Source organism: Lepus europaeus, chromosome 4, assembly GCF_033115175.1.
Source record: "Lepus europaeus isolate LE1 chromosome 4, mLepTim1.pri, whole genome shotgun sequence".
NCBI classification, from domain to species: Eukaryota; Metazoa; Chordata; class Mammalia; order Lagomorpha; family Leporidae; genus Lepus; species Lepus europaeus.
In genome coordinates this window covers 138092091-138162297 of record NC_084830.1, presented here as the reverse complement: position 1 = coordinate 138162297, position 70207 = coordinate 138092091, and the positions used below count along the sequence as shown (strand labels likewise).

The window sequence follows — 70207 nt, the reverse complement described above, 5'->3', positions numbered from 1 at the left end:
GCAGGGCTGAGCCCACGTCTGGCCATTCTGCTGCTCAGTGACTACAGCTCTGAGGGTCCCCAGCCAGGACCAAATGGGGCAGGTACCCAAATTCCCAATCAGAATCCCTTAAGGCCAGCGTGAGAGTGAATCTCCCCCAAGTGCAGGGTGAGCCAGCCCTGGTCCTTCTGCCACTCTACAGATGTGGCTTGGGCCAGCACCGAGGGTGGCAACGTCCCTGCAGCCCAAGGTAGAGCTGCCCCTTTCCCACGGCCACCTGGCTGCACAGCTGGAAACACAAGGGGGTTGCGGCTGACCCAGCTCCTGGGTGCCCTTTGGCCTCTGGTCCTGGCTGGGATCCAGGAGGCTGTGAGGGCTGGGGACTTGAAGTCCCTGAGCAGCTCTGCCCAAAGTGGCCCTGGCCCTTCCCCCTCCCTGGGAAGCAGAGCCACAGGATGCCCTGCAGGCGACAGAGCCCAGCCTGTGGCGCTCCCTGGACTCTGTCCTGCCTCTGGCTGCTCAGGGCTGGACTTGAAGGTGGGCAAGGAGCAGCACGTGCTCACGACCACGGAGAAGCCCCCAGACCCTCTCTGTTAGGGGGCTTGGCTCAGGAGCCCACCAGCAGAATGTCTTCTCAGGAGGAGCCGCTGTGTCCTGCATTTACCTGGGTGGGGTCCTGTGTGTGTCTGTGAGAGGGTCTGGGTATCTCCCTGCACGTGGGCCCTTCCTCGGCCCCCACCCGACGGATGCCGGGGCTGCGCTGTGTATTTCCGGAGTCTCAGGCTTGAATCACAGGCTCTTATTTTTAGAAGATTACAAATGCGGGGGCTGGGAGGAGAGGCCTGGGGGCCCAGAGCTCCAGTGCAGGAAGAAGTTCGGAGCTCTGGATGTGGCAATTGGGACAGGAGCGGAGTCCACCACCAAGGGGACCCAGAGAGATGGTGGGAAAAAAGGGGGTGAGGAAGTCGCAGAGGGGGAGCAGGGGGCTCCCGCTCTCCCAGTGCCCTGCAGGCCCGAAGCAGGGATCAGAGTCTCTACCCGCCTAGGGAGGGCGAGTGGAGGGGCCCGGGTCAGGGGTCACCTCTCAGGCATGCAGCTGGATCCCCAGGGAGCCTGAGGAGCCTGGGAAAGAGACTGAGAAGGCCGCTCCCCTCCCCCTCCCCAGAGGCCACTGAGACTGGGAGCCCAGCTTCCTGTGTAGACAGCTCCTTGGTCCCTGGGGCTGGGGACGCCTTAACCCCTCTGCTGCTGGTTCAAGGAAGCGGAGAGCAGCACACATGTGCACACATGCACCTGCGGGCGAGACCCAAATGCTATGGCCTCGCAGGTGCAGGCCTCGCTCGTTCTCTGCCCAGAGCAGCGAGCATACAGCGGGGCCATGGGTTCCTGCCCCGGCATGGGAGGTGTGGCGTCAGCTCCCTCACTCCTGAGCGGTGGGGGGAAGGCAGACAGACCTCAGGGCCGGTTCTCAGCAAAGTCCGGTCACAGTGAATGTGGATGCTTGGGCTGACGGGAGCTCAGCATGAAATCCAGCGAGCTTCGCATGTGTGTTTCTAGTTTTTAACCACATTATTGTTTTATTTAAAAAAAAAATGATTTATTTATTTGAAGGGCAGAGTTAGAGAGAGAGAAAAGGAACGATGAGAGAGAGCTTCCATCCGCTGGTTCACTCCCTAGACAGCTGCAACGACCAGGGCTGGGCCAGGCTGAATCCAGGAGCCAGGAGCTTCTTCCAGGTCTCCTGCATGGGTGCAGGGGCCCAAGCACTTGCGCCATCCTCCTGCTGCTTTCCCAGGTGCCTCAGCAGGGAGCAGCCGGGATGCCGGCGCTGCAGGCAGCGGCTTAACTCACTGTGCCACAGCGCCAGCTCGGCACACGTGTTTCTGCCTCTGTGTGTGACTCTGGGGAGCAGTTAACCCTCTGGGCTACAGGGTAACCTCTAAAAAACACGAGGAGTTCGAAGCCGAGAGGGTCTGGTGTGGCAACGGCACAGAAAGGATATCGTTTGGCCCTTCATTCCGGGCGTCCCCTGAGCCAGGCAACCCCAAACCCCCAGACACGGTGTCAGGAAAATGGCGCGGTCCACGTGGCACCATCTAAGCCTCACTCGCCATCTTAGGCCCTGGCCTGCAGGCTTAGGTCCTAAGCCCCACGGCCCAACCACAGGTGTCAGCTCCACCCCCACCCCATGGGATTCGGCTCCACAGGTGTCAGCTCCACCCCCATCCCATGGGATTCGAAGCTCCCACCTTCCTGCTCGTCCCCCCACTCCACAAAGTTTTAAGAGGACCTGTTCCTGAACACGTCTCTCTCTCTCTCTCTCTCTCTCACTCATGCTCTCCTTCTCTCTCTTTCCCTTCTTCTCCCCTCCCCTCCGATCTGTCAAGTTTCCCTATCAATAAACCCTTTCCTAGCTCCGGTGTCAGGTGTGTCCTGTGGCGGCTTGATACACTGCACTCGAGGGGTTTCTTCTCCCGCTGCTCCATAAACCACCAAAAGCCTTTGCTCTGCCACCCCTGCACGCCCATGCCCAGCAGGGCGCCTGCACACACTGGGCTGTGATCAGCAGATGAATGGCCCCCTGACTGCAGGATGGGATGTTGTTCTCCCTCCGTTGTCTCCTGAAGAGCACTAGGCTAGAAGTCTGAGAAGTCTGGCCTGGGTTCAAGTTCACTGTTACCAACCTTGAGGCTTTTTTCTTTTTCTTTTTTTTTTTTTTTTTTTTGGACAGGCAGAGTGGACAGTGAGAGAGAGAGACAGACAGAAAGGTCTTCCTTTGCCGTTGGTTCACCCTCCAATGGCCGCCGCGGCTGGCGCACTGTGGCCGGCACACCGCGCTGATCCGAAGCCAGGAGCCAGGTGCTTCTCCTGGTCTCCCATGGGGTGCAGGGCCCAAGCACTTGGGCCATCCTCCACTGCACTCCCGGGCCACAGCAGAGAGCTGGCCTGGAAGAGGAGCAACCGGGATAGAACCCGGCACCCCAACCAGGACTAGAACCCGGTGTGACGGCACCGCAAGGCGGAGGATTAGCCTAGTGAGCCTCGGCGCCGGCCCCTTGAGGCTTTGAACAGGTCATATTGCCCCTCCAAGCCCCAGGTTCATTGATTTGTACATTGGAGGTTAGAAACAAAATGTCTAGAGGCTGACATTGTGGCCCGATGGGTTGAGCCTCTGCCTGCAGTGCCTGCCTCCCATACTGGGCACAGCTTCAAGTCTTGGCTACTCTGCTCCCAATCCAGCTTGCTGCTAATGCTCCCAAGTTCTCTGGTTCCTTGTACCCATGTGGGAGACCTGGATGGAGTTCTTGGCTCCTGTTTTGGCCTGGCCCAGCCTTGACTGTTGCAACCATTTGGGGAGTGAACCAGAGGATGGAAACTCTCTCTCTGTCACTTTGTCTTCAAATAAATAAAAATAAAATCTTATTAAAAAAAAGAAATAAATTATCTGGAGTGGGTATTTGGTCTATCAGTTAAAATACTGCTTGTGATACTCTTATCCCATATGGGAGTACGTGGGTTTGTGCTCTGACTGTTTCTGATTCCAGCTTCTTGTTAATGTGAACCCTGGAAGGGAATAGATAATGGATCTTGGGCCCCTGCACCCACGTGGGAGACCAGGATGGAGTTCCAGGCTCATGGCTTCTGGCCTGCCCATTCCTGAGCATTGTGGCCACTTGGGAAGTGAACCAGTGGATGGAATCTCTCTCTCTGTGTAACTCTGCCTTTCAAATATAAATAAATAAATCTTTCTGTAAAGTGATATGCAGAACCAGTGAGCAGTATAGCTGTCAGAGAGCACTGTACTGTCTTTCCCGGACCTAGCCCAGGGGAAGAATACAGTGCGGTGGCTTGGGGTTGGGGTGGCTTGATGGAGGTGTGGCCTTGGGAAAGTCTCTTAATCTCTTCAAGCCTCAGTTTTCTCATCTGTAAAATGAGGATTCTTTTTTTTTTTTTTTTTTTTTTGACAGGCAGAGTGGACAGTGAGAGAGAGAGACAGAGAGAAAGGTCTTCCTTTTTGCCGTTGGTTCACCCTCCAATGGCCGCTGCGGCCAGCGCATTGTGCTGATCCGAAGCCAGGAGCCAGGTGCTTCTCCTGGTCTCCTATGGGGTGCAGGGCCCAAGGACTTGGGCCATCCTCCACTGCACTCCCAGGCCATAACAGAGAGCTGGCCTGGAAGAGGGGCAACCGGGATAGAATCTGGCGCCCCAACTGGGACTAGAACCAGGTGGAGGATTAGCCCAGCAGGGGTGCACGCGAGTGTATGGGGCAGTCCTCACACTTTGCACAGTGCTTGGTGCAGGGCGCTCTGCCTAGCCAGTACTCCTCCTGCAGCTCCCTGCGCCAGGTCTCCAGGGGCTTGCAGCACCCGGACCCAGATCCTCCCAGCTTCCTATTTTGGCCTCATTTGGACGGAAAGGCACTGCCTGCCTCACAGCCCTGAAAGGGACAGCAGGAGTGAGGGTTGTCAGGGGAGGCCAGAGCCGAGGGTGCAGAGCAGTGCCTGCGCAGCAGCCAGAGTGTGTGGCTGAGGAGGGGGGGCCAGAGGGCAGCTGCCACCCCTGCCCCCAACTGCCGGGATGGAGATGGCGCAGGCTGCCAGGCCAGCCGCAGCAGTGCTGGGAGCTGCTTATCAGGTTAGAGTGGAGCCGCTGTCTCTGGCTGTCTCTACACATTACCTGACCCATCCGTCCTGCTCTCCTGCGCGCCCTGCCTGCCCCCAGCTCTGCCTGCGCTAACTAGTTAATTGGATCTTGGCTAACCTGGTTATGGGCCAAAGTCCGCCAGCTCCTCTGCCTCCAGAAGCGGGGGGGGGGGGGGGGGGGGGGGGAGCCAGGCATGTGTGTGCAGGAGCGTGTGTGTGTGCATGTGCGTGTGCATGTGTGTGTGTAGGAGCCTGTCTTTGAGTTCTGCTTTCAGGCCTCCGCAGAACCCGCAACCCATGGAGACTGCCTGGAGAGGCCAGAGCTCTCTGGCCCACAGTGGGAGCTGGATGGAGGGCGCTGAGTCATGTGAGCCTGTGTCAAAGTCCACTCCTCCATGAAGGCAGCCAGCCAGCCAGCTTGGGCTGGGGTGCTGAAGTTCAGCTGGGGATTAAGAATTGCACCACTTGGGGCAGGCTCTGTGGTACAGCAGGGTAGGTGCTGCTCAGGGCACCCACATTGCATATCAGAGTGCCTGGTTTCCAGCTTGCTGCCAGTGTATCCTGGGAGGCGCCGGAGGATGGCCCAAGTGCTTGAGCCCCTGGAACTGAGTCAGTTCTGGGCTCCAGGCTTCAGCCTGGCCCAGACCTGGCTGATGCAGGCATTTGGGGAGTGAGCCAGTGGCTGGAAGATTGTCTCTTTCTATCTGTCGCTCTGCCTTTCAAATAGTTTTTCTTTTAAATCTTAAGACAGTTAAACACACGTACCACCCCAAAGCTTGTGAGGGGCACTTCCGTGCCAGGCGCTTAGTAGGTGCTGTGACTGTGCCCACCATCGCCCTCAGGCTCCGTGAGTTCCTGCCACTTCCAGGGGATGGGAGGGCTCTCGGTGAGGGGCAGAGAGGCTTTCATTCACAGTTCCTCGCAGGTGTTTCCTCTGAGGCACAGCTCCAATCTCCACAATTGTTCCTTATGCAAATATTATGCTAATGACCACGTCAGCGCACCACTCTGCCGGGCTCCGGGAAGGTGAAGGGCGGGCTGGTTCCCCCTGTTTCTCGTTGACCAAGCCTGTCGTTTTCTTCCCTCAAGAGGAGCAAATCCTGATCCTCCTCCAACACTAGTCCTCAGCACAGAGACCCGACGGTGTAGAGAGGAACAATGAAAGGCCCAGCCTTGGTGGGAGATGGACGGCTTCGTCATTGTCACGGCCATAATCATCACCCTCAAAAAAGCCTTTGCAAACGTCAGTTTCTTCCCCACCCTGCGCGGACTCCTCTGCAATTACAGAGGCACTCCCCTCAACCCCCCATTCCCCACCCCCACCCCCACCCCCACCTCCCATACACACACACACACACACACCTTAGGGAGATGGAGCCAGGCTGGGGCCAGGGCAGGGAGGGGTGAGCAGGGACAGGAGAACTCAGGCTCCAGATGCCAAGGAGCTTCTTAGGGTTCTCCTTGAGGGCAGCGGCCCTGCTCACCCCTCCCCCAGCATCGCAGCTGCCAGCGAATGGTGGCCTCACCATGAGTCGGGAAGCTGTGATCACGGCCATTCTTGCCCCGTTGTTCTTTTCTTGCCGGCCTTGTTTGCTCAGCTGTAAGATGTACCATAGTAAGATGGGTACCATAGTTTCACCTGTCCAGGTTACTATAAAAACACAATCGTGCAGGTTCAATGAAAGGCGATTCTAACAGGGGATCAAACTGGTAGCCAGGCGAAGGCAGGCAATGCCTTCCCCAGGTCCTAGGCTCACATCAGCAGGGAGGTGAGGGAATGCCTGGCCCACCTTGCACCTGATCAATTCTGACCAATGTAAAGAATAAAATCAAAGGACGTGTGCCCTCCCAACAAAGTGGGTTTGAGATGGGGGTCTCCGCTGAGCATGTCACCTGCCCTCTGGGTTGACATTGAAGCTCTCCTCTGGAGACTATAAACACATATGGGGGCTGGGGGTCACAGACAGCAGCAGGTGATGTGGGCACGGGCGCAGCAGCAGGCCAGGGATGCGCCCACGCTGCCTGTCGGGGTCTGGGGCATCCAGGCCTGTAGGCAGCTCCCCTGGAGAACCCTCCTGCCCCTTCTTGTCCCCAAGAGAGGAGCTCCAGCGTTCTGCACCCACCCAGAGGCAGGCCAGCCCCTGGGGACATTGTAGGTGCTCAATCTACAGGATGGGCTACCAGACCAACCTAAACTGCAGGGAGCAGGCAGCCGGCAGTCAAGGGAGGCCACTCAGTTATCGTGGGGGGCGGGGTTAACAGCCACTGAAGGTGGAGATCATGAAGAGAGAGACACTTCCTGCACCCTTTCTTTCCTCCCGCTGGCCTTCTCCATAGGGCTGGGGAGCCTCCTGGTACCTGCCAGGGTCTCTGCTTCTGTCCCCAATTAGGACCTGGCCCCTCCCCTTCTTGCCTCCCTCCTGGAACCCCCACAGCCCTTTATCTGCACCTCCATTATGTTCTGATGCCTATCGGTGTGGAGCCCAAATTAGAGCTCTTTATACCCAAGCCTTATCTCCTCCATGGGATTCTCAACTCCCCAGGGCAGGGCTTCTCCTGCCCGCTGCTGGATCCCCTGGGGTTGGAGCAGAAGCCCAGAGTCCAGTTAGGGAGGCTTAGGACACACTTAAAATGGGGGATAGTAGTGGAGAGGAGGCTGCGAGTAAGAGAGGGGGTGAGAAAAAAAGAGAAAAAGGGAAGGAAAGAAGAGGGAGGCAGCTAGCTCAAAGAAGGAGAGAGAGAGGGTGATCAGGAACGCAGCATGTTCCAGCCTCGGGGGCCTTCAGTCTCTTTGGAAAGATGAGGTGGCCACGTCAAAGCCTGGTCCTCCCACCCCATGTCAGCTCCCCCCACCCGGGAGCCATCCATGGGGTGGGGGCCAGGCAGGAGCCAAGCCAAGCCAAGCCAGGGAGCACGGCCAGGAAGGAGTCGGCAAAGCAGATGCCGCCCCTCTCCTGCTGCCTTGATTAGAGAAATTGAGATGTTAATAATATTCTGAGATGCAAGGTGCTAATTAAAGTTAATTACTGTTTCCTTGTGAAGTAACCTCTCCTCGTGTTTACCAGGAACAAGGCTGCCAGCCGCTCCCCTGGCTCGTGCCAATCACGATGCCCGCTGCTTGGTGTACCCCACACCCTCACAGGTGCCCTCGGCTGCCCCAGCCCAGCCGAGCTGAGCCCAAGCAGGCACTAGGATGTGAAGTTCCCAGGCCCTGCCTATTGGCAGAGAACCAGGCCATCCCTGCCAAGGAGCACGGGCACACAGGAGCATGAATGACCGCAGGGGCCTGGGAACACCCCTGTCCTCAGCCTCCTCCCCTCCTGCAGTCTTGCCCTGTCTCTTTCCTGCTCCTTGACCTTCATGACCTCTTTTTTTTTTTTTTTTTTTTTTGACAGGCAGAGTGGACAGTGAGAGAGAGAGAGAGAGAGAGAGAGAGAGAAAGGTCTTCCTTTTTCTGTTGGCTCACCCTTCAATGGCCGCTGCGCCGATCTGAAGCCAGGAGCCAGGAGCCAGGAGCCAGGTGCTTCTCCTGGTCTCCCATGCAGGTGCAGGGCCCAAGCACTTGGGCCATCCTCCACTGCACTCCCGGGCCACAGCAGAGAGCTGGACTGGAAGAGGAGCAACCGGGACAGAATTTGGCGCCCCTACCGGGACTAGAACCTGGTGTGCCGGTGCCGCAGGCGGAGGATGAGCCTATTGAGCCACAGCGCCGGCCAACATGGCCTCTTAAAATCTCAGTTTTCTCATCTGTCAATGGGGCTGGTAATTCCTACCCTGTATTGTTGCGAGCATCAAATGAGACTGCCTGTAAAATGCTTACTGCAACCACAAAGCTGCAACTTAACAAGCTCTCAATTAAAGTTAATTGTGATTATTGTCCTCTGTTAATAATCACTGCCCTCCCCAGTCCCTCTCCCGTGCCTTCGCCCTGCAGGACCAGGGTGGGTCCACTGAGCACTTCCATGCCCTTGACACACTCGGGATGAAATCAGACACGCTACCCACACTGGTCCACACAGGCACCCTGGGGAGGGCCTCTCCCTCCCTGGCACCCTGACACATCCACTCCTGGCAGCCTCACCCAGAGAAGTAGGGAGGAAGCTGACAACACTCTCCCAGGGACAGGCTTCTGCACAGTGTGAGAGTTTGTGTGTGTGTGTGTGAGTGCACGCGCGTGCCTGCTGTGTGAGTCTCCACTCTTGTGTTCCAGGCCTCACAGGGCTTTGGGGGAGAGACCATCCCCTTGGGAGCCAAGTCAGGTTGCCATGACAACCGAGCAGGTGCACACCTCCAATTTCCCCTCCTCCCTACTCCCTGCACACACAGCCACTCTGGCCAATTCTGGGGGAGACACCACCTCTCTGATGGGACTCTCCCCATCCCTTGCCTGCCTTCTCAGGAAGCCCCTGGGCTGGGGAGATGGCCAAGGGATAAGGCAGAGCCCATATGAAGAAATTACTCCCTCAAGCTCATTTTGCCCTGGGGGCTTACTGCTAATGAGTGAATATCAGGGTTACTTTGACTGGGGAGGATGGATGCTTCTGAAAGGGCCTCCCTGGGTACAGCATGGGCAATCAAAGGGTCAGGGACCCCTGCTGCCTTCCCGCACCTTCCCCAGCTAGAGCACGATTCTTGTTTCGTTTGTTCTCTAAGGCAGCACTGGCCACCCCAGCCTGGGGCACTTCCTGTGGATGGGCACTTGGGCCAGGCATCCTGCCCAGATTTGGAAGTGATAGTGGGTTGCACGAACACTGATGACAGCAAAAGGCCCTAGGAAACACCTATGGCTCAGATGCTGCTGGTGGAGCCTGGTTCCCACGCTCTGACCCAAGACCCAGTCCTTAGCTCCCTTTTCCAAGTGGATGTCTTCCAGCCCAACCCCTGCCTCTACCCCCTCATGCCTCCTGGATCTAGCTTCATTGCTTCTGTCGCAGGTCCCTCCTTGTCCCTAGCTCTTCCCGGGTCTCTCCCCCTACCTTCCAACACCTTGGCCCCACTACAGTCCTTCCCACCCACATCCTCAAGTAACCGGGGCTCCTCTCCCTCCTCTTCCCTTTCTTTGCGCAGAAGTACCAAGCAGATTCCCCTCCGTCGCTCGTTCAGCAGACATTATTAGTGGTAGAAGGTACACAAGATTCGTGCCTCCTGCAGGCTTTGAAGAGACAGAAATTGAACAAGTAAATAAAACACATAAAACGACAGATTGAGATAAGATCAAGCAGAAAGACAGAAGGGCGCCAGGGTCACAGACGAAATGGGAAGCTTTCTACTCCCCTACTTGGATGTGGATGAGCCAGGGGTCACAGAGGCCCCACAGGGGCCTCCAGGAGGCAGTGCTCTGCGCAGGCAGCCCTGGGCCTCGGTTGGAAGCACTGGGTCAGCAGGCGCGCGGCCCCGGCTGCAGTTCTCCTGGTCCCACCTGCTCAGAGGGTCACCTTCCTCCAAAGGCAGTGGACACAGGGCATCCAGCCAGGGATACTGCGACCCCCCCCCCCTGCCTCCCACCTCCCACCTCCACCTCTGCTTCTGGGATCTCCTGATACTGCTAATGGGACCAGGGGTAAGGGCACCAATCCTTGTGGAACCTAAACGGTTTGAAAAGCCTTGAAACCACCGCAGTTTTAAGAAATAAAACCCAGGGCCTGTGTCTGGCCCGGTGGTTAAGATGCTGGGCCGGACACCCACGTTCCACGTCAGCGGCTTGGATTCCATTCCTGGCTCCGCTCCCGACAAGGACTGGCAGCAGTGATGGCCAGTGTAGGCTGTTGCGGGCATCGGAGGAGTGAACCAGAGGATGGGGACGCTCTCTATCTTGCTCTATCTGCCTCTCAAATAACAGAACCAAAAATCAGACGTGTGTGCACCGCTGGGAGGGTTCTGGAGGGATCCTCGCCAGGAAGCGGCTCATGGGGTTAGCTTTCTTGGGCGTGGTGCTTTGAGGGTTGAGGGTGCAGAGGGCACTGGGCACGTGGAACAGCTCCAAGCCACGTGGAGACAGGCGCACTCACAAACACAGCTCAGGGACTTTGCCCTTCCCAGCGCTGCAGCCCCATGAAATATTTAGGTTTCTGGACGCTGCTCACCCCGAACTGTCCCCCTCAGCAAGTATACTTCCCCTACATCATGTATGGCTGTCCCCTCTCCTCCCCCCACCGAGGCCTGCAGAGAAGGGAAAACGGACCGCAGGCTGGAGGACTCTGGGCAGGGGGCAGGATGAGCCCACCCTCCCCCCAGCACGGGACGCCTGGGGAGCAGGGCAAGGGGATGAAGGGAGGAACAGGGATGGGGAAGCAGCAGAGGAGGAGGGGTTTGGAGATGTCTTGGAGAAAGTAAAGGGGCCCAGGGTGATGATAAAAGCTGCCATTTGTTGGGCCTGTAAAATTTACTGTGCTGGGGCTGCCTCTTGGGATGCCCACATTCCATTGTGGAATGCTGATTGGGTCCTGGCATCTCCGCTTCTGATCTGGCTTGCTGCTAATCCTTCTTGGAGGCAGTGGGTGACAGCTGAGGCTTTGGGGCCTCTACCCCCGCCCCCCGGGTGTGGGAGACCCAGATGGAGTTCTGGGCTCCTTTGGCTCGGCCCAGCCCAAATCCCAAAGGCTGTTTCAGACATGTGAGGAGTAAACCAGCAAACGGGAAGTTTCTCTCTCTTCTTCTCCCCCCAGATGCCACCCTCCATTTCCCCTTCTCTTTCAAGTATATGAAAAAAATAAACATTAAAAAATGTCCTTAAAAATTGTGTGCTGAGCTATTTAGATACACTTTCATCTCCCTGGCAAAGGTGGGATTATACCCAATGCATAGCTCAAGAAACTGATGCAAAGAACCCCAAGAGGCAAAAAGGCATGGGGACTGCGATGGAGCGGTACATGGACGTGTGTCTGTCTGTCCCATCCCTCGACTCCACAAGGACGAGGCTCCTCTCGGTTCAGGCCCCTTCCCTGCCTCTCCTCCGCTCCCCAGTGGCCAGCCCCACCAGCACTCCTAGACACTTAGCTGTGCACTATGCTCTGTATTAGACACACACTGGGGGCCCGAAGTTGGGAGACCCTGAGAGGATCGAGGGTGCAGGAGAGAATGGGAATGGGAGCTACACACACACGCACACACACACACGCATGGGCTCATATGGGGGCCAGGGTAGAGAGCAGGTGTGAATGAGGGGGCAGTACTGACAGCTTGGGGCAGTGTTAGAGTGACCCACAGCCTGAACACTCACAGCCCTCCTCCTCCACTGTGTAGAATCAGTGCAAGGTGGTAGAAGGAACTCCCACGCCCACCCCCACCCAGCTCTGCACCCACCCTTCCCCCTCTACCCCTGCTTCTCTCTCCCCTCCCCCATGTCTTCTCAGGAACAATCCTAATTAGACTAAGTGACTAAGAGGTGGTTTCAGCCTGAACAGCCAATTAGGCCAGGAAGAAGAGAGAGTATCTCCCCCAAGCCTCCTAGCCAGGCCTACCCCCCTCATCAGCCTGTCACCCAGACCAAGTCTTCTTATCCCAAGGACTCCCAGCTGTCACTCAACTTCTCCCGTCCTCTCCTCCCTCACTGCCCACGGTGTCCCAGTGCCCCCAGCCCACTGCTTACTCCCCACCCTGAACCCCCATTCTCAAGGCCCCATTCCTGCCTCATCTTCGTGGCAGGGGCCTCCTTGGGAGGCCATCTTTCCAAGTCTCTTTATTGCCAAGGTCTCCCCCCCCCCCCCCCGCTTCTTCCTCTGGCACTTATTTCTAACATCCATGGACCAGGCCTACTGGTTGCCATGGAGACGCAGTGTGCAGCTGGATGGAGCGTGTGAGAGGAGCTGTGTGCTGCGCTCTGCAGCAGGGGCGGGTGGCTGTGCGTGAAATGTATCCATGTGCGGGGACGCATCCTTCCAGCGGGAGTGGGATGGGGATCCGGGCTGCCTCCCTGAAGCGAGACCCAGCCAAGGGGGAGCCCCTAAATCCTGTGGCCATCTTCCTTTGGGGGTACACCCTCCTCCTCGGCCCCTGCAGGTCAGACTGAAATTCTGTTCAATCCAGGCTCTGGATCAGCAAAATCTGGGGCAGGGGGGGCTTCAGCCTGCCCCTCCTGCCCAGGGAGGAGACTGGAAGACCCGGGGAAGGAACAGGAGTGGGCAGAGACCAGAAAGGTCCAGGAACTGGGGGGTGGGGTGGGGCCGGGGAACAGCTGGAATGCAGATCAAGCTGGGCAGATGCGCTGACAGACAAGAGGCCAACAAGTCCCAGACCAGTCCCGGGGTGGGGGCTGTGAGGCAGGCTGCCCCCCTGCCATCCCCTTCTACAGAGCAGACTGTTACAAGGGAGGCACAGCTGCCCTCAGGAAGCTTAGCCTCCCCTCCGCTCCCGGACTCAGGGAAGTCTCCGTCTCCCACCTCACGGCCTTTGCAGCTGCAACTGGTGTGGCTGGAACGCTCTCCCTGAGCTCGAGCTCGGCACCTTCAGCTTTCCCGGCCAGGCTGAGCCCAGCAGCCCCTTCCCATGCCCATCCCCCCCCCCCCAAGCCTCCTCTTTGTCCCATTGTTAATTTCCTGCACACACTTCAACACAATCTACAATTATCTCATTTGTTTGTTTATTGTCTGTCTGCTCCACTGGACTGCGAGTTCCAGGCAGGAGTAGAGACCGTGCCTCTTCCTCAGGGCTGCCTGGCACAGGGCCTGCCTCACGGTAGAAGTTAAATGTGTGTTCAACAAAAGACTGGGCAAATGATTTCACTGAAGTGCCACAACCATCCTTGTTATCATCCCCATTTTCCATATGGTAACACTGAGGCCTAGTCACCTCCCCAAGGTATGCCCACAGGAAGTGGTATGGCCCGATATTTAACACAGGTGTGCTGGAAGGGGTTGCACCCGGTTCCTCGCCCTGCCTGTCTGCCTGTGTCTCCACTCCTAACGCAGGCACCCCTGCAGAAACGTGGGGCGGAGGGCAGAGCTGGTAAGGGGTGACTTAGTGGCCCCTTCAGTGGCAATCCCTCCAGCTCCGCCCAGCTCAGCAGGTTGACCAGTAGGTCCTTCTAGTTCTGCCCTTTCCTCTCCCCTTCTTGTCCCTGAGCCACCTCCCCTTCTTCTCTGCCTGCAGACCCCCACACACATGACTCCCTCTGCCTGCACTGCTAACCCCGTCCTCGGGGAGCTGCCCCCACTGCACCTTGAGACTCAGCGCTGGCGCCACCCCTTCCGGGAAGGCTTCCGGGCTCTGGAGGACTTGGCCTTTGCAGCAGCTTCCTGCTAGAGGCAGGGCTGAACACAGATGTGCTCATTGTTTACCTGTCTGCCTTTCCCATAGAGACCGCGCGCGTCATTCCTGGGACGTCCTAGTGAGTGCCCTGTGCTGGCCGGGCATGAGGGAGCGGCTCAGGAAATGTTTGCGCCATGAGTAAAGCAACCGGGGCTGGACCCTGCTACCCAACGGGCCGCTCCCATCTCCCCCCACCCCGACTCCGCGGCTGGACACCTCTTCCTGGGCCAGGCCCTACCGGAGGCACTCCTCAATCCCACTGTCCAGTCAAGTCAGGGGTGGGGACAACAGGAGACCCTCCCACTGAGTGAGTGCCTCCCCAGTGGAGCAGGCAAGACCTCAAGGTTGGGGCGGTCACCAGCACCAGTGCCAGGGGAGGGATTTTGATTCCGCAGCGGGAGAAGGGGGTCGTGGGGGCCTGGGGTTGCAGACAGAGCCTGGGAGCTGACCTAGCCTTTGAGGGCTCACAGGCTGCAAGGGTGTGAGTGGGGAGTCCTTGCCCTTCCCCTCCCCTCCCCCATCATCCCAGCAACAACCACGTGGTGCTTTCTTCTTTGCCCTTCTCACGCCCCAGTGCAGACCCAGCCACGCGTACCCCCAAAAGAGCCGGGGACCTGAGGGGGTGGGCTCCAGGCCCCGCGATGCCCCATGTCCGGAACGGACGAAGGGGCGCCAGCGACCCCCGCCATCCCTGCAGCCGATCCGGGTTTACACGGAGGCTCATCCGGGATTAGTCCCTGCGCTTGGCTAATCCCAGCGGCTGGGCCGACCCTGGGGCCCAGCAAAGAGGCCACGCTGAGCGGGCGGAAGCGCGAGTGTCCGCGCGGGGTGTGGGGGGGCGCCCGGAGGCAGGACCGGGAACCGGCTGATCCGGTCTCTGTTCTCCGACTGGTGCGGAGCCGGTGTTTACCCCGGAGCCGGACCGAGGAAGCCAGCGTCGCGCGAGCCCGGAAAGGGGGCTGGGGCGCGGGCGCCCTCGGAGACTCCGGCTGAAACCCTGCCCAGCTCCTCTGCACCTCAACCCACTGGCTGTCCTGGTTCCTGGGTGTGGGAGAACGCGACAGACAGATGCCTCCCGCCCCATTCTCCCATCGAGTTCTGCAATTCAGAGTAGTTGCCAAAGGCGCGGGGAGCGAGAACCCGTACCTCCCCACCCTGGGAAGTCCAGCAGGGGCCAGCGCCCGCCAGCCCGCCCTCAGGCTGGAGCGCTGCGGGAAGAAAGCGGCGCAGCCCGCTCTCTGCTGCCCTGGCCTGCACCTGAGCCGAGGGGCAGGGTGTGAGAGCACGTGGAGACCGCCTGCCCGTGGGGGCCGCCGTGGGGCGGGGCGGGCCAGCACGTGGGGGCCGCCGTGGGGCAGGGCGGCCAGCACGTGGGGGCCGCCGTGGGGCGGGGCGGGCCAGCACGTGGGGACCGTCTGCCCGTGGGGGCCGCCGTGGGGCGGGGCGGGCCAGCACGTGGGGACCGCCTGCCCGTGGGGGCCGCCGTGGGGCGGGGCGGGCCAGCACGTGGGGGCCGCCTGCCCGTGGGGGCCGCCGTGGGGCGGGGCGGGCCAGCACGTGGGGGCCGCCTGCCCGTGGGGGCCGCCGTGGGGCGGGGCGGGCCAGCACGTGGGGGCTGCCGGCCGCTGCGGTGTGAGGTGGCCCCTCTCCCCTTCGCGCCCCACCAGCCATCTCCAGTCTTGGCTCCCACTCTAATCGCGACGCAGACCGGAGAGCCTGCAAGAAGCGGAATGGGGTCCGGTTTTCACACTTTTATTGTAAAGCTCGGGGGATAATTACACGGGTCTTTCATTGACAGCTCAGCAAACAAACCGGAAACGAACCGAACCGGAGGGGGAGGGGCGGTGCCTGCGCATGCTCGCGGCGGGGGGGGGGGGTGAGGGCGGTCGGAGAAAGAGAAAGACGGAAAGAGACAGAAATCATTACAAATCAACGGGATTGTGCTCGCAGCGCCGGGACGGGGTGGAGTGGGGGTGGGGCGGGGGCCCTTCCCGGGAGGAGCGAGGCGGTGGGAAGTGGCACGAACCGAGAAACACAACCCCACGAGGGCACCCGACGCGCCCCCAACCCCCCTCCCCGACCCTAAACGAGAGAGACACGGCCCCCCTCCCCACTCCGACACCCCTAGGAGACGCAGTCTCCCTTCCCCACGGGCACACACACCCGCCCCGGAAACCCACGGGCGAGACACAGTCCCCCCTCCCAGAGAAGTCCCGCACGGAGACGCCGCCTAAGAGACTTTCTCACGGCCACACCAGCGCTCCCCATACCCGGAGACCATCCCTCCCGCCCCCCAGGGCAGAAATGGCTCCAGAGGCCCAGCCCTGGGGGAGGGCCAGGCGAGGGAGAGAGAGGGGACCCCAGAGCCCCTAGGAGAAAGACAACTCAGAAATGCCCAGCCTCACCCCCAAGTGCTGCGGGGCAGGGGCAGGGGCACCCCCACAGGAGGGCCAGGGGCACCCCCACAGGAGGGCCAGGGGAGGGCCAGAACACCCCCTTCCCAGGAAGGGGCAGGGCCCCGGGGGCCAACTTGCCTTAAGTGTTCCCAAGGACCATGGGAGGAAACAGGCTCCCCAGAGAGCCTGAGTAGAGAGGGGAGAGCTCCCGTGGTCCCCAGAGGGAGTACAAGTTCCCCAGAGGCTCCTACAGTGGGAGCCCCAGAGGTGAGGGATACCCAGAGACCTCCCCACTCATGCTTTAGGGACCCTAGAAGAGAAAAGTCCCCAGATGCCCTCCCACTACCAGGAGACGTGCCCTGAAGTAGGGGGCTGGGGACCCACAGGTCCCCTCGAGGAAGACACTGACTAGGTCAGGCTGGGCTTGAGGGGGTCTCCTCTGGCCAAATGTCGCCTATCGGTACATAAAACTGCACGCGACTCAGGCAACAGGGAGGGCTTCGCAGACCCAGGAGCCAGCAGGGGACCCAGGACCCAGGGCTGTCATCCCTCCCCTGCCCACCTTTGGTTTCACCTCTTGAGTGCCCAGGTGGTGAGAGACTGAGCACCCAACCCCAACCAGGGGCCAGAGGGGCCCTGCCTCTGCCAGTGGGAAGAAGGGCTTGCTCCGGAGCCCTCCCCAAGGAGGCTGGGCCACTCCCTGCCTTCTGGCTTCTCCATTGTGCAAAATGCTCCTCTGGCCTCCCTCTCGGTGCTCATGCTCGGGGAGTGTCTGTGGCCAGGGTGCAGGACCCAGTCCACCGGGGGCTTCTGGCAGAAGTCCACGGACACCGAGGTCTAGACAACCCTCTCCACCAAGCACGTGGGCCTCCTACACCCTTCTTGCCCCAGTGAGGACCGCCAGGACGCACAACAGCCCCGGAGGCCGCTGCCCCACCCGCTGGGCACCTCAGGCTACCACTCTACCACTATTGCACCTGCCCCGTTTGTGCAGGGGGAAGGGGCTGTCTCTCAAACAAGCCCCCAGCCCACTTCCTGGGCCTCCCCCAGGGAAAGGAGCCTTTGGCCAACCCCAAGACCTGGCTGCTGCCACCCCAGCACACCGCACCTCCTGCCCTCCACGGAAGGGCTGTGTCTGCAGGGGCTGCCAGACCAACAACACTCTCCTTCCTAGCGAAACTGCTACCCCAAGCCAACTTAGGGGTAAGGGGCAAAGAACAGGGTTATTCTTCAGCCCCCTGACTTTTCTGGGGTGGGGTTGGTGTCTCTGGGGTTACAGGAGTCAAGTCCCCAGCAGCACAGCTCCCAAAGGCACTGGACGACCCAGCAGCCTGTACCCACCCCTCCCACATGTGGGCTACCCCCCCACCCCAAGCTTAGCCGAAGTCAAGCGAGGGCCATACCCTGAGTCTCCAGCCTCCCAGCCTGGGCCCCTGGGGACTGGAGAGGTATGGGCCAAGGCAGTGGGGGTCTCTGGAAGGAAGAGGGCTGAGGCTTTGAGACGGGGGCTCTGTAGGACGCCCCTCACACCCTGGCCCCCTGAGGTGTAGCGAAGGCCGCACCTCATCATGGCTGACTGGGCTTCTCTGCCCCCCAGTCTCTCCACCCCCTCCCCCACGGGATCCCTGACCCTGGTGAAGGGAAGCCCAGCTGGAAGAAGGGGGCCTGGAGTGTGGGGTGCCCTGAGGCAGCCCTTCCCACCCCCTGAGGTCAAGGCAATGGTGGTTTTACAGGCTGACGGGTCAGTCATGGCAGGGGCTGGGGGCTGGGGCAGGGAGGGGGAGGGTGCAGGCCCCCATACTGGGGGCAGCAGCCGGCCACCCCCTGAGCAAACCTTCCTGCTCCCAACTCACCCAACCAGGCCCGAGGCACAGTCATCCCACCCCTGTCCAGCTGCCCCCCACAGCCTCAGGGCCCCTCTGTGACGCTCATCGGGATGTGGGAGGCCAGCCTGAGCAGGGATCCCCCCCAGGGCACAGCGCAACAGTTCCAAAAAAATATAGATTTGTATTTCTTTAAAAAAAATTAAATAAAAGCCCAGCTCTGCTGATAGGCGAATGTTACCCCCGCCCCCGCCCCCACCCACCCGTTGTTTCCCCAGCCTGCGCCCCCCCCATCCCGCCATGGCCCCAGGGGTATTTACAACATGGAACAATCGAGGCCTGGGGTGGGGGGCACTGCAGCAGGGAGGAAGGGGCACAGGGCAGGCCCCCCCAGAGGGGTCCCCCAAGACAACACAACATCAACGAGAAAAGTTGCAAATCAGGCAGAGGTGGGGACATCATTCCAAGGTCCTTATATACAGACACTGCATGACCAGCAGGGGAAGGGGGCCCAGGGGCCCAGCCAGGGCGCCGGTGGGCAGGCGGGCCAGCCCAGGGACAGCACTGGGCACCAAGGCCCGCGCCTCACCCTCCCCAGCCCCCACCCCACCTTTGGTAACAAAAGCCCTTCAGGGAGCCCCTGGCAGTCCAGGGTGTTCCTCTGGGAGTCCCCAGGGAGAGGGGCTCCCCAGCTCAGCCCTGCCTCAGGGCTAAACCACAGGGCCTGCTGTCCCCGCCCTGGTCGGCCATGCGGGAAGTGAGTTACAAGTGTGCCGCCCGCCCTTGACTTGCCATCTGCCCAAAGTGAGGGGGTGCTCCCAGGATGAGGGGAGAGAGCCGTCACTGCAGAGGAGCCCTGCTGGGCATGAGCTGGGGGAGCCCCACAGGAGGGAAGAAGGGGCTCCGGGGAGCTGGGGGGTGGGAGTAGGGGAGAGGACCTGGACCCTGTGTAGGGGAAGGGCCAGCATGGTCACAAGGCCAGGACTGGTCCCCCACTCAGGGCCCTGGCTGTGAAGTCCACGCTGGAGGGCATGGAAGGGGCCCGGCCGGGGGCTGCCCTGTGGCCTGAGGCAGGGCAGGGTGGGGTGGGTGGGGGGCTCACAGGTAGATCTCGCGCTTGGCCGTCGGGGCGGATGCCGGCGTGGCTGCGGGCGGGAAGTCCGAGGTTTGGGTCAGGGGGATTTCCTCCAAGGCGGCCGAGTCCTTGCAGGAATCATGGCTACTGTGGGAGAAGGCACTGTAGGAGGGCAGCAGGCGCACGGGGGCCGTTTTGGTGTTCCGGTCTTCCGGGGGCTGGGGCTGCCGGCGCCCGCAGGCTCCTGCCCCCCTCGGTCCTGGTAAGGCACGAAGGTGGAGAGTTTGAGGGCGCTGCTCTTGGTCCGGCGGCTGGGAGACGACTGGCCGGGCATCCAGCACGTGTCGGAATGGCCAAACTCACTGCACTCCCGAGTACACGTGCCCGTCATGGCAACATCAGGCAAAGGACGGAGGTCTGCAGAACACAGCAGGGGGCGCGGTCATCAGGCACGGGGTGGCCTTGGCAAACTCTGCACCTCGATCTCCCACCAGCACCTACACCCTAGGGTGCGCGCCCCTTGTGGCCAGGCCCACCGTGTGAGTGCACACATATTCTCTCACACATCCACACACACACACCCCATACCTCAAACGAACACATCCCTTCCAACCTCGCCTACCCTCCAGTGCTCCTCACACACCCACCATATCTGCCCTCAGACAGGTGTGCGCACACACACACACACCTCAGCCTCACATTGCTGTCCATCTGCAGACAGGCTCCAGCCTGGGGCTCTATCCTCACGCAGGGTGGCGGGAAACCCCACCCTCATTTAAGGACACAAGCTCTCCCTCTCTCTCTTGCTCTCTCCCTTATGCCCCCCTCTAATAGGCATGGGCACAACAGTCTCCCGGACCGGGCACCTGTATCTTCAGATACAGATGGGTGGGCACACACCTTCCTTGTGAACCCCTCAAGTATCCCATGCCCCGGCCAGTCCTGGGACCCCCCACCCCATCCTGCCACAAGGGGAAGGGACAAGTCTCTATGTGGGGGTTCACCCACAAGCACATCCATGCAACCCTTCCCACCTCTGTCTGGCCCCTACACCCGCCACCACCCCTGGCCTTGCCCCAGCTCCCCGCCCAGAACACCCATGGGAACAGGAGTTGGCCGCCTGACAGCAGTAGCCGGTGTGGTTGCTGGGCAGCAAGGGTCTCCATGGGAACAGCTGGGCCATGAGCACTTCCTGTCACAGCAGCCCCTGTCCCGCCCTCACTTGGGGAGGGCACCAGGCGGTGACCCCCCTCGGGGAAATGACAGAGCAGTGCTGCCTGGGGACAGGAGCTCCCCAGGCACAGCCCGGGCTGGCTCGGTCTCCTGCCAGTGCAAGGTGGGGTACGGAGGGCTTCATCGTTAAGCTTCCGAGTGCCAAGGTTCTTCACTCAGTGCCAAGGTTCTTCACTCAGGGCAAAGCTGGGGGACCCAGAGTGGCTCAGAGCACTGGGTGGGGGGCAGACGGCTGGGTGCTGGGCCGAGTCCCACAGACCCCAGACCCCAGAGCAGCTCCCACATACCTGGCACTGCGCCTCAGGGCCTGCTCCGGCCGGCCGGCTCTGCGCGGGCACAAAAAGGACGAGACGGGCGTGAGATGGCGCATGGAGGGCGGGGTGGCTGTGGAGGGCCCGCCAAGACCTGGGGCCCGGGGGCTTGGATGGGGCCCTTGGCCTGACGCCTGGGGTTCTGTCGTGGGGAGGGGAAACTTGGAACTGGGGAATGGGGCGACGCCCCCTTAGTCTTTCCGTCTCAAGGGCCCACTTAGGTTCCCTGCCACAGGCGGCCATGGACGCCTTTTCCCACGCACACACGTGCACAGCACACGTTCCACACACATGCATTCCAACAGCACGCCTTGCCATCCTCTCCCACACTGCCCTCCGCTCCGGCCACCAGCCTCTGCCCCTCAGCAGCCAGGCCTCTGCCCTGCAGGCCTGTCTACCGCCCCTCCCCAGCCACCCACTCCAATCTCCTAGGTCCACTCTATTCTCAAGGCCCTTCTGTCCGCCTTCTCCAGGGGCCTGGCCACGAGCCCTGTGTGCTGAGGGTCCTGGTTCCCAGGGAGGCAGCGTGACACACTGCAGAGCATCAGGACGCTGGGTCAGAGAAACCCGGTGTCCTTGTCTCCCCGGCCTGTCACTTCCTACATGTGTGACTTTGGGCGAATGACCTAAGCTCTTTGAGCCTCCATGTCCCCCACTGTAAAGTGGGCACGACGCCGTTCTTGGATCAGAGGGTGGCCATGAGGAGGACGTGTGTGTAGACTGGGATTCCCCCAGCACAGAGATCACCGCGAATGCACAAACGCCCACTCCCCAAGCGGAGGGTGTTTGCAAAGCCTGGGAACCATCTCAGGTTCCTACCCCTTCCCAGGGTGCCTGGGGCTGGCAGACGCCCCTCACCGTTCTCAGGGTGCTCCATCTCCCCTATGCTGCCGTCGGGGGTGGTGCGCTCGTAGTGGTCCTCGGGCAGGGCCAAGGGGCCGAGGCGGGGCCCTGAGGATGACTTGCTGGATGGCGTCTCCGACTCCTCCAGGCCACTGTCGTAGTAACTGTGCTGGGATGGGTCCTGCAGCTCCTGGGCCTGGCTGGTGGCTGAGAAGGTGACTCGGCGGTGAGGTAACTGCAGGGAGACACAGTGTGACCGCAGGCTGGCCAGCCTACCCCGCGGCACCCCACCCCGCCCAGGCCTCAGCATCTACCAGGAAGAGGCCCAGCCTGTTAGCATGACAGAGCACCCCCCACCCCCAGCCCTGAGAAAGCTCAGGCCTCACTAGAGGGCTGCCCCTTCATTCAAGGGCAGCGCCCAACCCAGCCTGGTCCGCACACGCAAAGTCCCCACACAGCGCAGGCCCCACCCGGTGTTACGATAGCCCCTGGCAGCCCCAAGAGCCGGCATCCAGTACCAACCGCGGGTTACAGCCCTGCCAGGCCCAGCTTCCCTCGGACAGCTCCTAACACAGCGCAGAGCCCGACACCACAAGAGCACAAGGCCGGCCAACTGCCCCCATTCCAGCAGGGCCTCCAGGTTACGGAAGGGCTTTCCTAAAAGCAGTACAGACCTAACTCTCAACAGCTCAGCAGGGACACAGCAGTGCCCTGAGTTCCAGACGACATCCGGCATCCGGCATCCAGCATCCGGCCGACTGCAGCTCCTCACCTGTCCCACTGCTCTGTGACTTCCCAGAGCCTCCATCCACACAGCTGCCAGCCTCTTCCCCAGCCTCTGAGCCTCATCCCCCAGCTTGGCAGCACTGGGGGCAGCCTCAGGACTCCCCACTGAGCCCCCTCCCGGCTCAGCCCCCATGGCCCTCCAGAAGGGGTTCCAGTGGAAAAAGGTGGGCGGGAAGGAGGGGAGGGCACCTGGAGGTGGGGGCAACAGATCAATGGAAAGTCCCCAGCCCTCCAGAGCAGGACCGACATCAATTGCAGAGGGTAGGGCCCGGTGCCTGGGGGTGGGACACAGGATCAGGAACACTGCCCTCCAACCGAAGAAGGCGGCTGGGGTGGGGGCATCCGTGGCTAGGTGGAGCCAACTTGGGATCTGGGAGGCAGACAGGTGACAGGCTGATTGCTTCCAGCCAGCGACCTTTCTGTCTGCCTGCCACGGGTTAACGATCAGCCCAGAAACCTGGCAACCTCAGCTTGGCACTTGGCACACCCAGCCTGCCACCCAAACACCCACCTGGGACTGCCAATGGTTTTCTTGCCAAGCCAGAAATTAGGAGTGGAGAGCTCAGGGGTGCAGTGGCTGGGCCCAGGGACTGCTGATGGGTCTCCATGCACTTTCTGGTCCTTTAAGACCTTGGCAGGCTTTGTCTTTGGAGATGGCCAGGGGAGCGGCCCCTCCTGATGCTCCCACACAGTCCCCACTCCCCACCAGAAAGCTGGAGTGAGGGAGGCTGACAGCCAAGACAGCCTCCCTACCCCGTCTTCATGGGATCCATGCTGTGATGCCAACACTGAAGGGTCTGGGTGATGACAGACAGGGCTCCCCAAAGCGACCTGCACATTCCACCCGGTGCAGGGGCCAGTGAGCTCGGGGAGGGGTGTGAAAGGCACACGGCGCTGTGGCCTTGGTGCCTTCTTTCCAGTTTTAAGACACTGGCCAGCAGCGTCTCTCTCCCACTCTAGTCTGCCAGTTCTAGACACTTGCTAAATATTTGCAATTGGCAGTCAGATTCATATGTCTCGAACCAAATTCTCCTTCTATCATCTTCTGCTTGGGCAATGATTTCATCACTGTCCCCATCACCCACACTCAGAGGGCTGATGCCCACCTGGGAATCCAAGTAGCTCACCCCTCACTCCCCATCTCTACCCACATCCAATTATCTCTTGAGTCCTATGGGTCCTTTCTTCCCACACTCAGCCAAATCTGCCCACCCATCACCCCATGGGCACTACAGTAGTGCAAACCTTAGGGGTCAAGCCTGTACCTTCACCTCTGGCCCCTTTGAAGTCCACTATACATGGCAGTGAACTTGCTAAAACTCAACTCACCTAAAACAAAACAAAACCCAAATGCATGTATGTTCAGGGACTCCCATTTCCTCTGGTGGTGTGTAGGGGGTACTTTTAGAAAGGCATCCATGCCATCTGCGACCCGCAGCTCTTCCAGTCTCACCCCCCACTGCCCTCTGTACCCTTTAATCTGGCTCCCTTCATGCCCTCTCCCTGCCACCATCTTGGTCATGCTCATTCCCGCCTCACAGAGTGGCCCTGAACAGAGGGACCCTCTTGGCCAAACCCCGCTCATCACCGACAAGCTGACACAAGTTCCACAGGCTTCTTCCAGAAGCCGATTCCGGGGATCCATGCAGGTTTCCCTACATTGTGCCCGAGAGAAGGGGGGGCACTACGGTCAAATAAATTTGGAGATCCCTCGAGATACACAAAAGTCTACCAGGCTGCCTGTTTCTTGCTGGGCTTCACAGAGCTTTCAGTAGGTGAATGTGACAGTGAGTCTCTGACCCCGCCCCCCCTTTAATGGGGTTATGGATAACAGTTGACTCCAACAATCGGATTTCCTGAGGTTTCTGTTTGAATTCTGGCTCTATCAGTGACTAGCGGTCACTTCCGTAAAATGAGTAGTAAAATGATTAGCATCAGAGTTATGAGCATCACACTGTTTCATACAAAGGGCCAGCCTGGGGCCATGCACCTGGTGAGGACTGAGAACGGAAGTGAGTAGTGACTAGTGACGGCAGCAGCAGCAGATCATGGGAAACGTTTTCCTACGGCACGTCTCACTTGGCCCTTAAGATGGCAGTGCCTCACCCCACTGTCTCTGGCAAATACAGTCAGTCGTTCATTGGAGCCATGCTGAGCTCACAGTAGAAATGTGGCCCGTGAGTTGCAATGACAAAGGTGGTGCGGTTTGGTCACGTTGAATGTTGGGAGAAGGTATTCAGTGTGGCTCTTGGACTGGGGTGGGTGGGATTGGGGATGAGTAAGGGACAGACCCCAGAAGCACAAAGATAGAAGAAATAGCAGCTGCACGGACAGAAGCAGCAGAGTGAGCCATCAGGCGTTGTTGGAGGTCACCCTTTGGGGGCTTGAATTGTTCACATAACAAGAGATGTCCCTGGATCTCACTTTCCTGGCCCCACTCCTCCAAAGGCCCCTGGAGCTTTTACTTTGGGGGTACCCCTGGGGTGCTGGGGAGTTTGTAGCTGGAATCAGAGGCGCATGCTGACGCCGAGGAGCTCCTGGGAGCCTCTTGAGCCTCTTCGGTCACCATGGAGGTAGACAGTCTCCGGCCTTGGAGACTCCTCTGGGACCTGAGGCCCCTCAGCCACACTTGAGCCTTCCTCCCCGTCAGGTACAAGCAGATAAAGTGCACTCCCAGGAGAGCAAGAAGTGAGAGATGGAGAGAGAGAGAGTGAGAGCCAGCAGCCCAGGGTGGCTAGATCCAGAGCTGGGGGAAGGGCAGGGCGGTGGCTTCACAGGCAGGAGGCAGAGCTAGGGAGCCTCAACTGGGAGGTGGGCATGGGGGCGTGTGTGGAGCAGGTCAGCACAAAGGGCTTGAGATTTCCCAGGCCTCTCCTTGGGCCCTCCCTCCCTGCAGGGGAGCTGGTGATCACGGGCGGTGTGGAGACAAAGGGCAGGGCCAGCTACTTGCTCGGTAGTAGGCAGTGTGGATGAGGAGGCTGGAGCGGGGCGTTGGGGGAGCTCCTGCACTGGGGAGTCGGCTCTTGGCCCTCACCTGACGCCATCCCCTCCGAGTGCTCAGTTCTGAGGTCTGTTAGGGGCTACCAGAGGTGGGCAGATTGGAGCAATGGTGGAGAAAGGTAAGACACCGGTGCACCTCCACCTGCCGTGTCTCGGCGCAGGGTGCGGTTCCTAGGCAGGAGGCCTCACAATAAGGGGCCAGGGGACCTGGTGGCAGGCGCTGCCATCTGAAGGCTGGGCAAATGGTCCTTTCCCCAGACACAGATAGGGATCGGGGCGAGGAGCAGGAGCTGGGGAGCTAGGATACGCTCGGCTGGGGTTAGGGCAGACAAGGCAAAGAGATGAGATAGGGAAACTGAGGCAAGACCTGGGGACAAAGGGCTATTTCCAGTCTCTCTCCCTTCTTCTCTCAGTTCCAGGAAAACAAGAAACCAAAATTCCAAAAATAGAGAACTTTATTATCAGGGATGAACGTATATGGGCTGGGGAAGGGGAGAGGGGCCCAGCCTCGGAAGCCTGGGCATAAGGAAAAGGCTGACACACAGTACACATGAAAGGCACAAAGCGGGGTCCCCCCCAGCACATTCCCAGGGCACCCTGGTCCCTTCTAGAGAAGCACCTATGGCTGGCCTCACACAGAGACCCGGGTTTGGAATAGACTTCTTCCCCATATTTTCCCCATTCTGCGTCCACATCCTTCTGCCCACCTGCCCATCAGCCCCCAGCTGCCAGGCCCAGCAACTGGTCCCACAGCCGGGGCTCGGCAAGTCACGGGCCTCTCCTCAGTGGGGAGGGGGCAGGAAGGAGACCACAGAGCATGCCCTCCCTTAGCTTCCACTCAGCTCAACCTCCCGTGCCTGGGCGAGGCAGCAGGTTCATTACCAGGGCCCCCGTCCCCCCAGATCTGAGGTCCCACCTCCCATTCCTGGCTCAGGTCGGCCCCCACATGGGCTGGAGGGCACGGCACTCACAATACACCTGCTCCGTCACTCCCACACCTCAGTCCAGATGGCCCCATGGTAGGGGTGGGGTGGGGGCCGGGGTGTGCTGAGCCGAAAAGGCTGGCCTACCTGCTTGCTGGGGTATTTGGGGGGGTTGGTGCGGTAGCTGTAGTTGGAGTACTGCTCGGAGCCCGTGGACGTGGTGTCCCCGGTGCCCACGAACGTGTTTGCAGGCGGCAGGTCCTGCACCACCTGGTGCTTCTTGGAGGCCGAGGGTGACTGGGGCTGCAGCTGGATGGAAGGCAGTGGAGAATTGGAGCGGTAGTGACGGCCCAGGTCGGGGCTGCCTGGCGGGTAGTTTAGGGGAAGGTGGATGCGGGGGCTGTCCCCAGGGGCGTCACTCATCAGGTTGAACTTGAGGGACTTCTGCAGCCCGGCCTCGTCTTCATCCTCTACCGGCTTCACAGGCTTCGGGGACTTGCTCTTCTTGCCTTTGCTTTTGTTGCCCTTGGAGGCTTTGCCGCTGGGCTTGGGGGCATACAGGTCCTTGGTCTCCTTCTTTCCAGCCTGGTAGCCGCTCTTGGCCTCCCGCTGCCGGCAGTAGCGCACGAGCACCGCCAGGGCAATGAGCAAGGCCACGGCCACGACCCCGGCCACCACACCGAAGAGGATGTTGCCACGCTGCTTGGAGCGCTCGTACTCCGGGTCCCCAGCGATGTCGATATCCAATGGCGTGTCCAGACTGTGGCCCAGTAAGGTCTCCAGCAGCGTGCGGTTGGCCAGGGTCTCGTTGACGTAAAGGTGGACCAAGGCCGTGCCATAGCGTGGGGGCTTGCCGCGGTCACTGACCTTCACCACCAGGCGGTGCAGCCCGTGGTGGCGCCGCTCGATCTCCTTCTCCAGGGTAATGGCACCGGAATGGGACCCGATCTGGAAGAGCCCGTAAGGGTTGCCCCCCGCGATGCTGTAGGTCAGCTCGGCATTGACACCGGAGTCGATGTCCTCAGCCGTCACCTGGCTGACCGTCTCCCCAAGGCGCGTCTGCGGAGTGAGCAGCCGGTGCGAGGTGTTGGAGGGGGCGGTGATGAAGGGCGCGTTGTCGTTCTCATCCAGCACGTTGATGGTGACGCCCACGTAGGCTGAGCGGGGCGGCACGCCGCCATCCACAGCCTTCAGCTGGAAGGTGTAGGTGCTCTGCTGCTCCCGGTCGAAGCTCAGGCTGGAGAGGATGGTGCCCGTGCCGTTCTGGATCACAAAGTCCCCATTGTCCTGCTCCACGGAGAGCTGCACCCGGGCGTTCTCCCCCTTGTCCCCGTCAATGACAGTCACCATGCCCACAGGGCTCAGTGCCGGCATGTTCTCCATCACTGAGAAGTTGTAGCCGCTCAGCATAAACTTGGGGTCATTGTCGTTGCAATCTAGCACGTTCACAAGGACAGTGGCCGTGCCCTGCAGGCTGGGGCTGCCCCGGTCGGCCGCCACCACCTTCAACTCGTAGCTGTCCCGCTGTTCCCGGTCAAGCGAAGTCTTCACCCGGATCTCTCCGTTGTCAGGTGAGATGGTGAAGAGGCCCTTGGCAGCCGGCTCCGGTTCCAGAGAATAGACCAGCTCCGCGTTAGAGCCCGAGTCGGCGTCACTGGCCGTGACCTCGGCTACCACTTCGCCGGGCTTGTTGTTTTCCGGGAAGGCGACTTCGGTGACGCTCTGGGTGAAGATGGGTGCGTTGTCATTGACGTCCACCACCTGCACCTTGAGGGAGTTGGTGCTCGAGAGGGGTGGGTTGCCGGAGTCCACAGCCACTATCTCGACGGTGTAGTCTTTGACCTTCTCGTAGTCCAGCGGGGTGGTGGTCTGCAGGAAGTACTTCTTCTTGCTGTCGCTGCCCGTCTCGCTGGCCTGCCGTAGCTGGAAGGGCACGTCACCGGCGACCACACAGGTGACAGCCGCATTCTCCCCCTCGTCTCGGTCTGACACCTGCACCAGGGCCACGGCCGTCTCTTCGGCCACGTCCTCCGAGATGTTGGCCATCCCATCCTGATGGGTCACCAGCCCTATGCCCCGGATCTCGATGGTGGGAGCATTGTCGTTCATGTCCTTGACAGTCACCACCACCTGTGCTCGGGCGCTCTTGGGGTTGGCACCTCGGTCCTTGGCGAGCACCGAGAAGCGCAGGGTGCTCAGGTCCTCGCGGTCCACAGGGCCCTGGACGGTGATGAGGCCAGTGTTCCTGTCCAGTCGCAGGAGGCGCCTCACGATCTCGGGCGCCTGGTGGAACGTGTAGTCGATCTCGGCGTTGGCACCCTGGTCCGAGTCATTGGCCTTCACCTGCAGGGAGGGAGAGAGTGACGGGAGCAGGCATGGGTTAGAGCAGGGACAGCAAACTCAGGGGCACATGCGCTGACCAGCATGGCAGACTAACACGGCAACCAAAAGGCCTGATGCTCTGGTAGACGTTACTAACGTGTTTTTCCACAGAGCCCAGATGTGGCCCACAAATCCTCCAAAATGCTGAGAGAAATGGGCTGGGACATGATTTTTTTCCTTCTAAGATTTTATTTTTATTTATATAAAAGTCAATGTGTCTATGTGTGTGTGTGTGTGTGAGAGAGAGAGAGAGAGAGAGAGAGGGAGAAGAGCGAGGAAGAGATACAGAGAGAGGGAGAGATATCTTTCATCTGCTATGTTCCCTCCCCAAATAGCTGCATCAGCCAGGGCTGGACCAGGCCAAAACCAGGAGCCTGCAATTCCATCCAGGTCTCCCACATGGGTGGCAGGGGCCCAAGCACTTGGGCCATCTTCTGCTACTTTGCCAGGCACATCAGCTACTTTCCCAGGCACATTAGCAGGAAGCTGGATTGGAAGCCAAACAGCCAGGACTTGAACCAGAGCTCCAATACGGGATGCTGGTGTTGCAGGTGGCAGCTTAATCTGCTGTGCCACAGCGCCAGTCCCAAGCCAGGGCATTGTTAAATTTTACTTGTCATTCCTGTACAAGTCCAAATAAGGGGTTGAGAATACAAGCAGCCACTAGGGAAGCACCTTCATCCAGTTAAACTGGCCTTCACCGCTCTGAAGAGAGGGAAATGTGTAAGTGGCAGAGATGGTGTGCAGGCACGCACATACAGGGATGATGCACACACAGGCACACACATGTCTAAGTGTGTGGGATGCTGTGTCTACATGCAGGAGTGCAGACCACATACCCACCTGGGGGCCTCGGGTGAGGGGACTCGTTCTGAAAGCAGCCAGGTAGACATGTGGGTCAGAGGGAGCTGCCAGCCAGTGCTCAGTAAAACCGGGGAAACCTGTTTTAGAAGCTGCTTCTCCTCCAAGCCGGCGCTGGCGAGGCACCAATGTGAGGCCGGGAGGGAGGGGCTGGTGCAGGCCGCAGAGCCTGCTGGCAGTGGGCTGGGCTCCCAGCATCAAACAATGAACTGTCTGTCCCTTTGCAGTGGGCACACCCTCCCACAGCAACTCCAGCGTGCACTCAGCCCAAGCCTGTACAAACATGGGTGGTAATGGGGCACCGGGCATGAGGTAGGAACAGCCATGAGCTATGACGGTCAGGCAAACACCAGGCTGGAGGTGGGTCACAGCCACACGGTTGTCCGATGGCTGCAGCTGGGCGTAGGGAACAGGCGTAACCTGGGTGAGTTCCTGGGCAGGAGGAGAGCCCTGGGGCTGAAACCCCACTCAATCAGTTCGGAGTAACTATGGGACTTTGGGCCAATTCCTTACCCTCCCCAAGCCCCAGTCCACAAACATATAAAATGGGGATAATAACAGACTCTGTCACAGGTGGCGGTGAGGACTAAGAGGGATGACACACGCAAAACCGCCCAACACTGCCCGACACAAAGCAATTCTGAAACAGCCCTCATTGTTTCTTTTGTCCGTCCCTCCATCCGTCCATGTGTCGCCCACAAACCCAGGCTAACAAATTGCTGGGCACAGCTGCTGGTCTTTCCTCCTTCCTCCAGGGAGGGGCGATCCCAATCACACCTGCCAGGGCTTTGCATGGAGTGCAGAGCCCCGCCTGAGGCACCGGCTGCCCTGGCCTCTGGTTCAGCCTGTGAGTGCCCATCCATCACCAGCTCTGTGATATGACCCCCTGCAGTCCCCCTGTCTTTAAGTTGCTCACCTAGCTTCCCTTTTTTAAACTTTTGTTTATTAGAATGCATTGACTTATTTTTAAAAATTCTTTAAAAATTTTCTTTTAGTTTTGAAACAACATTTTAAAAAAAAATTTACATCACAGAGCTTCTTACCTGCTTCCCTGGGTCCTGGTCTATGACTATGGGCATCTGCCTGCCTCCCACTCTCGCTCAGCTCCAACTCTGCTCCTCTCCCACTGTCCCCCCCACCCTGTCTTCACTGCAGCCTGGGCCACCTCAGTCTTCTCCCCGCCCACCTGTGTGTCCTGTCTCACTGGGAGGTGGTGACGCTGTGAGCTCACGGGCTCTGCAGCCACAGTGGTGAGCAGAGCAAAGGTGAGTGCCAAACCCATCAGCCGTGTGTTATCAGCCAGGCTCCTTCCTGCCTCTCCAGGGGCTCAGTTTCCCATCTGTAAACTGGGGATAATGCTACCTTGCACTGGAAGGATTAAATGATACAATACACATGATATCTTGAGAACAGTGCCTGCCACCTAGGCTATTATTATTCCCCATCCCCGACTGTCTGTCTCCCCTGTCTTTCTCAGTCTTTCCTTTCCAGGTTCCAGCCTACAGCCTTTTATTTCCTTCTTAAAAAAAAAAAAAAAAAGGCTGCGTCTCCCACTTCAGCCCGAGGACCTAGGAGGAAGGGTTTCCCAGGACAGGTAACGGTGTCCAGGGCAGGCAGAGCTCTCTTCGGCTCCCTCACATCAAAGACAGAGGCAGCTCCAGCCCATGGGGGAGGAGAAAGGAGCTGGGGCTGGCAGGAGGCCAGGGCTGAGATGACAGCGGGAGATACGCCCACTTGTCTGCAGGGACGCTATCTGCACTCCCTCCCAGGCCCAGGCCCCGCCGGGCTGCCCAGCCCCTGGGGCAGTTCCCATGCAGAAGGGGTGCTGAGAACATCAACAGAGCCACCTGACACCCCTCTGTGCCAAGGACCCCATACCCGCGGGTGCCCTGTGCCTGGGGAAGAAGGCAATGTGTACATACACACAAACACACCAGGGAGAGGCTTTCAGAATTCTGAAGACCCACCTGGCTGAACAAAGTGATTTCATCTCACTTGTCAGGTAGGGTACGGGAGGAAAGGAGCCTGGGTTAATTCAAACCCACCTCTGGCCAGGAAGACGGTTTCATCTCCCAACAGAGGCTACCTGGACAAAAAGCGACTCCTCTGTCCCAACTCAGCTCACCTGACTTGGGAGAATTCTCAAGAGGTTTACTGGGGCTTGCCTCAAATGCTATGTCACTGTCACCTAAGCCGCCGGACAGAGGACAAGAACATCACCTGTTTGGGTGGCAGTAGCAGTTTCTCTCCTACGCCAAAGGAATGCTCACCTGGCTGGGGTGGGCGCCCATGTCCAAAGGTTGTGGGGAGGGGGTGGGGGCTCCTCACCTGGATGACCGAGTGGCCTATGGGGCTGTTCTCAGACAGCTCGGCCTCGTAGGTGGGCCGCTCAAACTTGGGGGCGTTGTCGTTGGTATCGAGCACAGTGACCCGCAGCAGGGCGCTGCTGGCGCGGGGAGGGCTGCCGCCATCCTGCACCTTGATGGTGAGGTCATAGGAGTCCCAGCGCTCACGGTCCAGGTTGCCCATCACGATGAGCTGTGGCTGCTTCTCCTCCTGGTCCTCCGCAACCTGCAGCCCAAAGAGCTCCTGGGCCTCCGGCCCGGCCTGCAGCTCGTAGGACGCCACACCATTGGGGCCGGCGTCGCGGTCTGAAGCCAGCGGGATGGGGAAGAGCGAGCCGATGTTGGTGTTCTCGGGGATGGCCAGCGTGATGACCGGTGAGGCGAAGTTGGGTGTGTTGTCGTTGATGTCCTGGACCTCGATCTGGCCCTCCAACAGCCGGGGGCTGCCGTTCTGCACCAGGTCCGTGATGGACACCTCGAACTCCAGGATGCAGGGCTCCCCGGGGAGCTGGTTCTGGCACTCCCGGAGGCCCTCGCGGTCGATGGAGGTCTCGGTGGTGAAAATGTCCCCCGTCTTGCCGTCGACTCGGAGGTAGGGGGCACCCACCTCCAGCTTGTACAGGTGACCCACGTCTGGAAAGCCGTAGTCAGCTGCGAGGCTCCCGATGAGGGTGTTGGGCGGCTGTTCCTCTGGTACCTTGTAAACCACTCGAGTGGCGTGGCCTGGGCACGGAGCCAGCAGGAGCAGCAGTGCCAGCAGCAAAGGGGGCAGCAGCAACCGACGCCCCCCAGGGCCCGGGCTGGGCCTCAGGGGCCGCATCCTCACAGGCTCTGGTATCGGGAGGGCTGCAAGGAGAAGAGGTAAAAAAATCCGACCGTGAGCTGGCAAGAGGGATCCAGCTCCAGCTCTCCCTCTCCCTCCTACACACAGTTCTCCCAGGAAGAGAGTCAGTCCCAGCACAGAACCCCTGCTGGGTGTAGCAGCTGTGTCTGCCCCAGCTGGAGGAGCGGGAGAGAGGCCGGGCAGGTCCAGGGCTCCCGCCCATGGAACGCCCTATCCCACCTGATGATCCCAGGGCCCGGCCCTCCCTTCTTCCCTTCCTCCTCTTTTCCCTCCCTGCTCTCAGCTCTGCGCTCTACCCAACACCTCCTTCTCACCAGTACTCTGCCTGACTCACGCATGGTAATTACCCTGATACTGAGATAGGGGGAGAGAGAGCAAGAGGAAAGGTGAGGCTTTGGGAACCCCCAGTTGGAGCACCCTTCGCCCCCCCCCCACATGGTTGCAAAGAGATGCAGGTACCCCACACATGCACCGGAGCCTGGGGTCCTCATGGCCCACACTGAGGTCCATGCAGGCTGGCTGGAGGGAGAGGCGACAAGACGCAGAGTTGGTATATGCCGATGAGACAAATCCCCCACTAAAACCCCTTTTTAAAATTGTATTTATTTTCATTTTATCTGAAATGCAAAGAGACAGTGACTGAGAGGAGAGAAACAGGGAAGGAGGAAAGGTATCCTGTTGTTTATGCCCCAAATTCCTACACCAGCCAGGGCAGGGACAGGTCAAACAAGGAGCCAGGAACTCCATGTGGGTGACAGGGACACAAGCACTTCAGCCATCACCTGCTGCACCCCAGGAGGTTGACAGGAAGCAGAGCAGCCCAGGCTTGCTAGAGGATGCTGGTGTCTCAAAGCGATGACGTAAGTGACTACACCATGCACCTGCCCCTCAAACCTATTTTTTCTTACAATCATCACCCATACTGCCCAACGGCCCCCAACCCCATGAAGTTTAGACTGGACACAATCAAAGCTCACACGTGTCCCAGAGTGTGTGTGCCCACGAAGGCACACGCACGCACACAGCACACACGTGAAGTTCCCAGGGCTGTGCTCCTTCGGCCTGCTGCCGCGCACAGGTGCAAAGATGACGAGGGCAGAAGTCAAGATCGGGGTGAGGACTGGTCAGGGATGACTGGCTCGGCAACTAGGAGCTGCCCCGGCCTGTCCTTAGTGACTGAGAGCCCAGCAGGTCTAACTGGGACAGGGCAGCCAGTGACACCACCAGCCTTCCCCGACCACTCCTCCCACCCCTCCTCCCACCCCCCTGGGCGCTCAGTGAACATCTGGCTCCTACTTGACCCCTACCCCCACATACATCCCCCTAGTACACGCCTGGTGCCTCTTCCTAACTGGTCCTGTCTTACCTCATGCCTGGTCTCCCTGCCCACCTCCAAACCCTTCCGATCAGATCCTTGTGTGCCTTGGCTCAGCACGAGCTGCGCCTGTGCCACCACAATAACCCTCTTCTTCCACCTCTTACCTGGCCTTGAGGCTGCACGTTTGCTGACCACAGCCAGATCTGCCAGCTACTGCCCCTGTCTTGACTGCCCCCCATTCTCCAGCAAATCCAGGCCAGCTCTCCCTCGATGAAAATCCAAAGTCTTGAGCCCAGCAACCTCTGCAGGGGGCTCCAGCTCCGGCTCCTTTCTCCACTTCCCTACTCAGTGCACCTGGAATACCTGCCTACACCTGGATGACCCACCCAAGGATCTGCCACCCACCACACCCATCCCACTGAAGGCAGACAGGGGCCCCCAAAGAAGCCTTCCCAGGCTAGTCCAACCCACAGTGACCTCTCCTTCCTCCAGCTCATAGCCACTTATTGTCTGCTCCAATCCCAAGGCAATGAATCACCGGGCTGCCCGGGACACCGCCCGCCAGTGTAGCTGAACTCCAGTATTGCGTATCTGTTCCCACTTCTGTCTCAACAAGCATCCTGAAGGGACAGGACTTGGTGCACTCATCCATCGCTCAGCCCCCACCAGTGATTCTTTGTAAAGCCAGGCAAACTGCAGGCGCTCAATCGTATATTCAGGGAGTATTTCTTGGACACAGCAGTAAACAAGACTGGCCCAGTGTGCTATGACAGTGGTTCCAACTCATGGCCACTCGTCAGTTTTGTTGGGTTGCCTTTCTGTGCCCACTGGCCGAATGTAGGGCAGCAGGGGGGAGAAGAGCAAGGGTTGTAGCATCAGAGCATGTGAGGCAAACCCTGGCTACCCACTTCCTGACCACATGACATACTACTGAGAGCCTCAGCTTCCTTTTCTGTACAATGGGGCTATGACTGCCTATGTCCTAGGGAGTCTGAGATAATGCAGGCTAAAGGACTAACATAAGCAAGGCACAAATGGACCCTTTCAAAGCACTTAGCTCATGTAGATATGTACCTGCCTGCAAAGTGCATGAAGTGTCTTTCCTACCAGACTGAGCGAGGCGTGCAAAGGCCTCTACTTGGCTTCCTCCTGCATCCTCAGGGCCAGCCTGGGACCTGGTGCATGGGAGGGCGCTCAGCACGCAGCTCTTGAACGACTGCGTTACTGTGAAAGCTCCCTGGGCTTGGCCCATCGCAGCACTGACTGTGTGGTCAGCGAGTGTTTGCCCCGCAGCCCAGAGAACTTGCTGGGGAAAAACCGAAGGCTTCTCCGTTTAGGGTGCATGGTGGCCTCTCAGTCAAGCTCACAGAAGGCTTCACCTCTCGGTAGCCTACCCAGTACAGGCCCCTCCCTAGCAGTGCGAACTAGCTCTGATTAGCAAGCTTGTTTGTTTCCAGCTGCAACCTTAATCTCTTTAAAGGAAGGAGGAATGTGGATCCACCCTCCAGCCACCTCCCCTCCACACCAGCAGGGACACGGCACAGGGCTGACCTTGCGGCCTTAAGCCTCAACCCAACACACCTCCAGAGGACTGTCTCATTCCTTTCCGGGCACCTTATCATGCCACCACCCTCCTCTACGCACGGGATCACTGTGCACCCCAATTCTCTGCATAAATCTTGGCGGGATAGGGGTTACCTTGAACCTCCACAGGAATTACCCTAAACCTGACCAAGAGAAGTAGAGCAATGACCGCTGAGAGTATACCCTCTCTCCAGGTGAAGGCTATTTAACCTGGTGGTGTCACACCCCTCTCTAATCATCTTATGGCACCATGACGCAGGTGTTTCCAAGAAAAATGACTGGTCACGAGTTTTGTCTGCACATTCAGGGGTCTATGATCTGGCAGGGTCAGGGTGCCTTTGGTTTGTGGCTGCTCTAAGAGACACAGATGAAGCTCCTCCAAACACACACATACACACACACTCCGGAGGCTTCCTTCTCCTTCTCAGGGTGATGCCTTCAGACTCTAACCATGCAGATGCCCTAGGCAGCACCTGCAGGCTTGTGAACCGACCCACCCAACACACACCCTCACACAGGAGATCCTCACAACCAGGCAGCAGGGAGTCAGGAAAACAGTGAGGTATTCAGCTTCCCAGTTGGGAAAAGAACCCACTGGGAATCCAAGACCCGGAAGGTATGGAGTAGCGGAGGAAGGGACAGAGGGAGGTCGGAGGAGAGGAAGGTGGGGTTGGAGGGAAGGTTGCCCAGGGTCGGCTGGGCCTGCGAAGCACCTGCAGCTCCTCCTCGAATGAGGATTATCTGGCCCCACCCTTAGGAATGTTGACTCCAGTGGGCGGTGGAGACTCCCCCAGGGCAATTGTGCGGAGCTCAGTCCCAGACAGTCTGGGAGCAGCTTTGAGATACACTGGGTCCACAGAGTTAAGAAAGAGCCGGAGGCTCTGCAAACTCTATTATCATCACCTCTATCACCATCATCGCAGAGACACTGAGGTACTAACAAACCCGCTAAGTGTTTCACGCAAGCGCTCTCGCTGAACCCTCTGAAAAGGGTACTGTTTATTACTGCACCTCGCCCCATTTCACAGAGGACCAGATTGAGGCCCAGAGAGAATAAACTGTCTTCAGTTACCGAAGGAGTATGCGGAAAAGCAGGGCTCTTCCCATTCCAGAGTTGGGGGGCAAAGGCTGGACGGAGGAAGAGGATGGGTCCAGGCCTCCCAGGCTCATCTAGAGGCCTGCAGAGATGTAGCCTGGAAGGGTGGTGGCGCTGGGCGGAGGAGCAGTAGCAGTCGTGGCTCTTCCTCACCCCTGCCCCCACAGTCTGAACTTTGTCCCCAGCAGTTGGTACTGGCAGTCATTAGTCCCAGGCGGCAGCCTTTGAAGCCATCAGTGCTTTATCTGCCCTGCCCCAGACCCTGGCTGCCTTCCTGGACAAGGGCGCCCCACCTCCAACCAGTGTCGTGGGTGCCCAGGACCCTGAGACGTCCAAGCCTCAGCAGAGCCCAGCACAGGGATTCATTTCTCTTAGGCCTGAGCGTGGAAGAGCCACGAGGCGTGGAGGGAAAGGCCCCCTGGCAGCCAACATCTGGGCAGGGGTGAGGTTCATGTGGGGTACAAGGGTCCACTGCTTGCAGAATGCTGTGGCCCTGGGAGGAAACACATCCGTCACTGTCCCAGTGACCAGGTCACCCAGCACTGTTCCACAGCAGTCACTACTACCGTGGGGACACACCATCAAGGGACAAAGGGACCGTGTGGCATCATCCGGGAGCTCAGGGTTAAGTAAGTGGGCTACGTGGGGTGGAGCCACCGGCTGTGCAGCCCTCAGCTCCTCCCCTCCCTCCTGCAACCCTTTGTTGGCCTCTTCGGGGCTCCCGGGCAACAGCCTTCTGGAGTGAGACTGTGGGGTTCGAACACCCACTCCACCACTTCCTCGCTGGGTGACCTGAGCCCAAGGAAGTCACTTTCGTGAGCCTCTTTCCACACTGTGAAGTGGAAATAATGAACCCTGCCTCTTGAAGCTACCTGGGAGGACTCGAATGAGATCGGATGCTTCCGAGGTCTATTCATTGCCAAGGACAGATTTTTAAGATCACTAAAGAGAGCATTTTATTTCCAGCACCAAGCACGTAGTAGGTGCTCCTGAGTTCGATGATCAAACGAACCCTTCTCCTGCCCGCTGGCCAGGCCTACCAAGGCAAAGAAGCTATGTCTGCTACTGCTGGTCCTGCAGACTCGGGCAGGCGGCAAAAGTGCTCCCGACGTGGTTCAGCAGAAAACCTCAGTGCAGCCCTCATATCCCTGCTCAAGGGGCAGCGCTCACCCCTCATCAGACGGGCTTCCTCCCCTCCCCCAGCCTGGATTCCTACTTAGCTCCTCCCCCACCCTGCAGGCCCCCTCCCGGCCCTTCCACCCTTTTCTTCCCAGCCCTTCACTCTCCAGCCTGCCCGCCCCTCCGCCAGGAGGCCGCCGGACCTAGATACCCCTTTGCATCTGAAGTCCCTTCTGGAACTGAGGCCCGGGGGTACGTGGGGGAAGGGAGAAAAAGGAAAGGCGGCCAGAAATTAACAACCCAACCTGCTCCCCTACCACCCCCCGCCGCTGGCCATCTCCGGAGATCCCTTCTCCTCCCTCGCCCCGGCACTGCGCGTCCAGTTGTATACAGTCCCAGGTTTCAACTTCAGACCCCAGCGTCCAGGGAGTTGCCCCCTCCCCCCACCTCCACCCTTCTGGGTTGTCAGAAACACCTGGGCGGCCCCTTTCCCGGCGGCACCCGGGGATGACCCAGAGCAGGTGCTGGAAGACAGCCTGCGTCTTCCGGCATCAGGTCCCCGGTTCTACCCGCCTGGGCAGCCCCGTCCGCACCGCCCTGGTCGGCGGGCGCTCCCAGCACACACCCAGCGCGCGGAGCGTCTCCTCCCAGAGGACGCCGAGCGAGTGCGGAGGGGGGGTGCGGGGACGGTGCGGTTCCTCGGGTTCGGGCGGCCCCACCCCCACACTGCCAGCGCCCGGCCACGGGAGCCCGAGGCGAGCCGAGACTAGAGCGCAGCGCGGCGCGAGAGCGCCCGAGCTGGCCGGCAGCGAGTGTCCCCCGCCCCTGGGCCGCCGCGGGGAATCCCTCCTCGCCATCTCCGGCCTCGGGTCTCCCGCAAACCGGCGCCGGCAGAGGCGAGATGAGCCGCGGGCGCCGGGAGGGGGCTGGGAGGGAGCCGGACCGGGCGGGGACACTGGCGTAAGCCCGACCCACGCGCAGCGGGGCGGAAAGGGGGTCTTCGCCCCCGCGCTCGGTCCTCAAAGGCCTAAGCGTCGGCCGAGATCTTTCCCGCCGGAAGGACGAGTCGCCGACCCCTGCTGAGGAAATCGAGGCCAGAAGTCTGAGCTGGGGAGGGCAGCAGGGGGAAGGGGCGCGAGTCCAGCTCGCCCTTCCGTTCTGCGCCTGCCGTGATCTCGCTTCGGGCCCTGGGCCTTGCCTGCACCCACGGCTGGCCCGCAGCGGGGCCCGGACGGAGGGGCCGCCCAGGTGTGAGGCCACCCAGGTGTGCTGGCAACCCCGGTGGCTTGGGGAATTCAGCTAAACCGGCAGAAGAGGGTCGCAAACACCGCCCCAGGTCTGCACCCTCTGCAAGAGGACCGAGGTCCCCGGAGCCCCGGGCGGTGGCACAGCGCGGCCTGCCAAGTCCGGCTCGTTCCCGGAACACCCAGCCGGTGCGGCCCTGGAGTGGGGGTGGGGAGGCGCCGGCCAGGAAGCCGGTCCGGCCGGCCCCGGGGCTCCAGTCGTGCGGACATTTACAATAACAATGTCGCGATTGAGGCGGCTGCGCGCTGGGGGCTCGCCGCCGACCCCGGCTGGCTCCCCAGACAGAATCTGGCCTCCGAGGAAGAGGGGCCTGGGCCGAGCTCCGGCGAGGCTGCGCTGCAGGGTGTAATGTGACACCAGCGGTGTCAGGTGTGTGACACCAGCGCGGAGGATGTGCGAAGCCGTGGGTGATGTGTGTGTGTGTGGCCGCGAGGCGCTGCCGTGGGCGCCGTTGGCTACTGGGGAAGTGTGCCGAGACCCCAGGCTGGGTGCCATCCAGACCTGCCCCGCACACCTGCGTTCTGGCCAAGGCGTGGGTCACAGGGTGTGTTCCCTACAGGAATGTGTGCGGGGGCCGGGTTTTGAGTGTGCATCTGACAAACTGGCCGTGACAGCCGTACGTGAGCTGAGGGCCACGTCTGTGTTTGTGTCACACCGGTCGTGTGTCCGTGCTGCTGATCGTGCAGACGCCGAAGCGCATTCTGAGCTGTTGACGGTGGCTCAGCCGGCGCTGGTGTGCGGGAGGTATGTCAGCGCACACATGTGCCGATGTATGTATGGGTGTAGACATGTCGGCGGTATGGCCCTGGGTACCCGCGGGGAGCGGGAGACGCTGGAGTGAGCCGAGCTGGTCGCCCAACAAGTGTGTGTGCGTGTGTGTGTGTGTGTGCGCGCGCGCGCGTGTTGTGGACAAGGGTCCCTTGCCGGCTCCGGTCCACCGGAGCTCCCTACCACACTGGGGACCGCGAGCTTCCCCAAAACCATCCTCCCCCCGCGCGCGCCTGGAGTCTCCTTCTCCCCGCCGCCCCAAGCGCGCCCGGATGCGGGGTACTGGGGCCGGGGGCCGGCTCAGGACCCCCTCCCCTCTCTCGGTTTCTAGCCGTGAACCCTGGAGGCCAGGTTGCCCGGCAGCAACCCCCTCTCGGTGCTCCCGGCCGCCCCCACCTTAGTCCCCGCGCGCGGAGCACCGACCCGGCCCCCGCGGCCTCGCTCCGCTGAGCGCCCCTCCCTCAGCTCCCGCCGGCCATGGCGCGCTCCGGGCCCCAGAGCCGCTGCCGCCTCCACCGCCGCCAGATCCTTACCCGCCTCGGGGCAGCACCGGCCGCCGGCCCCGCTGTCCATGAGCGGCCGCCGGCCCCGGCCCGGGCTGCGGCTCGGCACGGCTGGGGCTGGCGCTGCGGGTCGGGCTCCGGCTCGGGCGGGCTCCGGGCGCAGCAGCCCGGCGGCTTGGCGTCCGCGCCGCGCTCCCGCTCCCCGAGTGTGTGAGGCGGCGGCGGCGGCGGCGGCAGCGGCGGCGGAGCCAGCGCGAGCGGAGCGCACGGCCCGGCCCGCCCCCTGCCTCCCCCTCCCTCCCGGCCCGCCCGCCTCCCGCTCGCCTCCCCGCCCCCCTGCGGCCGGGGGGTGGAGCTCGGGTCCCGTCGGGAGGGGACCCCGAGCCCCTCTTCCCCAAGCTGGGACGCCCCCCGCCCCGCGCCATCTCGTCGGCCGTCCCCTTCCTCGCTCTGCGCGCTGACGCTGAACCCGGCGGAGCTGCGTCCGGGACCCCTCCGAGGTCCCCTCCTCACCCCACTCAGGCACCTGGCCCCACTCTGCGCCCGGGAAGGCGACGCCGCCAAGCGTCTCCGCTGGTGCCTTCCTCCCTGGGCACCTGCGCCTCCAGAGCGCTTCCCGCCCAGACCCCCGCAGAGCCCGCGGCGCCCGGGGAAGTCCGCCCCTCCCCCGGCCGGAGCCGCAGAGCGGTCAGCCTCGCCGGCCGCAGAGAGCCGGAGGTGGGGCCCGGAGGGGACTGTGCGAGGGGCAGGCGGTGGGACCCCCCCCGGGCCCCAGAGTGAGGGCGAGGGAGGCAGACGGGGATGAGTGGGGGGCGACCCCTGGGCGCAGGCTCCGTCAGGGCCCCCAGCCACCTGCTCAGGGGTGGAGACGCGCCGCGGCCTCACGCTCGGCCGGCGACACAGCGGAGCGGGTCCCTACCCCGCGAGACCCCACAGTGTCACGGCCTGTGTCACCCGCCTTCGCAGTGCCACACGCTCCCTGTCACACTCACACTCACCGAGTCACACACGGAGGCACACGCAGAGCCTCACACTCGAATACTTGGTGCCTCCCGCTCAGCGCCGGCTCTCTGGCGCCATCTAGAGGCCGCCGAGCGTCTAGGGCACTCCCTTTCCTGCGCCAGGGTTTGGTGCCCCCTCCCCAACCCCGGACCCCACGGAGCCCGGGTTCAAGAGGACCTCCCGCCTGGCGCAGGGGCCCAGTGTTCCAGGTCAGAATGAAGAAGGCGGTGCTTGGCAAGGCCTGGCCGCTGGGTGTAAAGACCCTTGGTATGGGTTGACTGGTGTCTGAGCGTCTATTTGCTGCAGCCTCTGATCCTGGTCCCTTTTTCCCCACCCCCACCCCCAGTACCCCCATTCCTACCTCTGGGCTGTCATCTGTTCTTCTGCCTCCACCTCTCACCTGCACTGGCTTCCGTCTGTGGGACGCCTTCTACGGTAAGGGTGGGCTTTCTGGCCAGCTAAGAGGGCAAGCAGGGGCTGCCCCCTGTTTCCCCCAGAGCAGCCTCCCTCAGCTGGGCTCCCCCTCTGCCCTAGTCCCTGCCCCCGCTCCCTGCTCAGCTCCAGGAGCCCAGGTGAGGGACTCCAGATGGGAGATGGTACAAGGAGGGTCTGTGCTGTAGGTGGTTTCTCCCTGTCCTTTGCAAAGCTCACACTCTTCCCCATCACTGAGCACAGTTCCAAAGAAGGAATCAGTGGCCCAGAGAGAAGAAATCTTCCATGGAAGAGCTGCCCCAGCCTCCCTGCCCCCAGCATGCGCCTGCTGCCCACTGCAGCCAACCCTCCCCGGTCTGCTTGCTGGGAGCCACTCAAAGACTCCTCTGTTCTCCTCCCGTGTTCAGGGCTGAGGGCTGAGCAGGATCGGCAGCCGCAGAGCCGGGCAGGAAATGCTAATCTCCCAGATGTTCTCCTCCATCCTCTCCGCTCCACAACCATCAAACCCAAATCCTGCACCAAGTGGCCAGAGCAGCACGGGGCTGGGGCGGCAACACCAGGGTGGGCTTTCACTTCGCCCAGCAGCCAGGCCTGACCTCAGGCCAGGGCAAGGTAGACACGGGGCTGGAGCCTGTGTTCCCAGCATGAAAGGCAGGCAACAGGGCAGGGACGGGGGAGAGGATGGCTGGGGAGCGATGGAGAGGCGTCTGAAGGGGAGAGAAGCCAGTCTCCTGGCCGGTACCAGACTGGGAAGAGGACCTGGTGGACAAGCCTGAGCGAGGTTCCAGCTGAGACTGACCAGGGACTGGAGTCTGGGTGATGCTGGGTGTGGGAGTGGTTGTGCACTGTGCGATGTGTGTCCCTGGGAGGGGCTGCAGCTAAGAGGAGCAGGAGGTTGTAGGGTCTGGAACTGTAACAGAAAGACTGTAGCAGGAATGCTGCTGAGATTTGGTTATGCTGGTGTGCCTAAGCTATAGCCAGACAATCACATTACTTGAGGGGCTATTGCCAAGTATTCCCCCCCACCCACCGTGTGTGTGTGTGTGTGTGTGTGTTGAGGAAGAGAACTGAAATGCCGTTGGACTTGAAGCACTAGATGTGGAGCAGGCACACCTGAGATTGACTATAGCTGAAAAAGCCGTTTGTTCCCTGTTAATATGACGTAGGTCGGCTGTAGCTTTATCCACTGCCTACGCTGTAGGAGAGGAGAGGCTGTTGATAGGAGCCTGTACCTGGGAGGCAGGCTGTTACCTGGGATAAGAGCAGAGCTATGGTTGTGTACAGGGCTGTAGCTGGGATGCTATTGGTCCTGAAGCTCTAGCTGTGATGACAGCATACAAGGGATTGGCTGTAGCTAAGATGCTGTTGCCCAGGATTGTGGCTGGGCTGTTATTATGTGCAGGACTCTGGCTGGGATGCTGTTAAGCCTGCAGCTACAGCTTTGAAGCTGGAGTATAGCTGGGAGGCCATTTGCTGGTAACAGAACTGGACCACTGTTGTGTGGGAGCTGTAGCTGAGCCTCTGTTGTCTAGGAGATGGGAAGCTGTTGCCTGGGATGGTGTTTGGGGAGGCAGGATGCGCCTGAGATGGGAGCTGATCTTCTGTAGGAGCTGAGGCACAGTTGTGCTTCGGATGGCTCCCAAGTGGCTATTGCTGGGTCTGTGACTGGTTGGATGGGGGAAGGTGACTAAGTCCTGCCTTGAGGTCTGGGAGATGCCAGGAGCTCCAGGCTGGGCGGGGGCTGTTGCTCTGGGGAGGCCTCAGCAGCTGCTCAGCTGTGGAGCTGGGAAGCCTGTTTTCATTACTGTTTTAACTCTTTTTTTAACCTTGTTTTTCTCTCGACTGCACTTTCGCTCACTCATTAATTTTGGTATTTTTCTCACGGTGCCTCAGCCCCTGTCACGGCTGCCATGGCAACAGGAGGCAGTGTGCACAGTGCCAAAATATCTGATCAAAAAATAACCAAAATAAGCAAACACCAAGAGGACTGTGCTGGGAGCTATGGATGAGAGAGCCAATGGCTCAGATCCAGGAAACCCTAAGCTCCCGGGGGACCCCTTTCACCCCCAACCTCTTCCCCAGGAAAGAACCTGAACCTCTGATAATCTGAGAGGCCCCTTCTCAAGAGACCCTCACGGCATATTCTCCCAGGACTCCAAGATTTCCAACAGTCCCTGGCCAAGAGGCAGCTTGGCCTGAGGTAGGAGCCTTGGGAAGGGCTCAGGCCCACTTCCCAGCAGCTGCCAGGGGAGGCTTCTAAGAAGCACCCTGCCTAATGCTCCACACCTGTCTGCACCCCCCCCTTCCCCTCCCGCCTTAGGCTTATTCCCCTTTCTTAGCCCCAACCCCCACTGTGCCTCCTGCACTTTCCTGACCTTACAGCCCATCATCCCCAGGAGCTGCCAGCCTCCAGGTCTACTCTGATGGGGGGGGGGGCAGTGCTAGGGAGAGATGCTGTAAATGTGCCCTGCATTCCCAGGCCTCTGGCCAGCTCCGGCGCCGCCTGCCCTGGGGAATTCCTGAGCACCCTGAACACCACAGCTCCCTCCAACTTCCCCTCCCATTTCTTGAGCCCTCTTCTCCGTGGACGTGGCTCCAGGAGGGGCAGGAGGATGGAGCCTCACATGAGGAGAAAGGCATCACCCATCTCCCTTCCTCCCTCACCCACTGACCTCCCCTCTGAGGTGCTTGCCTAGCTGTCTGGAGCACTGGGAGGTGGGGGAATGAGAAGGAACCCTGCACCCGCGTCAGTCACATCACTGTTAACCCTGTCCCCTCTCCCTGCTGCCCTGCCCCCACCCCCAGTGGGAGTCTCCCTGCTTGCCAATCCGATCCCCACCCCCTGCTGGGAATGGCTAGAACTCACCTCCTGCTCCTCACTTGCAGTTTCTATCCCTCCATCCCCCAAGAGCAGTAGTGGCCTTGGCCTCCTGGCAGAGCCTTCCTAGCTCGTTTCCATAGAAACCTGGTAGGCTGTGCAGTGCGGGGGAAGACAGGAGCAGGAAGGAGGGACCAGGCCTGGGAGGCAGCCCCAGATGAAGGGACAGGGCCCCAGAGAAGAGGCGCTGCCTCTCCAGAGGGCGGGGCCCTGCTTGGGGAGGGGAGACAGAGGTGGCAAAAGCTTGCTAGGTTCTCTCCCCACACAGCTTTCCCTGTTGCTTCCTGAGAAGGGGCACACACTGTCCCTTTTCCTGGCACAGGGAGAGAGGGGTCCTCCCCACTCACCCCCTTAAAATTGTTCTGGACCTAGAACTGCCTGGCCTGGGTTCTCTTTTCCAGGACCCCTCAGTCGCTAGACAGGGACCATGGGGTACCTTCCCTCCCCCAAGAGCTCAACACCCTCCCCGGAGTTGCAGCTCCCAGATAGGGAGGCTGTGCCGCCTCGGGACCCGGTGGCCGCTGCTGACCCCATGGCGTGCGGCTCTCAAAGACACCATTCATCTGTGGGGGCTGAAGGCGCCATTGTCCCCGGCGGGGGGTGGGGTGGGGTGGGGAGCGAGGGGGTCTCGACTCAGAAGGAAGGAATGCGTCTGGAGAGGTTCCCCCGGGGCTGCGGGGCTCAAAGCCCTCACCAGACCTCCATTGGGACCCTGTGTGACCCCAACCCCCTCGTAGGGGCTCCCGGCAGCCTGCGCGCCTCTGCTGCAGGCGGGGAAGCAGCGCCCGGACCCTGTCGCCTGTGCTCCTGAGCCGGGTCTGGGGCCTGGAGCTGTCCAGCACCTCGGGTCCTGAAAGGTGGCTCGTTCTCCTAGGCGTCATCGGACGAGGCGGCCTCAGCACCCGCCTGCTGTCTCGCGAGTATTCCCCAACCCGGGCTAAGACCACAAAGCCCCCATGGCCTGAGTGGGCTTGGCTGCAGCCCCTGAGGTGGAGACCCACGGTGCTGAGGACCGACCTGGGGCACAGCCTGACCTCTGCCCCATCTGAGCAGCACTGTAGACGCCCAGAGCACTCCCCTGAGCCCTAAGACCTGGGCAGGAAAAACAGCCGTCAGAGGTCAGGCCCCGCACCTTCGCCCTCCCCGAGCCCCTCCCTGCGTCTCTGTCTCTGTTTTCCTCCCTCTCCCTCCCTCCGCCTCTCTTTCCCTCCCTGCTGGGCTGGGGGCTGCTGAATTATCATTTCTCAGCTCTGCTAATGTGCTCCCTGCTGCGGGGAGGGATCATAATTCTGGGAGATGATTAAGTTTCAAATTGTTTTTCTTTGTATTGTTGGAGATGAGACTTTAATGCGGTCCCTCAGCTGGGCGGGGTGGAGGGAGGGGTGCCCCCATCCCTCCTCTCTTAGTTCCTCACTGATAGGCCATATCTCCCATCATGTTGTTTAGTGTCCCCTCTAAACTTGTGTGTGTGGGGGCAGTATGGGGACATGAACTCAAAGAGGAATATTACAGTATGGTGGTGAGATATTCTGGTTTTAAAGTTAGAGAAGTCAGAATTCAATCCTGTCTCTGCCCCTTACTACCCTAGTGACTGAGTAACTTAAACTATCTGAGCCTCAGTCTTTTCACCTATTAAATGGGTACAGTAATAGTCACCTTGCAGAGTGTTGGTAGGATTTAAAATGGTAATGCATGCAAGCTTATATACAATTCTGTCAATGGTGGTGGTCATTGCCATCCCCCCCCCCATTCTATGTGATCTTCCCTCCCCCAGGCTCTCTGACTTTGTTCTGCAGCTCAGTGGGTGTTTATGTAATGCCTACTGTTTTTCAAGCACTGTGCAAAAGAGACTAAGTTATCCAGGAATGAAAAAGTTGCCGTTCTTGCCTCTCTGTCGCTCAAACAGCATTTCATTCACCTCCTTCCCACCTGAGTTCACTCCCGTTGTACACTCCCACCCCCCTCAGCCCTTCCTGCATTAGTCTCACTCCATTTTCCTTCTTCCACTGTAGTCTTATGATTTCACCTCAATTCTTATCTTCCTAACACATAGGAATCTTTTATCTTCCACATAATTCTTCATCCCATTTGGGGTCATCATAGTGAAGAAGGGTTGAGTTTTTAAACGAGGAGACAGAATCCTAAATCATGTTGTGTGTGCGTGTGTGTTTGTGTGTGTGTGCTCATGCGGGCATGTCTGAGGAACACATAAATTCACATTCGACAGTGAGTCTACAGCAGACTCCCACATCTGAACGGTGTGCTTGTTTGCCTATTTCCTATATATAGGCCAGACAAACCTTGAAATATAAATCTATTTCTTTGCCTATCTATCTGCTCTGTGCCTGCCTCTATCCTTTTGGAGATTTGTTGTTTTAAACAGCTTAACATTTTTAAAGTTTATTTTTTATTTATTTGAAAGGTACAGAGAGAGAGAGAGAGAGAGAAAGAAAGAAAGAAAACATACAGAGATCTATCTACTGGTTAACTCCCAAATGCCTGCAACAGTTGGAGCTGGGCCAGGCTAAAGTCAGTAGCCCAGAATTCAATCCAGGTTTCCCACATGGGTAACAAGGACCCAAGTACCTGCTGCCTCCCAGAATTTACATCAGCAAGATGTTGAAATCAAACATGGAGCTGAGATTCAAACCCAGGTACTTTGATAGGGTTTGTTAGGTATCCCAAGCAGTATCCCACCTGCTGTGCCAAACATTCACCCCAAAACATTTTATTTGATATAAGTGGTATACAAAGAACTTCATACATTTAATATGTATGACATTATGAGTTTGGATATCTTTTGTTTTGAATGGGAAAATTTACTGGTTATTAGTAAGAGAGGTTGACTTATGATAATGTACAGGTGATTTGCAATGGTTCAACTTAACAATTTTCTTTTTTTTAACTTTACAATGGTGTGAAAGTGACATTTATTCCATAGACACCATGTGATTTGGGGGACTGTGTTATGGCATAGCAGGTTAAGCTGCCACCTGCAGTGCCAGCATCACATATGTGCACTGGTTTGAAACCCAGATGAACTTCTGATCCAGCTCCCTGTCAATACACCCAGGAAAGCAGTGGAGGATGGCCCAAATGCTTGGGTCCCTGCACCCACATGGGCGACCCAGAAGAAGCTCCTGGCTCCTGGCCTCCTACCTGCCCAGCTCTAGCCGTTCATTCCCTAAATGGCCAAAATGGCTGGGGCTGGGCTATAATGAAGCCAAGAACTTGAAACTCCATCTAGATCTCCCACGTGGGTGGTAGGGGCTCAAGCACTTGGACCATCATCTGCTGCTTTTCCTAGGCACATTAGCAGGGAGCTGGATCAGAAGTGGAGCAGCTGGGACTCGAACTGGTGCCCATATGGGATGCTGGCTTTACCCACTGAGCCACGAAGCTGGCCCAATAGTGGCTTCTTTTTTCCTTTCATTTTCTCCATGGCATCATCTAACAAAAATCTGGGACTTGGTTGTCAGTGCAGAAAACAGAAACTCTTCTAGATTCTTTAGACTGAGGGGAATTTAGTGTAGAGAATGAAGGCTTACAAAATTGTTGGAAGGGCTTGTGGCATGGATTCCTAGAAACCACACTAGGAGAGCTAATAAGTCTGCTGTGACTGGTAAAATGGAGACTCAGAAGGCCACCCCTGGGACTACTGAGTAAAAACAAAGTGCCAGAAGTTTGCTGGTCAGGAACTGGGAAGCAGAGACCAGGAGGCTGGCATGGCTGTTACAGGAGAGCCTGTATCCACCTGATCCGGCTTGCCAGCCACAAGCCCAAAATAGCAGGAAAGGGCCTCTTCCTTCTTTCTATCTTTTAAGTGCACCTGACTGTAAGGGAGCCAGGGAAATGTAGCGTAGCATTCCAGACTCAGTAACACATTAGAAGGCAGGAGGGAGAGAGCGTGCATGATAATTGACCACCTTCAACACTAACGTGGACCCTGCCCTGTAAGAGTTCACAGACTAGAGGAGATAACACCAGGATCAATGCAGGCTGAAAGGAGGAGCCAGAGGGGTCTGCTTCAGACCAAGTTTAATGGTGTGAGTCTAGGACTGTGTAGCTCAGACTGACTCCAGGTCTAATTTGGGGCTGTGGAGGTCAAACTCTGAGGATCACTGGAGCAGTGAAGCTAAAGCTGGTGCGCTGGGGAGAGAGGGGAATAGGAGAGACCATGACCCAAGGCCAGAAAAGTGCAGCCCTCACTTTCTGCAGAGCTCTGAGTGCAGCCCCAAGAAAACCAGGTTCCCCCACAGCGGCTGCTCCTCTCTCACACCAGCTGTTTTTGTTTTATGTGGCTCACGTGTCACATCAAGACTATTATTCCCAAATGTGTGCCCAGGAGAAGAGAAATGCAGAGGGAAAAGACTCCAAGTGGGCCCATCTTTCTTTTTAAAAAAAGATTTATTTTTGAGAGGCAGAGCAACAGAGAATGAGGGAAAGACGAAAAGACAAAGAAAGATCTTCCATCCACTGGTTCACTTCTCAAACGGTCACTACAGCCAGGGTATTTCTGGGCCAAAGCCAGGAGCCAGGAACTCCATCCAGGTCTCCCATGTGGATGGCAGGAGTGCAGGGACTTGGGCCATCTCCTGCTGCTTTCCCAGGTGCATTAGCAGGGAGCTGGATTGGAAATGGATCAGTCAGGACTCTGACCTGTACTCTGATATGGGATCCTGGCATTGCAGGCAGCGACTTAACCTCTCTGTGCCACTTTGTCGGCCCCCATCTCCAATAGCAGGGCCAGGAGCCCAGGAGTGACTTGCTAGGGAGTTTTGAGGAACTAATGCCTTCAAGATGCCTGTATCTGCTTCCACCTGCAATTCCAGATATTTTGACATCTCTCCTCTAATTCCAGCAATCAAGAGCCAGGTGCTAGTGGTTCTCAGATAAGGAAATAGTGGTCTCGTCCAAGATAGTGAGCAAGTCCCAAGTTCATTAAATGGCACCAGTGTGTAACTGCTGAGTGAGTATGGAGAGTCTGGTCTCTTCTCCAGGGCATACAGGGAAGGTAACACATCCTGGTGGTTAAAAGCTGGACCTCAGATTCCCACCCTGGCTCAGTCGCTTCCTAGTTGTGTGACCTCGGGTCATTACTAATTATCTCCAAGTGGGTTGCCCCATGTGTAAAAATGGAAATAGCAGTGCACTTACCATACAAGATGGTTGTGAGAATTGAGATAGTTATATAAAAATATGTGCAGACAGTGCATAGCCCGGTGCCTGGCAGAGAGTGAGCTTTCAATAAATGATAACTAGTCGATTCTACTTTTGTTATTCTTACCAATACTCTGACTACCAGGAAGCATAGGGAGCCTTGTCCTTACCCAAGGCTTGCTTCAGAATCATGAGTTCTTAATCATGTTCTAGAAACGTAGGGGAGCCAGACCAGGCCAGGATGCTTCTGACGTCTGTTCTCTGTGGCTGAGAGGTCTCTGACTCCTTATAATGGATGCTGCTCCTGTGAGGGCCCACTGGACACTTATCCCGCCCCAGGGAGGGGGACACAGTGTTACCCTGTGCTACGAAGTGAAAGAGGTTGTGTTTCCAAACTCGTGAAGATGTCTAACCTGCAGTGTCATGCATTAACGGTTCTAAGAGGGTAGAAACTTAACCCAGTTATGACCAAGCTGACTGATGTACCCTGGCCAGCGAGGGAGGAGGAGACTGGGGGACCCTCAGAGGCCCAGTGTCAGAAGAGCCCCCTGCGCTTCCCCTCCTTGTTGGCTCTCCTTTCCCCAAACCCTCCAACTTCCTTTCAGTTTGGTGGAACATCTACTCTGTGCCAGGTACTGCACCAGCTCTGGGGTACAGTGAAGAGCAATCTATGGGGCTACAAACTATACAAACACAGTCACACAATCCATCATTTAACTACAGTCACAACAGTGCTTCCAAGGGAAGTGACAGGGAGTAATGAGGGTGGCCAATGGGGGAACTTGCCATCCCTGGTTAGTTGGGGGCAGGTGGTGGGCCGGGAAGGCCAGCTCACACCTGATGAATGAGGAAAGAGTCAGCCAGCCGAGGGGAGGAAGTTCCCTGGGCAGAAGTGAGTTCCTGCCAAAATGTTAGATGATAACTTTATGGTGTGTTGCTTTGACCAGAGGTATTTGATTCTTAAATGGGGACTCCCAACGGGATAAATATTTAATGGTGGGAGTTCTTGAGAGGCGTGTGACCAGCTGATAGCATCGGGAAGCTTTCTCACCCGCTTTCAAACCACACCATGTGGCTAGGAGGCGTGCCTCTGGGTGTGGAGTGTGTGTGTGTAGGAGTATGAGTGAATGTTTGTGACTGTGAATGTCAGTGCAGGTGTGTATGGATACATGCAGAGCTATAATTAATAGTTTTAGCATCTGGGCCAAGCAAAAGAAATAACTTGAAATTCAGGGATATGCCAGCCCATGGGGGAGAGAGAGAGAGAAGGAAGATTGTTCCCCACATGCACAGGAGCCTCCAGCAGTTGGATTCCTGTCCTTGACTTTAGCATTCCAGGTCATCCATCTCTGCCAAGTGTCAGGGGCAAGCCAGTTGGCACTTCTAGAAAGCATCAGTGTGAAGGTGGGAGGAAAAGGCTTTAAAATTGGCACAAAATCATCTTTTTCCCTAAAGATTTATTTGAAAGTCAGAATGACAGAGAGAGATGAAGAGACAGACACATACACAGAGAGAGAGAGAGATCTTCCATCCATCGGTTCACTACACAAATGGCCTCAAAGGCCAGGACTGGGCCAGGCTGAAGCCAGGAGCCTAGAACTCCATTTGGGTCTGCCAGATGGGTGGCAGGGGTCCAAACACTTGGGCCATCTTCTGCTGCTGCTGCTTTCCAAGGCACGTTAGCAGGGAGCTGGATCGGAAGCAGAGCAGATAGGACTCGAACTGGCACTCTAGTATGAGACGCCAGCATCACAAATGGAGGCTTAAACCCATACACCACAGTGCCAGCCCCCAAAAAATCATGCTTTAAAATACTGGCAGCTTCCATATTTTGTTCCTGGGCCCCAGGTGAGTGTATCTTTATGAAGACTCTGAATGTATGTTTGTATGTACGCACATGTGTGTGTGATGACTGTATATACTTCCATGCGCAGGAACAGATGTTTGTGGAGCACAGTATAATCTGTGGTGACTAAGAGCCCCTGTGAGCCAAAGGCCAAACAGGTGCATTTCTGTGTTTCTCTCCGCTGCCCACTCTGCCAGTGTCCACTATGATCAGGAGAGACAGAGGCTGGGATTATCTGCCCGTCAGGGCTGAGGGGCTGAGCTCCTTCATATGAACAGCGGACTGGAAAGGTACTGACTGGCACAAGACAAACAGAAATCATAGGCTCACATTCACCTCCATTCCACTCAGCAAGTGCCACCCACTGCACTGCGTGAGCTTCTCTCATTCATCTCAGCTGCAGACGTGCTACTGACACAAAGCTAATTCAGCACCGAGGCACTGGGGAAGGAGGGAGCAGGGATGTCCTCACCTGCAGCCTGGTCACTCTGCTCGCTCTCTGGCGCTGCAGTGCAAGGCGGAATCCTTGAGTAGGGAGTGGCTGGGGGGGTCCTCCTGTCCCCTTCCCTCCTCGCAGGCTTTCTACAGTTGCTGGGGTGCTGTTCTGTCTCCTTCTTGATGGTACCCTCAGGTACAGGCTTCCTGTCCCCATCCCTGAACTTGAACCTCTCAACAAACAAGCTCTCTGCTGTATCTCTTGGCACAGAATCAAAAGCTACTGGTGCTTTGTGTGAGTTTGACAGTTGAGCCAGTGAGGCTGAAGTATTTGTGGAGGAGAGGGAACCCACGGTTGATATCTTTTTTATTTATTTATTTATTTATTTTGACAGGCAGAGTGGACAGTGAGAGAGAGAGACAGAGAGAAAGGTCTTCCTTTTTGCCGTTGGTTCACCCTCCAATGGCCTCCGTGGCCGGCGCACCGTGCTGATCCGATGGCAGGAGCCAGGTGCTTCTCCTGGTGTCCCATGGGGTGCAGGGCCCAAGCACGTGGGCCATCCTCCACTGCACTCCCGGGCCACAGCAGAGAGCTGGCCTGGAAGAGGGGCAACCGGGACAGAATCCGGCACCCCGACCGGGACTAGAACCGGTGTGCTGGCGCCGCAAGGCGGAGGATTAGCCTAGTGAGCCGCGGCACCGGCCTGAGTTTCTATCTTTCTTCACATACTCAATACTTGGTGAGCGCACTGACAGTAGTGAACCAGAGCCTTGCTTTCCTGGGTTTAATAGAGCAGTGAGAAGGACAGGCATAAAACAGAAACACACGTGAATGAGTATATGGTCAGAAGTTGCTCCTCACGCTATTTACTTCTAATCATTCATTCATGTAACTGCAATTAAATGAGAGAGAACACCAGTAAGGAGCAGGTTTTTCGAGCCCTGAGGGATGAGTAGCTCGGGAAGCAGAGTGCAGAGGGTAGGTCAGGGGTACAAAAAGCCAGCTGCTTCATGTTTGGCTTCTTCCTTCAAGCGGGCGAATAAACTTTACTGGGGCCTGGCAGGAAAGGAGGCACCAGGCAAGAAAGACCCGAGTTCAGATCTTCCACTTGTCACCTTACGGTTGGGTGGCCTTGGACCAGTAACTCCCTTTGATTCTCAGTTATTTCATCTATAAAACAGAAATGCTAATAGTCCCCGGTTTATAAGACGGCTGTGAAAAATTAGGTGAAATAATGTTCAGAGGGGCTCACCAGTGCTTGGCTGATGATGAGTCAATCAATTACTACTATGGCTATTAGGATTATCCTCAAACGCTCCAAGTTCTTTATTATCCCAGGCCTTGGCACAGCTTGTTCCCTAGGCCTGGATCTCATCTCCTTCGCTTTACTCACTTACACTCATCTTTCAAGTAACAGCTGAAATGTGTTTCCCTGGAAGGACTTTGCTGACCCCTAGATCAGTGGCTCTCAAACTTGAGTGTGTGTGACAACTGCTGTGTGCGGGCCCGTGTGCACGCGTGTGTGCTCACCACAAAGCGGACGCTCACTGTTGACAAAGTGCTGCTTCCTTAGGGGAAGCAGAAGCTGAGTGAGAGACACAAGAACTCTCTGTACTGTCTTTGCCACTATTCTGTAAATCTAAAATTATTCCAAAATTTAAAAAAGTCCTCAAAAACACAAACTCATACTATTTAAGGAAAAAAAATAATAAATACTGGCAAGGATATGGAGAAACTGGAACCTTTGTTTAACCTAAAATGGTTCAGCATGGGAAATGGTAGAGTGATTCCTGAAGAAATTAAGCACAGATTTGCCGTGTGGCCTGGCAATTCCAGTTCTGGTGTAAATGCAGGAGGACTGAGAACAGGGTCTCGAGATATTTGCACACCCACGTTGGTAGTAGCCATGCTCACAAGAGCCAAAGGTGGAAGCTGCTCAAGTGCTCATCAGCAGCTGAAGGGACGAACGAGATGTGATTTATACACACAAGGTACTGTCACCAGCTTCAAAAAGGAAGGAGGTTCTGACACATGCCACGACACAGATGAAACCTGACGACACTGTATGAAGTGAAGTGCACCATTCATAAACAGATAAATAACCCTGTGAAGCCACTTACACGAAGTGTGCAGAAGAGTCAGTTCTACAGGCATAGAGGAAGTGGTGGTCGTCAGCACTTGGGGGAGAAGGGCATGGGAGCCGCTGTTTAGGGGAGACAGCGTTTCAGTTTTGCATGATGAAAAAGTTCTGTAGACTTCTACAGCATTGCGAGTGCACGAACACTGTAGAACTGCACACTTAAAAACAGTTCAGATGATAAATTTTAATCCTGGATTAAATTTAAATATATAAAAGGCACACACAGAGAGAGAGATAGACCTTGCATGTGCTAGTTCACTTTTCAAATGCCTGAAATAGCCAGGAATTCAGTCCACATCTCTCTCGTAGACCCAGGTACTTGAACCACAGTCTTGCCACCCGGGTTGTGCATTGTCAAGAAGCAGGAATGGGGAGCAGAACTGGGGCTCAGACCCAGGCACTCCAACAAGGCAGCAGTTTAACCACTGTGCCAAATTCATCCCGCTATTTTTTTTTAAAGTAGATTCCTGGGCCCTACCTTCAGAGATTTTGACACTGTCCAGAAATGGAAAAGTAGATCCCAAAATTCATGTGGAATTGCAAGGGGCCTTAAAGATCCAAAGCAATCTTGAAGAAGAACCAAATTGGAGGACTCACACTTCCTGATTTCAAAACTTATTATGTAATTACAGTGGTCAGAATAGTGTGCTATTGGCATAAAGGCAGACATGTATTTAAAGGGAATAGAATGGCCCGTCCAAGGGGGGGGGCCTTGTGCCACAGTGCGTGAGCTGCCGCTTGGGATGCCCATGTCCCATGCTAGAGTGCCTGGGATCAAGTCCCACCTCCGCTTCCTGTCCAGCCTGTGCTAGTGCACACCTGGGAGGCAGTGGACAACAGCTCAAGCACTTGGGTCCCTGCCACCCATGCGGGAGAACCCGACTAAGTGCTGGGTTCCTCTCTTCCACACAGCTCAGCCCTCACTGCCGTGTGCCCTTGAGGAGCGAACCAGGGGATGGAAGATGTTTCTCTCTCTTTCTCTGTCACTCAGCCTTTCAAATAAATGTGATATAAATAATTTTGAAATACAAAATGTTAAAAAAGAATCGAGAGTTCACAAGTAAATGCATGCATCTCTGGGCAGCAGATTGTTGGCAAGGGTCTTAAGACCCCTGTCTCTTCAACAAAAGATGTGGAGGCAACTCAATATCCATGTGCCAAAAAAAAAAAAAACTGAACTACCTCACACTATACACAAAAATTAACTCACTAAAGAGCTTTCCAATAGCTGAACACACGAAGCTACCTGGAGGCTGGCATGCCTGGAAGGGGCACAGATGCATCATTTCCCTTCCCACATGCTTTGCCCTATCCACCTCTTCCATCTGCTGCTCCTGTGCACCCTTGAAGACATCTTTGTAATAAATGGGGAGTCACATGTCCACTCGACATCCCAGGTCAGGCCTGGGATGTCCCAGAGACCAGGGACAAGCCCAGGATCTGTTTTTCCAAAGTATGAATGTGTTATTTGTATAAGAAAGAATAATTGCCGGCCAGCGCCGTGGCTCAATAGGCTAATCCTCCGCCTGTGGCGCCAGCACACCAGGTTCTAGTCCCGGTCGGGGCGCCGGATTCTGTCCCAGTCGCCCCTCTTCCAGACCAGCTCTCTGCTGTGGCCCGGGAGTGCAGTGGAGGATGGCCCAAGTGCTTGGGCCCTGCACCCCATGGGAGACCAGGAGGAAGCACCTGGTTTCTGGCTTCGGATCTGCGCCGGCCTCAGCGCACCACAGCGGTCATTGGAGGGTGAACCAACGGCAAAGGAAGACCTTTCTGTCTGTCTCTCTCTCTCACTGTCCACTCTGCCTGTCAAAAAAAGAAAGAAAGAATAGCTGCAATAAAAACTCTGGGCATCTACATCATGATTGTGCAGTCAGAGATTCCTAGATGCCCCACCAGCATCCCTGGCTGCAGTAGACACTTGGAGTTCTGTTGCGTCTGCTGGGTCATAGGCACAAGCAGGAGAGTCGCTTACATCACACCTGCACCAGCTCTGGTCCTGTGTTCGTTTCCTAGTGTTATGCAACAAATTTAGTGGTCTAAAAAAAAAAAAGCAAGCAAAAAATATAACTCATTATGAATCAAAGGGTGAAAACTATAAAAGTCTTAGGGAAAAACATAAGGGTAAACCTCCATGCCTTTGAATTTGGCAGTGGTTTCTTAAAAATAACACCAAAACCACAAGCAACAAAAGAAAAAAAAATGGATACATTGAACTTCATCAAAATTAAAAACATTTGTGTGTCACAGAAACTATACAAAAAGTAAAAAGAAATTTTTCTTTTATTTATTTCTTTGTAAATCATGAGTCAAATAATCTTCTAATATCCAGAATATATAAAGAACTCTCACAACTTAATAACAAAGATAAGTAACTCAGTTTTTTAAAATGAGCAAATGACTTGAACAGAGCTTTCTCCATAGAAGGCATACAAGTGGCCGATAAGTGCATGAAAAGATGCTTACCATGATTAGTCCTGAGGGATATGCAAATCAAAACCACAATGAGCTACCACTTCACACCCACTAAATAGCTGTAATTAAGGAAAATAATAAGGGTTGGCAAGAATGTGGGGACACTGGAACCCTCATATGATCCTAGTGGGATTGTCAAATGGTGCAGCTTTGGAAAACTACTCCGTGGTTCCTTAAAAGGGTAAACACACCAGCACCTCATATTGGAGTGCACTGGGTTCAAGTCCAGGCTCCATTTCCAAGCCAGCTTTCTATTAATAAGCACTCTGGAAAACAGCAGATGATTGATGGCTCAATTACTTGGGTTTCAGGCACTTCTGTGGGAGACCCAGGTTGAGTTCTAGGCTCGTGGCTTCTGCCTGGTCAGCCCTAGTTGTCAAGGGCATTAGTGAACCAGCTGGACAGAAAGATTTCTTGGGGCCAGTGCTGTGACTCACTTGGTTAATCCTCCGCCTGCGGTGCCGGCATCCCATATGGGCATCAGGTTCTAGTCCCGATTGCTCCTCTTCCAATCCAGCTCTCTGCTGTGACCCAGAAAGGCAGTGGAGGATGGCCCAAGTGCTTGGACCACTGCACCCGCGTGAGAGACCAGGAGGAAGCACCTGGCTCCTGGCTTTGGATCGGCATAGCTCTGGCCGTGGTGGCCATTTTGGGGGTGAACCAACGGAAGGAAGACCTTTCTCTCTGTCTCTCTCTCTCACTGTCTAACTCTATCTGTCAAAAAAGAAAAAAAAAGATTTCTCTGTGTCTGTCTCTATCTCTCTGCTTTTCAGATAAATGGGGGAGGAACAAAGGTTAAATATAGAGTTGCCAAATGACCCAGAAAGTCCATTCCTAGGTGTATACCCAAGACACTTGAAAATAGTTACTCGAATTAATGCTTGTATATGAATATTCATAGTAGTAACACTCACAATAGCCAAAAGGTGGAAACAACCCAGATATCTATCAGTGAATGAACTGATAAACCAAATGTGGTATATACATATAATAGAATATTATTCAGCAGGAGTGGAAATTATGATGCAGTAAATTAAGCCCCTGTTTGAGAAGCCCACATTCCATATCAAAGTTCCACTTCAAGTCACAGCAACTCCATTCCCAACCCGGCTTCCTACTAATGCTCCTGAGAAGGCAGCAGGAGATGGCCCAAGTACTTGGGTCTCTGCCACTCACATAGAAGACCTGGAAAGGCCGGCGCCGTGGCTTAACAGGCTAATCCTCCGCCTTGCGGCGCCGGCACACCGGGTTCTAGTCCCGGTCGGGGCACCGATCCTGTCCCGGTTGCCCCTCTTCCAGGCCAGCTCTCTGCTGTGGCCAGGGAGTGCAGTGGAGGATGGCCTAAGTGTTTGGGCTCTGCACCCCATGGGAGACCAGGATAAGCACCTGGCTCCTGCCATCGGAACAGCGTGGTGCGCCGGCCACAGCGCGCTACCGCGGCGGCCATTAGAGGGTGAACCAACGGCAAAGGAAGACCTTTCTCTCTGTCTCTCTCTCTCTCACTGTCCACTCTGCCTGTAAAAAAAAAAAAAAAAAAAAAAAAAAAAAAAAAAAAAAAAAAAAAAGACCTGGATGGAGTTCCAGGCTCCTGGCTTCAGCCTGAGCCAGCCCTGGGAGTGAACCAGCAGATGGAAGATGTCTCCCTCTCTCTACCTTTCAAAGAATTTGATCTCCTATGGGTGCTCTTCTGTAGATCCCCTAGTTTTTTTTTGTAATGAACACTATAATTGTGATTACTTATCCTGCATCTCTTTTCTCTGGACTGTAAACTCCATGAGGACGGAGCCCATGTCTGCCTTCCTCATGCTAACATCCCCAGCATTCAGAGCAAGCATCTGCTCTGTGGATGTGGGGTGATTTGAATGAATGGATTGGATTAATTGGAATTAAGAGGAAAATGCTAAGGAGTCTCTTGCCCAGGAGCCCACAGTCTAAGTGGGATTAAACCTTCTGTCCATGACTTCCACTGCATGACAAAGTGTGTCAGCCTGCTATAGAGAAATGAGCACACTACAGTTGATACTGTGGCTTGAATGTCCCTTCCAAAACTCACACTGGAATGTCATTGCCACTGTAACAGTATTCATAGGGGGGCCTCTAAGGTTTGATTCGGGTATGAGGGCAAAGTCCTCATGGATTGGAATGGATTGAGGCTATTACAGTGGGAGTGGGTGAGTTATCAAGAGTGGGTTTGCTGTAAATCTGATCCCCGGTTGTCCTCTCTCCCTCCCCCTCTTGCCTCCCTCTCCCCACTACACCACATGTGATGCCCTCTGCCGTGTCACGATCAGCAACATATTCTATTGGTATGACCAATATCACCAGTTGTGGCCCCTTGGTCTTGGGCTTCCAGAACTGTGATTTACCCAGTCTGTGGATGAGAGAGCTGGGAAGCAGCCTTCTCCAGCACCCCAAGCTGGGCTCCCTGTGGGGAGGCTCATCTGGGAGCTCACGGCCATTCCTGGGCAGAGCGGGCGTGGGTGTGAGACCCTCAGTCGTGGCCTGCAGAGGTGCACATCTCTGTTGGCATCCCTAGTGGGAAGACGGGCCAGGTTCTGCTGACCTCCCTGGCTGACCCTGCTGGGTGACCGCTCCTATTTGGCTGCTTCCACAGTGCCTCAGAGCTCACAGTCAGCAGAATGGCTGCCCTCGCCATCACTGAGCTGGGCCTGGGCCACCTCACTGTCGCCTGTGCTGGCTTCTGAGGCCTTGTGCATACTGCAGGACGCATACTGCAGCCAGGAGGGTGTAGGTGAGACATCCAGGACTGGCTGGAGCCTCAGGCCTGGGCCTCTCCCTGGAGCCAGGACAAATGTGATTTTCTCATCACTGCTTTATTCCTGTCAGTCAGGTCCCCTAGAGTCAAATAACTTTTCTCCCCCTCCCCCGCTGTGTCCTCGGAGGGAGAGGGTGAGGTTTTCCAGCCCCGCTCCTCTAGGCCTGTGACCATCATTTAACCCTAAATCAATCAACATCCCCCACCCCCATACATGAACACACACAGGACACCAACAACACAGGAAGTCAATGTGCTTCAAGGGAGAGTGGGAGCTTTTCTTCATTTAGCATTGGCTGATTATCTGGCCTTCTTCAGTCCTTCCCAGTGAGAACCTACTCTGCGCCCAGCAGCGGAGCACAGACATTTACATGCATTGCCTCATCCAATTCTCGTGAGCCCTACCGCCTGAGTGATGTTGACACCTAATTGTGAAACATAATGGACATACAGAAGACATCTCAAACATGTACAAGAGCAACTTAACAAATAACTGCCCCCTAATATGTTAATCTATAATGTATCTTGCATACATTTGATCTGTGATAAACATTCACTTGCTTCTTTACAGTTTTATTACTCATATATCTATTTCTAAATGATGTAATTTAGTTTTTTGTTGGTTCGGAAACATAAATACATGGACTCATACTGTACATATTCTTCTGAGTATTTTTTAAAAGATTTATTTAAAAGGCGGAATAACAGAGAGAGAGAGAATCTTGCACCCACCCCCTGGTTCAGTCCCCAAATACCTCCAACAGCCAGGGCTGAGCCAGATGTAAGTCAGGAGACTGCAACTTCAGCTGGGTCTCCCATGTGGGTGGCAGGAACCCAGGCAGGTAGGCCATCACCTGTTACTCCCCAGGTACATTAGCAGGAAGTTGGTTTGGAAGCAGAGGTAAGATTTGATCTCAATCAGCAGCTTAATCTATTTGCTACAATATCCATCCCATGTTTTGAGTAGTTTTTAAACTTACTCTTATCGTCATGATACGCTTTCATTGTGCTGCCTCCCATGTCTGGAGCTAACCGATGTCTTCATTCCATCAAGTGAGCTACCACAGTGCATCTTCCCATTCACTCTAGAAGGGTGTTCATGTTTTCTCCACTTTGGATATTATGAAAATTCTCTCTCTCTCTCTCTTTTTTTTTTTGGACAGGCAGAGTGGATACTGAGAGAGACAGAGAGAAAGGTCTTCCTTTGCCATTGGTTCACCCTCCAATGGCCGCTGCAGCTGGCGCATCGTGCTGATCCGAAGCCAGGAGCCAGGTGCTCATCCTGGTCTCCCATGGGGTGCAGGGCCCAAGCACTTGGGCCATCCTCCACTGCCTTCCCGGGCCATAGCAGAGAGCTGGCCTGGAAGAGGGGCAACCGGGATAGAATCCGGCACCCCGACTGGGACTAGAACCCAGTGTGCCGGCGCCACATGGCGGAGGATTAGCCTGTTAAGCCACAGCGCCAGCCTCTCTCTCTCTCTTTTAAAATGGTTTGACTGAGGTTTTCTTTTTAATGCTTATTTGTTTATTTGATAGGCAGAGTGACAGAGAAAAAGAAAGACAAAGGGATAGAAAGAGAATCTCCCATTCCCTGATTCATTTCCCAAATGCCTGCAACAGCCAGGGCTGGGCCAGACTGAAGCCAGGAACCTGGAACTCCATCTGGGTCTCCCACATGGGTGGCAGGAGCCCAAGTACTTGGGCCATCATCCACTGCCTCCCGGGAAGCTGGGTTAGAAGCATAGAGCTGAAACTCAAATTAGGCATTCCAGATATGGGAGGCAGGCATCCCAAGAGGGGGCTTAACCCACTTTGCCACAACACCTGCCCCACTAGGAACATTCTGGCACAGGGGTTTTGGGGCATGGCGGCCCACAGTTCTCTAGGGCATAGAATTAGTAGTGTTGGGGCCAGTGCTATGGTGCAGCAGGTAAAGGCGCAGCCTGCAGTGCCAGTATCTCATATGGATACTGGTTTGAGTCCCAGCTGCTCCACTTCCAATCCAGCTCTCTGCTATGGCCTGGGAAAGCAGTAGAGGATGGCCCAAGTGCTTGGGCCCCTGCACCTGCATGGGAGACCCGGAAGAAGCACCTGGCTTCTGGCTTTGGATCAGCCCAGCTCTGGCTGTTGCAGCCATTTGAGGAGTGAACCAGCAGATAGAAGACCTCTCTCTTTCTCTCTCTGCCTCTGCTTCTCTGTAACTCTGCCTTTCAAATAAATAAATAAATCTTTAAAAAAAAATAGTGTAAGTACTGTGTTGTAGACTCGGGCATCTTCAGCTGTAAGGGTCAAGTCCACAGCTTGCTTTCTGAAGCGTATGTGATAAGTGATCCATTCTTTCCGCTCAATTTAGTGTTGAGGCTCAGGAGCGTTCATCAATAGCGCGGCGTCACCAGATCCAAGGGCGTGGAGGTGGAATGTACACAGAGTGAATGTGACCTTGACTCACTTCTTCCATGGTGTGTCCACCTCACTATCTACCCTCTATTTTAATTAAGGCATATTCTACTGGTATGACCAGAAAGCTAGTAGTAACTCAGTGGTTAAAAAATGCAAATAGTTATGTGTCTCTCATAGGATCTAAGGAGAGTGCTCCGGATTGGCAGCAGTGCTGGCCACCATGGCCATTAAATACCAAGGTTACCTTAGAGCCTTGTTGTAGTGGTTCGTGTCCTGCTGGTAACAGAGTGGGAGCCCACACAGAGTTGTATGGGCCCCCTGGGATGGGGACCTTATCACTTATTTACTAAGTCACGTGGCCAAATCTTGTTGCAGTGGAAGCTAGAAAATGTCGAGCTGATGGGACAGCCGCAGCCCCACCACCTGCCTCACCGTGGGAGAAGAGAATGGATTGTGGTGGCTAATAGGATGTCAGCCATCTCACGGCACCGTACTACCCCCTGCCCACCATCTCTGGGGCTCTCTCTCCTCTGCTTACTTTGACTAATGAAGGCGATAGTTTCACTCTAGGTGGCTGCTGTGCCACGTGAGCAGAAGTGTCCTCCTATACCATCCAATTTTCTTCAACAAACATACTTGAGGGCTTACTTCCCATAAGGTACTGAGCGCATAGAATGGTATCATGCATGCTTACCATGTGTGGAGTTTCCAGAAAACAGCATACTTGCATGAAGGGTTAAGGGCATGTGCAAAACAGGGTGAACTTCAAACCAAATCCAGAGTCTTGTGGGGTTGGCACTGTGGCATAGTGGGCTAAGCCTCTACCTACAGTGCCAGTATCCCATATGGGCACCAGTTCGTATCCCAGTGGCTCCTCTTACGATCCAGCTCTCTGCTATGGCCTGGGAAAGCAGGAGAAGATGGCCCAAGTGCTTGGGCCCCTGCACCCGTGTGAGAGACCTGGAAGAAGCTCCAGGCTCCTGGCTTTGGATCAGTGCAGCTCCAGACACTGCGGCCATTTAGGGAGTGAACCAGTGGATAGAAGACCTTTCTCTCTGTCCCTCTCTCTGTAACTTTACCTGTCAAGTAAATAAATAAATCTTAAAACAAAACAAAACAAAACAAAACAAAAACCCTCTCATACATCCAGCTGTACCATACCCTGCAAGGAGCTGGATAGAAACACACGCACAGGTTGGCTGGGATGGGGTATAGGTAGGGAAAGAGCATGCACTCGGCGTGCGGGGGCCATGGAGTAACTCTACACGCCAGGTGATCTCTGGAGACTCCATTCTACTCAGGACTGGATGTAACAGCCCTGCGATTGGCCTGGAAACCATGGCTTCTTAAGCTCTAATGAGCCCACTCCATGATCTGAGGCTTTCCTAACACCTGGGGGAATCTTTGGCCAGCAGGGGCTGCCCTGTAGAGTGTGAGCTCTGTGCCTGCTGGGGAGGGCTCGGTGGATTAGGTAAGACACTGGATGGGGTGACCCCCAGGTCCCTTCCAAATCTGGGTTTATAGTCACAGGTTTTGTTCCCTTGTGTGTGCCTTTTTTGTTTGTATTTATTTGGTCTACTTGAAAGGCAAAGTGATAGTGACAGTGAGAGGAGGAGAGAGCGATCTTCCACCCAGTTTCATTTCATAAATGCCCACAACTGCCAGGGCTGAGCCAGGCACAAGCCAGGAACCCGGAACTCCATCTCACTCAGTCTCCCACGTGGTCAGCAGGGGCCCAAGCATTGGAGCCATCAATGGCTGCCTCCTATGATGCGATGGGGAAGGGTTGCAGCTGGGACTAGAGGAGCGCTGGGTATGGGATGCCGGCCCTTACAGTCCCAGGTTAAATGAATATTGTTCTTTAGTATCAGACACTGGGAACCCGTAACTTCTAGTCCTTTCTTACCCCTCACGGGAGAGGGCCCCCTGCTTCTGCCAGGCAGATGGCCTACCCCGGGAATGCTGTAGGAGCAGTCTGGACTGGAGCAGAAAGACCTAGGAGGCTGTCCCGGCTCTGCCTTAGCTGGGCAAATCTCGCACCTGCTCCGTGCCCTCTTTGTAAAATTCACCTCTCTCTGAGAAAGACACGGCGATTACCCCCACTTCACGGAGGCGGGGTTCCAGCCCAGCCTGTGCGGCTCCGTGCGTCCTGAAGACGCGCTCCTGGGGTGGACACGGACATGTGCGGTAGTCAGGGGGACGACCCGGCACGACGGACGCGCGGGAAGCACCGGGAACAGAGGCTCAGTGCGCCTGGGGCCCGGAGTAAGGCAGCAGGCGCGGGAACCCGGGGCGGCGCACGAACCGAGCCGCCCTTCTCCGCAGGCGGCCGCTGCGGTCCCGCCCCCGCGGCGAGGCCAGGCGGGAGGCCGGGCAGCAGCCGCGGCGGCCGAGGTGTACGCTCCTCCCGCGCTTCGCAGCAAGATCGCCCCCAAAAATCCGTATTAAATAAATAAAAGAAAATTCAGCAGATGGGAACATGAATCAATGGAAACTCCCATATGAGTGCAAAGATTTATGTCAAAAAACAAAGCACCAACATCTGGGAGCTGCCGCGGCTCCTCTTGGCTGCTCGCTTGGAATGCCTTCTCGGGGTCGCTTTCTGCCTCTTTCCGGCCCTGGGCGAGGACCGAGAGAAATAAAGAATGAAGCCCATTAAAATCAGTCATTTTTAATCAGAGACGAACGCTGTTTTCTCCCTCAAGGCTGGAAGGGAAGCGAAGCAGGCCGCGGGGCTCCGGGCTCGGGCCCGGCATCGCGGAGAGACAGAGCCCCCTGCCGGACGCCGAGGGCCGCCTCGCCCTCCCCGAGCCCGGGCCGCCGCTCCACCGGGTCCGTCCCCTTGGGACTTCCGCGCGGCGGCCCAGACGTGCACCCCAGCGCCCACTGCACTGCGGCCCGCGGCGCCGGAGCCCCGGCCGTCACGTGGGCGGGAGCCAAGCCCGCCGCCGCCAAGGAGCTCATCTTGCCAGGGAGAAAACCTGGGCGTGGGCTTCCCTACTTTCGAGGAAGGCAGGCGACGACCAGCGGCGAAAGAGGAACCGGGGCTTTTGCAAACCTTAGCCCTCAGACGCGGCCAAGCAGGGGTTAAGGGCGCAGGCGCTGGATCTGATGTCTGAGTTCAAATCCCAAATGCCAGGGCGTGACCTTGAGCAAGCTGACCTCCGGAGAGGGTTTCATCATCTGAAGAACGGAAGTAACAGCACCAGGCTCCTAGGAGGGTTGTGAACAGTGACTGAGAAGACGTGCTCAGTGTAGTCTCGAACACAACCTCGAACAAATGCCAGCTGTTACTAGGAAAAAGGCTCCAGTTCTCATCCTAGCCTACAAGGCTCGGTGGCCTCCATCCCTGGGTTCCAGCCACGTGAAGCACTGTTCCCTTCTGCCTCAGGACCTTTGTACGTGTGGTTTCTGCTGCCAGGTAGTCTCTTTTCCACCTCCTGCCTCAACCCAGTGTCACCTTTGGGCCTCGGCTTACTTGTCACAGCATCCCGGAAACTCAGATGTCTCCCTCCCTCAAAGAGTAGCCTTCCCTGCTCTCAGCTGCCGCAGCAGCCTGGGTTTCTTCTCTTTGCTAACAGTGACCCAGTGGAAATGCCTCATCAACTGAGCTATGCTTAACAGCTGTCACCCTGGGACAGCTCACTCCAGCCACTGCCCAGTTGCAGCACCCCAACCCCCTGGACAGTGACTGGCAAACTTGGTGGGGGGTGGGGATAACAGCAGGACTCCGAGGCCTTGGATCCATACCTTCCAGCAACAAACATGCGTTCACTGAGTGTCTGCATGCCAGGTCTTGTGTGGCATGCTGGCAACATTAAGCAAATGTAATTCTGTCTCTGACCTGATGGAGCTCACAGTGCAATGGCAGGGACAGGCATGTAAACAGATGACAACACAGAGTGGAGACAGCAGTCAGGGTATGTGTGAGTGTCCACAGTGAGGACAGGGCACTCAGCCCCATGTTACAAGTGAACGAAGCCCAGTGCCCTACCTGCGTGATCTCACTAACACTCACAAGTATTAGACAGGCCTATTACCATTCCTGCTGTACAGATGAGGGATCAAGAAGTTAACTTTCAGGGCCAGGACTGTGGCACAGCGGATAAAGCCGCTACCGTCAATGCAGGCATCCCATATGGGTGCCAGTTTGAGTCTTGGTTGCTCCATTTCCAATCCAGCTCCCTGCTAATGTGCCTGGGAAAGCAGTGGAACTTGGCCCAAGTCCTTGGGAATCCTGCACCCACATGGGAGACCCAGAAGTTCCCGGCTCCCAACCAGTCAAGTTCCAGCCATGGTGGCCATTAAGAGAGTGAACCAGCAGATGGAAGATTTCTGTCTGTCTTTCCCTCTCTGTAACTCTGCCTTTCAAGTAAATAAATCTTTTAAAAAGTTAACTTTCCTCGGGTCACAAAGCTCATAAAGGCAGAAGCAGGATTCAAACTAGGCTGTGCTGAGTCAGAGCCAGAGCTAGGAGCTACCTGGCCATGCTGCCTCCGACAAAGAGCAGTGAGGTTCCCTTCTCGTTCAGGGGCCAGTTCTGTGCTGGGTGACAGCGGGGCACTGCCCCTCCCAGCTTCCTGCCAGTAGGAACACCAGCCCGTGGGAGCAGAGGGTGGCAAAGGGGACCCACAGTGGCTCAGCTACAAACAGGAGTGCATCTGGCTTCTGTTGCTGTTAACCCCCACCCGGAGGGAGGCCCCAGCCTGAGCGGCTCACTGCCCTAAGGGTGTTGCTCTCCCCTTTCATAGCCACCGGGAAGCTCCAGTGTTCCTGCCGCCTCTTCTCCCCTCACCTCCCTGGGGCCTATTTCAAAGGTTGTTTCATCCTCCATCCACTGTCTCAATGGCAACCCTGCCTGCCCCGGAACCCCAGGAGTCAGCCAGCACAGGGTTGGGGTACTGGTGAACTTCCTCGGGTCCCCTCTGCCGAGGCCTGGCTGAGGCCAGGTGGGCATACCTTTGAGGATTCTGGACCACCTGTATTTTTCAGGTCCCCTTCTTCCCCTGACCCTCAGCTCCCAGGAAGTGTCATTTTGTACCCACATCTGGAGAATTGTGACAGGGGGATCTGAGCTCACCCCAGGACATCCAATGGAAAAGTGTAACAAGTGAGATGGGGCTGGAATTCAGGAAGTCATGGGTAAGTAACTGTCCACTTTATTGAGTCCGTTCTGTGTGCCAGGCACTGTGCTAACGAGGCACTTTACCTGTGCTCCATTTCACAGATGGGAAATTGAGCCCCAAGGAATTCAAATCTGTTTCACAAGTTCACCCAACTGGAAAGCAGCGGGGAATTCAAACCCAGGCCACTGGGACTCCAGAACCCAAGACCCTAACGGCTATACTCTCATCCAGGAGTCAAGGACACAGAAGGGAATGGACGTGTGGCACGACTTGTACCACGGTTCAGAGAGAGGAAGGCGCAATGACACAAACAGAAACGTGGCGGGGAAGTAAGCAAGGGAAGCTGGAGAGGAGACAGATTCAAGGCCTGCAGCAAAAGAGGGAGATTTTCACAGCACCTGGTGATGCGCTGTGCGTGGAGCTGACTGGCATCTTTAGGGTATTGGTACAGATCACGAGAAATCCAGGAAGCAAGTCAGGGCCAGAGGGCTCCCTCTGGGTCCCAGCAACATCCTGCCCTTTGGAGTCTGCCAGATCCCTTACCCCATGCTGGAAAAATCGAGTCAAAAAACAGTTTGGATAAGTGTCCAATATTTGTATTCAGTGTCAAAAAGCAGGTGGAGGAAGGCAGAGAAGGGGTCTGAGCCAAGCCTGAGTCCATGACTTCTTCCGGGGATGGCTTGGAGAAGGGGCAACAGAATGAAGGAGACAGGAGGGTGGGGGCTTGTGTGGAAGATTTAGGGGGTGGATGGCCACCCGAGGCGAGTGCTCTGGGTCCAGGAGTCTGAGCAAAGGCCCACAGGTAGTTAATGAGGTGTGTTCTGGTGATCCTAGCGACCCTGGTGTCAGATGGACAGGGACCAAAGCCCTGAGGCAGGGCAGAGAAGCAAGGAGTCCTGCGGGAATGGAAGGCAGGCTGTGCACCGATCGGGAACTCTGCAAGGAGGGAGAAGGAACAGAATGGCAGCTGAGAGGGGCAGGAGGATGAAGTCAAGGATTTTCCTCCGAGGTAGGGAAGGCCTGTGTGTATTCCACAACCCAGTGCGAGGAGCGGGCCGTGGGATGGATGCTTCGGCATGAGGACTGGGATAATTATAGAGACTTTTCTAGAAGAGACAGGAAGGGAATGGGACTGAAAACGCAGTTTGGCCTTAGAACAAAGAGAAGAGACAGACCTCTCCAACTGAGCCTGTGTCCTTGTCATTTCCTCTAAATCATAACCATTTGTTTGTACAGTGTGCAACTAACGTCCAGTGGTACGCACAGCTGCTGTCAAGCCAGATTTCCCCTCCTCCCAGACGGCTGTTGTTTATGGCCCACGCGTCTGCCAATTTAAATGTCTTACCTCATGAGAAGCGCACGCTCGTCATTCCCATCTTACAGGTGAGGAAACCGAGGAAGAGCCACTATAATGAACTTGACCAAGGTGACCCAGCCGGCAAGTGGGAGGGCCGTGCTGGATGCCAGACAGTCCCACTTCAGAGCTCCTGCCCTTGCGTGCAGCTCCCGGGCACCTCACAGTTGAAAACAACCCCTAGTGCAGCACTAGAGTGGAGAGAGCCCGTGGCAGGGGTCTGCCTCTAGCACTCCTCTGCAGTGGGAGCGCCTTCAGTAATGAAGAGGTCATTTCCTCTTCACGTCTCTTTTCAGCTCAGGGGTCAAGTCCCCCAGAGCTCAGCATGCTCCCTGCCAGCAGGCTCTCCCACACTCAGGTATAAACTGCTGACCACCTGACCAACCCCACACCCCTGCAACTAGCAGGTTTTCTGTGACATGTTCTTTTAAAAATAAATGAAACAAAAACAGTTGCATAAGCAGTTTGCTTACTTTTCTAATAAAAGTCCCACTAACACAAAGCAAAGAGCTGGGCCCTGTGCTGAGGGGGTGACTCAGACTCTATGATGAAGGTGAGGTCACTGGCCTGGAGGGACAGAGTGAAAATAAGAGCTTGATCCACCCCCGTCGATTCCCACACAGCAGCCTAGCCCTTGCTGGATCTCTGGCTGCCCAGCTGAAACCCTTCCTCAGAGTCCCAGGCCCTCAGAACACAGTCCAGACATCTGGGGGCTAAGAGGTGTTTACCACCTGGGCCCAGCTACCACCCAAGACCATCATCACACGGCCCCTCCCCACCCCTAGGCTACAGCTAATCTTTTTTTTTTTTTAACATCTATTTATTTATATGAAAGGCAGAGTTACAAAGAGGCAGAGGCAGAGAGAGACGCAGGAAGAGAGGTTTTCCATCCATTGGTTCACTTCCCAAACGGCCACAGTGGCCAGAGCCAATATAAAGCCAAGAGCTTGGAGCTTCTTCCGGGTCTTCCTCATGGGTGCAGGGGCCCAAGGACTTGGGCCATCTTCTATTGCTTTCCAAGGCCATAGCAGGGAGTGGGATCGGAAATGGAGCAGCCAGGAGGACTCCAATCAGCGCCCATATGGGAAGCCAGCGTTGCAGGCAGCAGCTTCACCCGCTATGCCACAGCGCCAACCCCAGCTCCAGTAATCTCTAAGTGTACTCTGCCTTCCCTGCCTGAATTGTGCTTCCCCGTCCTCTTCCTCCCCTGGCTAGTGCCTAGTCCTCAGCATTCAGATTTGCTTATGGTGACGCCGCTGCTTCTAAGAAGTCCTCCTGAACACCACGTCTAGACCGTGGGCCTCCCGGGTGTGTACCCCAGCACCCTGTACTTCCCCGCCACAGCACCTGCTCATCTGCAATGAACCACACTTGCCAAGTACTCATAACCTTGAGTAGTCCTCTTTCACACCGATTCCAGGCTGGCCTCGTGAGCTGCGTTAACCAACAAATTCTAGAAGCGATCCTGCGTGGGTTCCTGGCCTAAAGCCCCTGGCAGCCTCCACTTTTGTACCTGTGCAAGCCCAAGCCACCACTTAAATTCAGCTTCCCAGCAGACGAGCAGAGACCACCCGAGACGGAGAAAGGCCCAGCCTTTCTGGGGCCCTCTGGGGCTGAGGGTGCGTGCTTCCAGCTCCAGCAGCCATCTGAGACCAGCAATTCGCAGGACGATGAGACGCAATGGCTGTTTTACACCACTACATCCTGTGATGCAGCAACAAAAAAACTAAAACATCACTCTCTGGTTTCATTGCTTACTGGCTTTTTTGCCTGCAACACTGTTTTCTTCTGTGAAGGCAGGA

At 56.9% G+C, this 70207-nt stretch overlaps 1 protein-coding gene across 1 annotated transcript; it reads right to left on the bottom strand.

The window, feature by feature from the left end:
* Window positions 1-19178: 19178 nt before the first annotated feature.
* PCDH1 (protocadherin 1) lies at window positions 19179-40485 on the bottom strand. The gene is given in 6 exon segments (XM_062188932.1): window positions 19179-19382; window positions 19385-19579; window positions 21565-21784; window positions 26406-28601; window positions 31830-32692; window positions 40414-40485. Coding segments are annotated over 6 exon segments (3711 nt in total). The 5' UTR covers window positions 40454-40485; the 3' UTR covers window positions 19179-19185.
* Between the last annotated feature and the right edge of the window lie 29722 nt (window positions 40486-70207).